Source organism: Lycium ferocissimum, chromosome 9 (genome assembly GCF_029784015.1).
Source record: "Lycium ferocissimum isolate CSIRO_LF1 chromosome 9, AGI_CSIRO_Lferr_CH_V1, whole genome shotgun sequence".
NCBI classification, from domain to species: domain Eukaryota; kingdom Viridiplantae; phylum Streptophyta; class Magnoliopsida; order Solanales; family Solanaceae; genus Lycium; species Lycium ferocissimum.
Genome location: NC_081350.1, coordinates 21,439,322 through 21,511,410, shown reverse-complemented (window position 1 = coordinate 21,511,410; position 72,089 = coordinate 21,439,322). Strand labels below are relative to the sequence as shown.

At 33.6% G+C, this 72,089-nt stretch overlaps 2 protein-coding genes, 1 non-coding gene and 1 pseudogene across 7 annotated transcripts; 2 read left to right on the top strand and 2 right to left on the bottom strand.

The window, feature by feature from the left end:
* Positions 1-17,326: 17,326 nt before the first annotated feature.
* Positions 17,327-17,408, bottom strand: TRNAS-CGA (transfer RNA serine (anticodon CGA)). The gene has a single exon. It is a non-coding gene; the product is annotated as a tRNA-Ser (tRNA).
* Positions 17,409-20,339: 2,931 nt separating this feature from the next.
* On the bottom strand, positions 20,340-29,621 carry LOC132029873 (probable beta-1,4-xylosyltransferase IRX9H). Of its 5 annotated transcripts, none has more exons than XM_059419265.1 (5): positions 29,037-29,620; positions 27,939-28,829; positions 27,303-27,552; positions 26,848-27,054; positions 20,340-20,833 (listed from the first exon to the last, which is right to left on the bottom strand). In XM_059419265.1, exons 2-4 carry the CDS (start codon positions 28,790-28,792, stop codon positions 26,890-26,892), a joined length of 1,269 nt encoding a protein of 422 aa, XP_059275248.1. In that variant the 5' UTR covers positions 28,793-28,829; positions 29,037-29,620; the 3' UTR covers positions 20,340-20,833; positions 26,848-26,889. The 5 variants fall into 5 exon arrangements, with proteins under 5 accessions (XP_059275248.1, XP_059275249.1, XP_059275250.1 ...); XM_059419266.1 differs by having other exon boundaries at positions 27,939-28,826; XM_059419267.1 differs by having other exon boundaries at positions 29,280-29,620.
* Positions 29,622-44,476: 14,855 nt separating this feature from the next.
* Positions 44,477-52,405, top strand: LOC132029872 (L-gulonolactone oxidase 3). Its single transcript, XM_059419262.1, has 3 exons — positions 44,477-45,282; positions 50,954-51,209; positions 51,465-52,405. Exons 1-3 carry the CDS (start codon positions 44,581-44,583, stop codon positions 52,322-52,324), a joined length of 1,818 nt encoding a protein of 605 aa, XP_059275245.1. The 5' UTR covers positions 44,477-44,580; the 3' UTR covers positions 52,325-52,405.
* A 15,294-nt stretch (positions 52,406-67,699) lies between these two features.
* Positions 67,700-69,922, top strand: LOC132031657 (pectin acetylesterase 8-like; annotated as a pseudogene).
* Positions 69,923-72,089: the final 2,167 nt, after the last annotated feature.

The following is a 72,089-nucleotide window of genomic DNA, read 5'->3' as shown; positions in this document are numbered from 1 at the left end:
TAATTTAGTAATTTTAGTGTAATAAAATAGTTGAGTGACCATCCATGAAATTGAACTCCAAGCTTCTCATCTGAAACAACATACATTATATTATCGAAACATTGGTATAAGCTAGAATTCTCTTTCACCCAATTGCACACCAAAACAAGTTACCACAGCTCCATGTCTCTGCCAGAAAATCTACTTATCGAAAAGGCAAAAAAGATTGCAGAAAATTGTTATGAGACAACGAGAATTATAGCCATGATAACGAAATAGAAGAACATGTAATTTTAACGTGAAAACTCTCCAGGGGAAGAAAACCACAGTCGTCACCAACTCTTACTAATCTCAATGCAAGATGTATTTACATGATACATAATTTTGCAAATTAAAAAAGCCATGTGTATATATAGGCTACCAAAGACCCTAAACGACCCACTAGAAATCGGACGTCCTACAAGCTATAGGAAAAGACTACCTTCGGCCCCTTGGTTCGTCCATCGTAGGGGGTGCCCCTGCGATGCCCGCAGTCTATCAGGCCGACAAACATAACAAAATGCCTGGCAATATTATCAAATTATAGGCTGGCGTATAATGGAAGAAAAGAACTAGCATGAAGAGAAAAATATGTTAATATAGCCCAAGATGACTGCCTATAATACCAATTTCAAATTTCATTTTCATCTCCATATAAATCTTTAAGAAAAAAATGGTGGTACATAGGCAAGTCATCCTTAGCTAATAAACAAAGATTTTTCTCTTCATGTAAGGTCTCTCTTCCTAGCTAATAATATGTTGAATCATGTAGATGTATGTATATGCACTGTTTGCTTGATGGCTCTCTATTTATAGCCAAAACTAAAAGCTTTCAAGATTTTCAGTTAGATTATTAAATGAGTTTGACCGTTAGCCAAATAATTGCCTTATCCATAAGCCCCTTCAACTAGGCTTTGATACTTTTTCCTTCATACAAGAATATATTCTCTTTTGAATTCAAGAATATCTATTTCTTTACATATGCAGTCTATCCACATATTTAGATCAAATTAATGTCAACCGAATTACAAAAAGCTTATAAGAGCAAGCCCAAATACCAATTTGGGTGGAATCTTTCTCAGCAAGTCATAGTCAAACTTCAATTGAAAATTTGAAAACTTCATGGATAAGATATAATTTGAGTGGTGATAAGTTTAATTAGCTATCTTCAGTGTACGTGGTTTATCTATTACTCAAATCTTGATTGTTTGAATTTGAAAAAAAGAAAAGAAGAAGAAGTACATGAGTTTTCTTTATCACTGACTTGCACTTGAAAATATTTTCCACCCCCGGGTTTAATTTAAATGTCAAATCCTAAACTTGGCAATTTGGCATAATTGACATTTTTCATCCGTTTTACTTATCTCTAACATGCTCCAACAAATTAAAGAAAGATAATTCTATCTCTTACTATCATTTGCAACAGTATCAACTCAAGTATCAAAATACGTATGAACACACACCACAAAAGTTTGATAAAATATTATTATTGAATAAAAACTTATGAAGGGTGGAGTTATTGACTCCTGGTGTTATCCACATATTCCTTCATTATTTTAATTAGATTTTAGAGCGTAATCCAAAGATCTAGAGCTGGTGGGTTGAAAATGAGTGCTGACATTATGATAATAATTTAGTCACACTTTTATTAACCCAATAAATATGTGAAAACATATATTCAACAATTTTTTTTTTATCATTAATGATAATTAATTAGTACACATTTTCACCAAAATTAATGATTTAATACTGGGTGAAGGCAAGTTTCTTGTGATAGTATTATGGATTTAAGTTATATATATTAACTCACAATATAATTATTCACACACTAAAATTATTCACACCATTAGTGCAGTTGAACCTGTTATAACTGGTTACTTATCATTTTGCTCTAGGTTGCCAATGAATGCCATGAAATAGAGTTACTTAATTATAACTCCTTTTAAGTGACCTAATTGTGTAAATATTTTTTACAATTTTATTATTAAATGTATACATTTTAATTTTTTTCGGGTATACATAATTTGAGTGTAACAAAATAAGTTCAATTGAATCCGCCGAGCACCCTATTAGATTTAGGTAAAGGAATAAAATAAAGAACGTACATAAGCAGAACGCCAACTTGTTTGATTGCTAGGTAACCTTTTGTTTGGAGTTGGAAAACGTGCATCACCATTCATTTCTACAATTTCTTTATTTATTAATGAAGACTGGTTTATCTAAACCAAAACTGGTTTTCATTCTATGGTGTTGCTTTATAAGTGGTACCGTTCAATGATTATTGACAAGTGACAAATCATCGATTAATTAGAGTCTGGCGTGTAAAAGAATAGTATATAACAGCTAAGGAAGTGAATGAGCCTGGACAATGAGAATTAGTATAATTCTGTCACTCAAATAAGTAGCATCTTTAATTAGTCCGGGTTGGTTCTTTTATACTGGTGCATTTGATAGTTTTTTTAAAAGAAACCATTTTCTGAATTACTATTTATCAGTGCTTGATTGAATATAAGGTAGTTGTACAAGACAACAAGGTGCGTATATATTCAAGAGAAAATATTTTTCTTGAGAAAAAAACTTTTACTGAAGAGATTTTTTTTTTTCTACCAAACACATTCGAATATCAAGAACCAAACGATCTCCACATGCATCATAAATAGTTTATTATCCGTGGCAATGCTAGAAAAGAACTACTATATTTACCATTTTAGAGCGAGACGCATAAAAACTACTCCCTCCATTCTAAAATAAGTGAATTTTTGAGACTTTTTCTTTGGTGCAAAATAAGTGAATTTTTCAAAGTCCAAGAGGTTATTAATTAAATTTTTCCAATGTACCCTTCTTTTTAATAGTAGTTTTTTCAAATCCCAACACTCACTATTTTCAATCTTTAAGAAAAGCTTGGGGAAAGATGACATTAATTAGATTTCTTTAGGGGTGTACCAAAGCTCAAAAGTTCAATTTCCTTGCAATGGAGGGAGTAATTAACTGAGATATGAAGACCAACTTTTCCCATTATAATACCCAAGTATCTGCGTCAACTATGAGAATAGAAATTGACTAAGAGAATCATTTGGACCAGCCATAAAGCATTCCTACAAAAAGTACCACATATATCCAACACCTGAGAAACTTGAATTTTTGTCCTCAATATTATCCTTCAAAATCAATGTCGATCCTCATGGTTTCAAATGTATCAATTTCGTCCTTATATAAATGCTATTTTACCCTAAACGGACCCTAGGATTGCCGGCATTCTTAAAAAAGAAAGGCGGAATACATTGATATCCCTTTAAACTTGTCAGTAATTTTATTTTGACACTCGAATTATGACCTATTCCGATTGACTACCTGAATACATGATAAGATCCTATTAGAAACTTCCGGTTCAAATTTTGAAAAAGCTTCTGCACGTGGCAAACGCACGTTTCGCAGATAAGTTAACCACATAAAATATGTTAGCTCCTTTAATTATACGCATCAACCTCAACTGAAAGAAAGGAAAATAAATAAAAAGAAACATAATATATAGGATACAACTTAGTGCTTGATGTTTGGCACCAAAATGGGGAAGAGAAGGACTAACATGATGGGGAAGAGAAGGACTAACATGTTGGAGAAGAGTCTGTCAACAAAGCCATAGATGACTGCCTAACATGTCAACCAAACAAGGTATATGTCAACTTGTTGGTATATATATCTATGTAGGCAAGTCATCCTTGGCTAGTAAACAAAGGGTCTTCCCTTCATGCAAGGCCTCTCTTCCAAACATACGTTTTCTTGGTTGTGTATTATTTTGCTTTCTTATTCCAATATTTATAGCCAATTTGTTTGACCCTTTGGCCTAGTTGCCTCATCCATGAGATTTTATAATCCTTCTCTCTCCCAATCTATACAATGCTATTCTTTCTGTGTGAGAATATATTCTTTTATATGTTTGCTTCTTCATTCCTTTAATACTACAGGTCTGGCATGGAATAAAGATTCATACAGAGTAGAATCATCTACATATGTGTGTACCTAAAGATGGGAAATGATATAAGACATAAGAAGTAGATGTGCAAATTGCATTAGACGCTTCTTGAGTTCCGTGGGAAAAAATTATTTAAAGTATATGTGTATAACAGGAAAATATTAATTGTGGACTGAGTTATTGGAATATCTAAGGGAAGTATTTTCGTTTTGGACCTCTACTTTAAAAGAGTGAGGGTCCTTTGGTTTGTGAATAAATTATATTAGGATTATAATATAAAAATTTAATAATGACAAGATTATTAGTTGACATATTTTATGGTAAATGTTGGTTCATTGGACTAAAAATGAAGTATATTAGCATAATACAAAATAAGTTTTTAGGTTTACACTGGTTAAATTTGCATAAAGTTTTACTTTCAATTTTAAACTTAGCTTTCTTAAAGGACTTGAGAAGAAGGGCATTTTTGTCATTTCCTTATTTTATTGCGAGATCAATGTTATCCCACATTAAGTATAGTATACAGTAAAAAAAATTGTGATATAAAAGTCCCAGAATATTTTATACCGAAATAAAGAAAAAAAAAAATCAAATACATGATCATGCATCGTTATTCCTTATCTTGTAATCAAATAATCGTTGATGGTATTAGTACCGGTATATGTGTTAATACGAAAATGGGCGATTGAGACACACACACACACATATATATATATATATATGCATAAGAACAGTATTTACAAAATATAACTAAACTTTTCAGTTTACAAACTCTAGTTAGTTTGTTCATGAAAGAGTAATTTCTTTAAGCTCTAATAAATTATTACCGTCACACATTTCTTCATATCCCTTGGTTTGTATTCCTATTTTTATGTGTTTTCCAAATTCTGCTAAATTCATTATAAAGTCTGGGCTAATATAAAAGATTCCTCCATTGTTTGTCATGTCTACTTCCGTTAGTCCTATATATATATATATATATATATATATATATATATATATAAGAACAGTATTTACAAAATATAACTAAACTTTTCAGTTTACAAAACATAGCAATAGATTTCTTACAAAATATATACAAAAATTTTACTCAAGTGTTTTTTTTTTTTTTTGTAATTTTTTGTTTCGCTCAAGGTTAATCGCTCAAAATTTGATGTATGAAATGTGTATATCTCGTTCAAAGCTTAAAAGGTTCGCTCAAAATTGTGTGTACGAAAACTGTATGTATTGTGTATATATATCTGGTTGAAGGCTTAAAAGTTTTGTTCAAAATTTTGTGTATGAAAATGTATAAAATATTTATATCTAGCTGAAGGCTTAGAATTTCGCTCTCATTTTTCGTGTATAAGATTCATGTTATGTTTCCGGAAAATTAATAGTCCTACAACAACATGTAAACAACTTTCATACAATATTTAAGGCTTAAAAAAATCACTAAAAATTTTATGTATGAAAAATGTATGAAATGTATATATCTCGCTCAAGGCTTAAAAAGTTGTTAAAAAATTTGTGTATGAAAACTGTATTAAACAGTTCGCTCACATACACATTTCATATATTTTACATACAATTTTCACACACAAAAATTTGAGTGAATTTTTTGAGCCTTCAACGGAAAAAATTAAACAGTTTAAAAAAGAATTAAAAAAATAAATAAATAATAATTTAAAAATAAATTGTTACACCCCGCACTTTCAGAGCATGAGCGTATCACGTACTTCACCGTTGTAATGGAGCATTGGAGACGTCCATGAAGTTTGGAAGGTACAAGTCATGGGAAGTACGTGACAATAGAATAAAGGATGAATTACGATCTCGTAAGTCGTAACCGGGAAGGACAACCTTGAAACACGAGAACATGACCATTACCCAGTTTAATAAATGATAAATAGCATGTAAGGGGAGTTTTGGAAGATTTTGGGACCAAGCAAATCAACGAAAATAAGTTTGTCGAAAATTTGAAGAAAAAAAAAGTTGGCAGAATCAAGGGCAGAATTTTGGGTCAACTTTGGAAGGGCATATCTCCAGGCATATGAGGAGTTTTAAGGTGTTTTAAAAGCCTAAAATGAAGTTCGTTGAATCTAGTTTCCAATGCAACAAACCGCTCATCGATACGACGTCGGAATAGAGAATTATGGATGTTACAAGTTAGGCGGGCAGAGCAGGGCGCGCTGCTACAGTGCTGCTACAGTGCTACAGTGATGCCGACTTTGGCACCCATTATAAGGGGCAAAACCCCATTTTTTGGTCATAAAAACCTCTCAAATATTCCAGAAAAATCAGCAAGCAAAAGAGAGCATATTTACCTCATAAAAGTGAGGATTTTGAGTAATTTCGAGTGACGGAATATTAATCGAGGTCCAGGTAACGTGTAGTCGCGATTATAGTTTTGTCTTGCATTGGAATTGACTGGATTCAAAGTGAATATTGAAGATATTGCTGCTCTAGCAAGAATAAGGTGTGAATCTCTTCTTATTAATATTAATTTCAGTTTATTTACGGAGATAGAGTTATGAAATGATCGTATAATGAACTCGTTGATGGAGAAATTGAATAAACATCGTGTGGGATGTTTATGGAGCATCTTGGTGTTGGTATTATTGTTGTTGATGTTGGTATTGTTGTTATTGTTGTTGGTTATTGAATTGTGATTTCAGGCTAGGCATATAAACAGGGGAGATCTTTGCCCGAATTTCAGCAGATTCTAGATGGATTTAAATTAAGGGTTTAAGACGAGCGTATGACGATGAGCCTAACAATAGTATGAATGGTCGTATATGTAGATTACGAGGCTACGAATGATCTTAAGTGAATTGCAAGACAGGAAGTAAGTTGGAAGTCGAGAAATTATCTTCCAGGTATGTTAAGGCTATTCCTCTTTCTTTTAAAGGCATGATTCTTTTCCTATGAACGCATGCACGACTTCCATAATACCTTATTTCTGGAAATACTTGTAGTTCATGATTTTCAAAATCCTTATGATGCTAAAGACGAATGTTTTCTATAAGGACCATGATGACGATTATGATGATCCCGTTTCTGGAGATTCCAAAGTTATGATTTTAATGTCATTATGAGATTCCGATTTGGTTTCAAGATTTTTTATTATATTTATTGATGTTGATCTCATCTTATGATTTTGTTCAAAAGGCATGATTCCTATGTTATGATCCCATATATGTTTCCATAACCTTCTTACTTCCAAAAGTTAGAAGTTCATGATTCTTGAAAGCTTCTTATGATACTTAAGATGAGACGTTTTCTATGATGAAAATGATGATGATGATGATCTTAATTCTAGAAATTCCAAAGCTTATGATTTTAATGCTATTATGAGATTATTGAGCTTATTTCATGACTTTTTCGATTTTATTTATTGTTGTTGATCTCACCTTATAATAATTGTTCCTTCAAGGTGGGATAAATGATGATGATTGATCCATAATATAATCGAAGGCTACCGACCTTATGTCACTCCGATATAGTTGTGGCTTTTGATTGGGTTCTCATGCATGCTTTATATATATGTATGTATTTTCTCACACCGCGCCGCGCTTAGTCGGCCGGGCATGGCACGTAGATGTGCACTCCACTGCAGTGGGCATGTTATGATATTGCCCCAGACGCGGGCTAACGATGATAACACCGAGCCTTAATGGCCGGGCATGATACTATTTATATGACACAGAGCCTTAATGGCCGGGCATGGTACTATATATATGTATAAAAATATTTTTTTTAAAGGCTAAGCATGCATGACATTGCCTTATGAGGCATCCAGATGTACAGGTTATCTCCCTTATTCCATGTTTCCTTTCATATCTATATTATGTTGTTATTCATGCCTTACATACTCGCACATTATTAAATACCGACGTCCCTTCTCGTGGACGTCGCGCTCATGCCGCCGCAGTGAGGCGGGGAGACGGATCGGACCCATCGGTGTTCTATCGGCGGATTCTCGGGAGCACTCCACTTACTTCGGAGCTGCAGTCTATTTGGTATTGTCCTTATAATCATTTAAAATCTATGTAGAGGCTCGTAGACGTGTGTGTACAGTTAGATGTTTTATAGTTCCACCGGGTCATATTATGGTATAATATATTGGTGGCCTTGTCGGTCTTATTTTGAGCTCTTGATACTTTACTGTTAACCTTGCCGGCTTTATGATATACGTTATGATGTGGCGACTTTGTCGATCCGTATATGAACACATGTGCTGAATGATCGGATATTCCTATGTTGGGCCTTTTACGCGTGCGAGTGTTCTTTGAGTTATGGTTTATAATGTTCAAAGTAACGGATAAAAAAGGTGGTTCCCGACCTACGGGTTGGAGCCCGTCATACTCCCCGGTAGGGTGTGATATATATATATATATATATATATATATATATATATATATATATATATATATATATATATATATATTTTATTTTTTTTTTTAAAAAGCATGAAAATCCGTTATATTTTGTAAATTTATTGTTATGTTTATAAGAAAAAATATCGTTATATTTTGTAACAAAGAGTCTTAAGTAGGTACTCTATGTCATTTTACCTACAAAAATTTGAGTCTCAATGCGGCTGGCCATGCTAGTGGGCCTCATCATAGAGGATGTTTACAAGAATGCTCTTAGAAATGAGTGGTCTTGAATTTTTACCACGTTTGAAAAACATCAAACTTACCAAGTTTTGGTCCATAGGCAACACTTTTGAATTTTAACCCTGAAATGTCGATTGGGTAACCGGAGGTCAAAACTTCAAGACCACCCATTTTCAAGATTATTTGGGTGTAATTTCATGCATCCTAGACTATGGGACAAAGTGCACAAATAGCCTTCTTAGGACCCTTATTTAATAAATAGTCAAAATTTATAAAATTTTTAAAGATTAGCTTGCTCAAAATTAAATTTAGATATGCATGTCTGAAGTTGAAATTATGTTAGGATGTTTTCAAATACAAATCAACAGCTCTGAAATTGGGTGTCACGCCCTAAAATCCACGTTACTGACTTGACCGACACTCAGCAATATATCTGCACCGAGCGAACGAATCTCATATAGTACGTCTCAACATATGCATTAAAGCAATTTCAAAATCCATACATGAAATATTTTTATATAAATGATAAAAATAGAATATAATTATTATATGTTGTGCATGAACCATATTATTACAACCCAATACCACCATTTATGGAGTATCGGAATAAGAATGACACCCAAGACAAGTCCAGGCTAAATGAAAAGAAAAAACGTAAGTGGAGTAACAAGCTTCCCCTAACATAGAAGTGGTGTCTCACCAAATTTAAAGAGAGTCATCCTAGCTCGTCTTTTGACAATCTCGTGTCACGCCACATTCTGAAATATGTAAAGTAAAGGCGGCTGATCACGAAGAGCTGAGTACACCACCACAATACTCAATTCATTAACTCACTCTCACTTAAGATGGACAAGACTTTAATAAAATAATCAATGTAATGTAAGCACATTATATAAACTTTAAACAATTTATAGAAAATCATGATTTAAGTAAAATCATATAAATTACCATTCCACATGAATTAAATCATTGAACTAACTTTCGGCTCCTTAGATCTAAACATATTCAAATCATTTTCATACTTTTCACCGAAACTACTACTGCTGAGACCGGCATAAGATAATGCTTGGTGTATGCCTTAGACCTGTCAATTGAGCCGGGCCATGTAGATTCGGGTCACATGGGCCTCTGGGCCAGGCCATAGGTTAATGGGCCGGGTTGGGGGCGGGTTTGGGGAGGAAAAAGAGTGTCCGGCCCAGCCCCCTACCCGAGTAGGGGTACATAGTGGGCTAAGTGGGTCGGGCTGGGTTTTAGTTAATGAGCCGGACCGGGCTTTAATTATTTTTAAAAAATTCTAATACTAAAATTTATTAAGTTTGATACTTTAAAATCTAGTTGTTATCAACTTTATTTTAACGATCAAGTTCCTTAAATTATTCTTTGGCTCTATTTTCAATCTATAAATACCATTCATTCTTCTCCATATCATCTCACAATTCCCTACTTTCCTCTATCCCGAAATTTCCTACTCATCTAAATCTCTCTCTCTCTCACTTCCAACATCCAAGTTCAAATTTCAAAATTTAAATTTAATGGATACTGACAATCTTCTTCCTCTAGCTCATGGAGTGCATCAGTATGGAGGTATTATGATAAATTAGAAGAAGATACGATTCGATGTAGAATTTGTCTACAAACTATGAATCATAGGTCCGGACCGGGATATGGACCGGTCGATACTTTGGCCGTCACTTGGGTCAGAAACACCGAAATGCATATGCAACTCTTCGTTAGAATTTGAATTTTGAGCTTTCAAGGTTCAAGTTTCAAGACTCAACTTTCAAGTTTCAAGTTTCAAATTTCAAGTTTGTATGTTTTCATTTTGCAATGTTAGTTAGTTTGTTTTGATTTGATTTTGCAATGTAAGTCGTTCAAGTTTGTGTGTTTGGAATCTGCAGTGTTATCAATTTAAGTTTGAAATTTTATTTTAAATTATCGATGCAGTCTTGCATCACACTCTAAACTTTTTATAATATTTGACACTTATATTTAAATGAATTAAAAATTTTAAAAAAAGAAGTCATTTTTGGGGTTTGGCCTTTTGCTCAACGGCTATTATTGCTTAAATAGCCGTTGGGAATCTTTATTCCAACAACATATACAAGATATACACGAATATACAATCAACATATACAAGATATACACAAATACACAAACAAAATATACAAGACATACACAAAGTCATAAATATCCAAACAAGATATACAAGTCGTTTTTGGAGTTTTTGATAATATCTCCATCACAAATATACATGATATTTTTTCAACTGAAAAGTATTTTCCAATCAAAGTTAAATCAATATATATAGTATCTCTAAAAAATAATATTATACCAGGTATATTTAACATTATACCATTATAATCTATGTTAAATTATACTATGTATAAAGTACATCAGTGTGCCTCTAAAAATGAATTATACTATATATAATATTATACCTCAATATAATATAAATAAATTATACCATGTATATTGTAATATATTAGTAAATAGAATACCTCTAAAAAATTGTCAGGTATATATAATGACAAAATTGAATACTATTAAGTTTTAGTTGCATAGTAATTAAGAGAATAAAGGGAGTTTAATAGTTAAAGTTGGAATCATCTCCCTATAAAATAGCTAATTTGAGTGACATATTTAATTAACTTCCAAAATTTTATAACTATCCCTAAAAATAGGCAAGAAAATGGAAAGCATGGATCTAATATAGGATTGATTCTCGTATACTAGAATCTGTTATGGAAGTAAATATTTGACATTCATTAATTAACGCTGTCATATATATGTAATCATTTTTCAAAAACTGCCTATTTATGTTTTTTTTTTTTTAAAAAAAAAAAATTAATTCAAAGTGGGCCGGGCCGGGCTACTTGGCATGTCCGGCCCAGCCCCCTATTTTTTTCCACTAGCTTAGCCCACCACCCTCTTAGCGAGTTCGGGGCCGGGCCGGTTATGGGCCAGGTTAGGTGGGCCGGTCCGGGGCGACCCGGCCCAATTGACAGGCTTACGTTAAGTATTTACCCTACTTGTTCAGACGACTTTCCGTAGCATTGTATGAGTCGACTTAATCTTTGCTAAATAATAACAAACATTTGCAAAGACTTGGGGGACTCTAATTATATCTCAACTTCGATTTTAGTCTGCGTCCTTTTACATCGAGTAAATACCACTCTATTACCACTCCCGAATATCACAAGTAACTCCCAAAATATTTTTATAGCAAAAATAGATTCCGTAGTGTATTTGGGCTTTCATTTGTTCATAGAGTTAGGATGAACATGGTTTTGATTTATAAGCCCAAAACAATAAGTTAGGACTTAACTTTACGCTTTTGACTTATTTTTGTTGTTTCTGCTTAAAAACAAGTGCTTCAAAGCACTTTTTTATTTTATCCAAACACTACAAAAATGCTTAAAAGCACTTAAAATAAGCCAATCCAAAATGTTAGTTCGAATTACATTACATGCGTGTGTCATCAACATAAGTTCTTATAAAACTTATAACAATCATTCTGGTAGCGTTTTCAACAATTATTTGAAGCATAATTTTCGTTTCAACATATCGATTAGAAAACAAATGAAACTTTATATATCTAACACATAGGGTAGAATGCACATACTTGTCCACACAAGAATGTGCTTACCTTTACTAATAATTTGCATATCAACGCATTTAGAGAGAACGGCTTTAAAAGAGTGATAAGCCTTAATTTTCTTGCTTTCGTTTCAATACCAAACATAAGCTTCAACTTCTTTTCCGACACTCCAACGTCCCCAGTAAATTCAACATATGCTTCAGTATGTCTCATTATATTCAACTACGCAATATAACATATTTTCATCAAACAACGGCTCATAATTACCTAGATTGAATCATTCAAGCATCTTATACTTATCTCAAAACCAATCAAAATCCTAAGTTCTCGTTGTCATGGTGGTTAATTCAAAGTTATCTTTTTAATTCTCAGTGTCTAACATATCACTAAAGACTACTAATATCACTACATAGCCCAATTTTCATCCCCAAGTCAGTACTATTCATCATTTCTACCAACTACTTAATCTCATTTATAAAAACTGATTCTAGGTTTATCCAACAACTCAATCAAACCATGATTTCTATTCCAAATCAGATTTTGTATACGCATTTATACACAATAAACAAAGATTGAGTAATGTGATTACTTCTTGAAGACGAATTTTGAATCCAACTTTGGTGAGTTTTGGGTTCTTTAATATTTGACGAAGAAGTTTAGTGATTTTAAGTATAATTAACTAAAAAAGGAACTTAATTTTATAACTTATACAGAACCTAATAACTCAGTATATATTGTGAGTTATGCTCATTTGAAGTTAGGCTTTGTGTTCATTCATTTGAATATTAGGTCTTCGCGTAGTTTCCAAATTGTTTTGCCCCCAAGACGCCCATTAAACTCCAAATTACTTCTACTACATATTGTACACTTATTGACATATCGTACAATAGATTCGTGTGGTCCAGTGATATTTTTCATATTTTTAGTACTCGTTCAAATGCAAATTAATAGTTAGCACACTTGAATTTCTTTAATGACCTTTAAGCACTTCAGAATTTTTTGGGTGTGAAATTGGGCTCTGTCGAAATCTTAGAATGTATTTCAAATTCAGAATTGAGATCTATGGTTAGGCTTTGCAAGAGCCCAACTTCAAATTCATAGGTCTGAATTTGAATTTTTTGTCTTTTTAAACTTAGTCATTCAAATATGAAATTAGGCTTTGAAAGATCCCAACCTCAAACTCAAAGTTCAGAAGAAGAAGAAGCAACAACAAAAATTCGATTAACTTTGAATAATTTTAAAAACTGAATTCGTATTATTTCATAAAACTACACGAGATACCTTATTTAAATACGCTATTTAATTTAGACCAAATATTTTAAAAAATTTCGTGTCTGCCACTTCAGACATGCGATGTCTGAAGTACGTTACATTTTTGTGTGAAGTTCAGGCAAAATTGATTGAACTTGCCCATATGTACATGAACTCATGCAAAAATGTATCTACTTAAGGAAAAAATCTTTGAAGTTAAGGCAAAAAAGACTGAATTCAGCCATAAATGGCTAAAATTCAGGCAAAAATAACTAAACTTTAGCTATATTTCAGACATCGCATGTCTGGAGTGGGTAAATGTACAAAAAATTTAAAAAGTGGATACTAATTAAATATCGGTGTCCAAATAAGATATCTCATAAAAAGTATACGTTGTTTCTTCGTTACTGCTAGGAGTTGAATGGGTCAACTGAAGGATGGGGAAGTGTATAAATACCCGATTTTGGGACCATTTTTAAAAGTTGTACCTAAGGGGTTTTTTTTTTTTTTTTTTTTTTTTTTTTTGGCAAATTTATCCACTTTGAACACAACTTCTACATACGTGATTGAAGTAACAAAATTCGCATCTGAAGTTATAATTTTTGTGTGAAGTTGGGAATTTACGACATATGACTGAAGTGCACCATTTTTTCCTGCACTTTTGACGCACACGTCTTAAGTGCATGCAAATAAATTGTTGCGCTTCAGGCATATGTGTCATAAGTGCAGTCATTTTTAGGTTATAAGCTAATTTGAAATAGTTTAAAAGCATCAACGGTTGCAAAACACTTAGTGTTGAAGCTGATTTTATAAATAAAAAGTTACGCGTTGAATAGAAGTGTTGAGGCTGATAAATAGTTAGTGTGTTTGGTAAAAATTTGATGATAATCACTTTTTATGTAGAAAATATAAATTTAAATGTATGCATTAAAATTATAAGTTAGGGATGACCAACTTATGACTTTTGACTTATAAACACTTTTGGTGTACAAACGTGAAGATAAGCCAAAAAATGATTACAGTTTGACCAGCTTATAAACCTAACCAAACACCCTCTGATTAACATGAGAATATGAAAAGGAGATAGAAATTCAAAATCCGTTCATGAGATGAGAATTGCTCAAAACCACATAATCAGATAATAGTCCATAATCAATGTGGGAAACTTAACACTAGTGCATTATGTAGTACTTTGTATCTAGAGCATGCAGCGACAACTAAAATCAGAGATGAGTTCTTTGATACCACGTTAAGAATGGACTTTCGACATAACTCAAAAAGTTAGCTTATGAGGTAATAAAGATGGTTCAAAATTGTAGTATAATTAAGCAGACAATAACCTATTTCATTAACTAATATAGAACACTTAACAATATGATGTTGAGCAACATATGTGATACAGAAGAGGAAGAAGATGGACTAACATGATGGAAAAGAGCTCGTCAAGTCGCCACTGATGCTTGCCCCTCATTCCAATACCATAAAAAGGGGTTTATTTTGCTTTTTTTGCAAGGCATTGATTGAAAGGCAAGTCATCCCTGGCTACTAAACAAAGAGAGGCTCTTCTCATTCATGTAAGGCCTCTCCTCCTAACTTGGCAAGTTCTTTCTTGGCTTAATTATTTATGGATATATAATATGCTTCTTGGTTCGGTATTTATAGTGTTGAAACTATTATTCCTGCTAAATTTCGTGCTTTGACCCTATAGATAAGTTCCTTTCATAACTTTGTTCTTCTTTTATCTACATAATGGTGATATTGATCTCTTCATCTTCGAATATGTGCCTCTCTTTCTATGCATAGACATATATTCTTCATTAGAAAATTGACATAGAATGTCAACTAATATAAGCATATATTATCTGATAGTGATATTATTTACCAGTCAAATGTATTTTAAAAGTAGAAAAAAATGAAACCAGTTTTAAGGGGTTTTCCTCTTTTTATTTAAAGAGAAAATTTTACAGTTTTATAACTCAAAACAAATTAAATAGAAAAGAATAAGGCATCTCAAGTACTTGCCTCACACAATGTAATTTTGAAATGGAGTAAAATGAACTTAACAGCAATAGTTCCTGAAGCAAATTAAAAGATCAAACCTAGTTGCAGGTTCTCCTTTCAATTCGATATTTGCGTTTCCATTTAATGTCAATAAACCAATTATACGATAGTGATGCGTGTATTTTAATTTTTTTGCACTGACGATGTAAAAGTATTTTACAATCAGGTCACAGTTAATAGGTAATTATGGAGTAACCGATAACATGGTATATATAGTAACTAACATGCATGCTATCACAGGTTAAACTTTATTGAAAACTTGTAACTTGTTGACTCTCAGGAGGCAGGATTAGGCTTACTAGTGGGGCTTTGCAAATTTCTCTATTTTTGCAACTTAGAAAAATATATAGGCAATATTGATGTTAGTCATGAATGGGGAAATGTTTGAATTTTAACTGAAGTATTCTATTGTATATAAATTTCTTGTACTGTACTAGAACTCAGTTCACAATATTGTGTGTACACTATTTGTTTTGAGTTTTAAACTTCAAATTTATTTTCATCAAATTAGCTTATTTTAACTCGTTAATGTTAATTAGTTAAGAAACAACATTGAAAATTTTGTTTATCCCTTTTTTGGTAGGATGAGAAAGATTCTAAGGTAAAATGCTAAGACAACCAAATCATCTCTGTAGAATCCCAATCTTTAAAATTCGCTTTGCAGACAAAGTGGTTATCACTGTCAATTAATTCCTTTTTGGTTATAACCTAAAATTTGGTTTTGTTTTTCTCTCAAAAATAAAATCAGAGGATTACATAATTACAAAGATTCCACTATCAAAAAGACACTGGGTACATCTAATTATTGCAAGTCAATCGAGTGTGGCAGGCAATTTAGTATAAAATTATTTTGGGGCAAAAATCATTTATACTCTCTAATTTTTCTTTAAAAATTAAGCTTTCCTCAACTTTAAAAAATAGACATTATTCCTTCCCCCGCCTCCCCCATGTGTCAACTGATTTTTAAAATGTATATATTTTACTCTTACTTTATGAAAGTTTTTTTTTTTTTAATTTCTTCACAATATATATTCTTTTTTAAAAATTATCTATATGAAAATAAATATTATTTTCCAGATGAGAAGAGTGAAAAATACTAATTGAATATATAAGTTAATGATGCTCTGTAGTGAAACAAATGCACTGAATAAGAAAATTTAATTTTATTAGTAATAGGTTAAACTCCCCCAAAATTATCGCCATTTTGCGAGTTTCATATTTAAGCTATTGGGTGTTCATGTTACCTCCTAGACTAAAACTCTCTTTAGATTAAAAATCCCCCAGTTGAAGATGTGGCAAAATGTTGCGAATAACTTGGTGAGAGACGCATGGGAGATGAAAGAAATCTTAAAAAAATGAGACCACCTAGCATAATGAGTTCATGGTAGTTCTTGGGGTTGGTGGGGGGGGGGGGGGTGCGGTTATGGAAACTCCTTAATAGTTTAGGCAGAGGCGGATCTAGGATTTAAAGTTTGGGGGTTCCCGCCTATCTCAAGCTAAAAAATAAAAAAATTGATACATGGTGACCAAGGGGATTCGAACCCTTAACCAAGAGGAACAAAGCTTAAAAAGTTATTTTTCTATCACTAAACTAATAGCACACTTTGTTAATGGGTTCCCAATTCATATTTCTTATATATATATATATATTTTTCAATGCAAATACAGAAACTGCGCAAATGTCTGAGGTTCCTGAGAACCCATATAGCAACTCTTTTGGAGAAACCTTTTGGGCGTGAGTAAAATTTGCATAACAATGATCACTCCAAAAAACTCCACGTACTCTAAATAAAATATGATAATAAGAATTAAAGCAAAATATAACGTCAACAGCAGGATTCGAACCTGCGCAGGCAAAGCCCAACAGATTTCGAGTCTGTCTCCTTAACCACTCGGACATATTGACGGTTGTTTGTTCTTAGTCATTGGAAAAGTATTTCTATTATTTAACAATGAGTTTGTTTTTCATCACTTACCACTATTCGATCATTCTTTTACTTTAATGGGAAAGCAAATAATTTTTGGGGCAAAAAAGACCCTTTAGTGGAAGGATATATACTTACCTTTCTTTTTGTCGAAAGTCAGAGCACATATAAATATATATATATATATATATATATATATGTTGGGTTGTATATTTATGCTATATATATATATATATATATGTTGGGTTGTATATTTATGCAAATTTTTTTTTACCTTTCCCATTAAGAATGCGAAGGCAGGGGCAGAGGGAAGAAGGGCCAAGGGGTTCATCCGAACCCCCTTCAGCAAAAAATTACACTGTTTATACATGATTAAAATTATTTGTTATGTATATATAGTAGACGTTGAACCCCCTTCGGCTTCTTGTACGTTTACTTTTTCATATTGTGAACCCCCTTAGTGAAAATCCTGACTCCGCCACTGTGCGATCTAATTCATTTTGAAGTAATCGACTTAAAAAAAAAAATTCACTCAGATTATAACAATGTGTTTACTTTCATTTCTTCTTACCTGGTTTTCTTAACTTCACTCACGTTTTTCTTCTTTCGTGAATAAAAGACGTCCACAATGCATTTTTTTCAATATAAATACATAAATAAATGTATATCAAACTCGTTAAAAGGAAATTCGTTTTAATGATTTTGATGCTCTAAACTTTTAACAAGGTAAAGTTCAATATAACACCACATCTAGTCCTGAGCTGCAGTTGGAGTTGTCTCAATAATAAGATGCAGCAATTAGGGTTGGGCGTTCGGTTTTTCGGTTCGTTTTTTTCAGAGTTCGATCCGGTTTTTCGGTTTCGGTTTTTTGAAAGTGGACACCGAACACCGCACCGAATTAGTTCGGTTCGGTTCGGTTTTTTGAAGTTCGGTTCGATTCAGTTTCGGTTGTTCTAATTCGTTTTTAGCAATTACACATCTCTCCATTTATTTTCATTTTTCCTTCTTGATTGCTTCGAGTTACAGAGGTTTATGCTAAACTAAATGTTTGAAGGTTTGATGACTTTAGAATCCAACCATAGTGATCATCCACACATACAAGATAATATCTTCTATATACAAAATATAATGTATTATACAACGTATAATAAAAGCATACGAGGTATATAAAATTTTATATAGTGTGTATATAAAATTTTATATAGTGTATAATCAAATTATGTGAGTTATATCTAATTTATTATAATAGGTGAAATAAATTATATGAATATTATCCTATGTATAACATTTTTATTATACTATATATAATAAAAATCAACACTCAAATTATTATTATACTTGTGTTCAACATCACTCGTAGTGTTAAATGAAAACTGAGATTTTATTTTTTATGGAACAATGAAAGAAGTTGAGAATAAGGAGGAAGTAGAAAAGGTAAGGAAAAAATCTTTGGAAAAAAATCTTGCAGAATAAGGAAGAAGTATGAAATTGTATAAAAGCAGTTATACTCTGAACAACAAATAGGTATTGGAGTTATTCACGTATGAAGGTTTCCTTATATATAGCAATTTGATTTACTATAAAACACTTAGGCCTCATTTGTTTTCATTAAGATTAAGACGTCTGAATCTGAATACACATCTGAATGATTAAGATATTGTCTCTAGATCTGAACACTGAATGATTAAGACTGTTTGTTTTTCACTATCTGAATGTGCATAATGTATTTATTTAAACATAATAAATATACAATTCAAATTAAAAAAGTAACTAAATAGTAGAAAATAAATACAAATTTAATAAAATAAAATATTACTTGATAAAAAAATAAAACATTTATGTTCACTAGTAATGGTATAGATGTTTTGTAGTCATGGTGGGTGGTGAGTGGGTGGTTGGAGTGAGGGGTGGGAGGTAGTGGGGGTGGGGTTGGTGGGGTGTGGGGTTGGCAATGGGAGGTGGAGGGTGGTAGGTGGGGGTAGTGGGGAGTGCGTGGTGTGGGGTGGGGGTTGGTGCTAGGGAGTGAGGGTGGGTGGTGTGGGGTGGGATTGGGGTTAGTGGTGGGGTGGGGTTGGAGTGGAGAGTGATGGGGGTGGGGTTGAGGTGAAGGGTTGGGGTTGGGGTTGTTGCTGGTGATAAAAAAAGTTTCATAAAAAATTAAAACACCTCTTAATGATATTAAGACTTGGTTCAAGATCTTAATGATTAAGACCTATTCAGACCCAATAAGTGCTTAGATCTTAATGCAAACAAATGCACTTAATGGCTTAAGGTCTGAACCATTCAGATTCAGATCTCTAATAAGTGCAAACAAATGAGGCCTTAACCTGCCATGTAATATTTAATAACATTTAATTGCTAAGAGTATGTAAATATTATAATATTATTGTCTACTTATGTTTTTTTCCCCAAAAAAATTGTGTTCATGTAGTTAAAAAAAAAAAAAAAAACTTCGGTTTAACCGAAAAACCGAAGAACCAGTGAACCGGAACCGAACACCGAAATTGTTATTAAAAAAAACCAAAACCGAACCGAAATACCGAAAAAACCGAAACCGAAAAACCGAATTAATTCGGTTCGATCCGGTTTTTCGGTTTTCGGTGTTTATGCCCACCCCTAGCAGCAATGGCTGAAAGACAGCCAACTTGAAAAATGCATTACACTATGCAAAAGAAGACTTGCAAAGCCATCAATCCCGCTATTCCATTTTACGTAACAGTATTTGACTGGACACAACATATAAAAAATTAAAATTTTGAATAATCTAGTTCATTTGAAATCTTGAAAGCTATGAAATAGTTGTAAAGGAAGGAAATGGTGTCAAACAAGAAAAATCAAATCAAAGATAAAAAGTTGAAGAATATAGTGATTATGAAATTTGGTATCTGTGAAAAAATTGTATACATGAGATGATGTCAAACACTTGAATGAGTATCATATAAATTGGAACGGAAGAGTATCGTATAAGTTGGAACGGAGTAGCACCTAACATATGCACAAGTATATTAGTAAACCTGCGGGTTGAAGAACAATACTCCATTTCAGCATCAACTTGCATTACAAAAAACTTCGTCGAAAGAATTGGTTTGGAACTTGAAACTCACCTATCTGTTGTAAATAATTTCCACATGGCAACAATGTTGCTGCTACTGACTTGGTAGCCAGAAGATTATATTATGAGTAGCTAAGCAACTGTACAAGTTAATATCTACTGATATAGCAGCAGGACAGAAAAACGGAAGAGGAGCGATGGGGTAGGGAGGAAAGGGCAGAGAGAACCAGTCTCCTTGGTCTCTCTAGATACAAAGCATGTAGTTAAACATTACATGCTCCAAACTGATAGCATTCAAGTGGTTGGTCCGATAAATATTTGCAGCAGACGCTCATAATTGTTCGCTAAATTTCCCTGCACTAGAAACGATGGCACAATGTGTCAAATAGTTAATACCAAAACTTATTGACAAAGGGAAGAACAACATCATGGAAAGTCAATCTGTTTTCAGTAGGTTATTTACTATTTAGTTCTCCAGTTTCTTATAAATGTGTTACAGAATCAAGAGAAGTCCTATTTTTCTCCAAATTTCAGAGGTCAACAAGAATGCAGTAACGAATTTAGATGCTACGTCTTTTGTTTAGCTGTTACTCTCTCCAGTGACCAGTATCTTCCTTTTTCTACATTTAACCTCTTCTATACTCTCTGACTCAATTGGTTACATCCTCAATTAAATAATTGTTCATCTTAGTTGACATAAATGGTTACATCAGTGCAGTTGACGTGAAATGTTCACAGTATAGTTGACATAAATTACATCAATAACAAATGAAATATATGCAGTTGATTCAAATATTTAACATTTGCTCCAAACTGAAGCACAAGCAAGGTGAGTAAGCATACTAAGTAACGATACAATAGATCCGCATGAAATAGCGAAGTTCATGAATTCTGTATCTCTTTCCTTAGCCGAGAAAGGAGCGAACTCTCATGTTTCCTCTATGACTCTATGGTTATTTCAGATTTGGCGAGCATCTGGAATAACTAGTGAATTACAACTCTATTGTACAGCAATTAGGGCATTGGCCTTTGCGGCGTTAATGCTTTTTGTAGGGCTGGCAAAATGGTTAACCATCCAATCTGACCCATTAGATATGTGTATTGGATAACCGACTCTTTAGAAGTGGATCAAATATGGATATTATCCATATTATCAACTAAAAAAATAGATAGCCAAATGGATAATATGGATATAAATACCCATTTGTATTCTATTATGTTTCATAAGTTCTTGTTTTCTCGGAGTCTAAGCTTTTTTTATTTTATTTTTTCTGGGAGTCTAAACTTATTTTGGTTTTTAGTTTGTGTTCTCACCTGACTATTCCTGAAGCCATGGATAATACGGATACCCATATTATCAGTCAATTAACCCATTTTTTATCCGGGTTAAATACGGGTGGTCAGATATTTTATCCATTTTTGTTTAACCCATTTTCGACCTGCCCATATCCAATCCTACTCTATAGTATGATTTTCTACCGGAACTTTTTACACATGACAAAGTATTCAGTGTCTCAAAAGGCAATGCTGGGGATAAGGCCCCTAGACCCAACAGATATACCATAGCTTTTTACCAGAGATGTTGGTCCTTCAAAAAGGAGGCCTAATGGAAACCTTTGAGTGCTTTTAAATAGAAGGAAAAGTTTCTAAAAGTAAATGCTACCTCCAGAATACTCTTCCCCAAAAAGGAGCTATTCAGTCAAAAGACTTTTAATCGATCAGTCCTTTGAGTAGCATATACAAAATCATTGCAGTATTCCCAATAAAAGGATGAAAGTGGTGACCAGCAAACTAATCTCTGAATCTGAAAATGTATTTGTACAGGGGACAGATTATGGATGCATGTGAGGTGCCAACGAGTGTTTGGTTACAAGGCAAGAGCACAGGGTAAAAGGAGTCAATTGCAAATTACACCTGGAGAAAGCATATGACAGTGTTAAACTCGGCCTTTTTGCTAAATTTGATGACGGCTATGGGATTTGGAGATAAATGGATTCAGTGATTGATAGCATGTGTCACTAGAGTCAGGTTCTCGATCCTAATCAATGGGACTCCTATAGACTACTTCTGGCTATAAAGAGGTCTCCTTTCCTCTTTCCTCGGTAGAATGATTGGTAGGCAGCTAAAAAGAAATTGATCAATGACCTTTCATTGGTATTGAAAGACAGAACACGATTGAGGTATCCCATATGCTATATGCAAATGATACCCTGGTACTCTCTGGTGCAGAGGATCACAACTAAGGTAATTGAAAGTAATTATGTTAATTTTTGAAATTGTTTCTGCGCTACATGTCAATTTGGCACCGATCAGTTCTTCTCTGTAAACAACGTAAACAACATGGAGAGACTAGCAGGTATACTAGGGCATAAAAGTGGAGAATTTTTGGATGAAGTAAGTGGTATTAATCAAAGGCATCAAGAAGATGCAATAATTACAAGATATAGCATTTGAGCTTACAAAAAGAAGACTGGCTGGCTGTACAACAAATATCTAAGCCAGAACTAATGAGCTAGTAAAATCCAAAAGTTGATCTGCATTACCTACAGGGACCAATTTGGTCCAACTAAACAAATTGGCAATACACCTTGCTTTCAAAAGACCTAAAGGTGTTGACACCCCCTGAAAACATCTCCTATTCCTTTCTAACCAGATACACCAAAATATACAAGCTGGTACCATGTTCCAGATTTTCTTGATGGCTTTGTCAACTTTCCATAAAAGTGGAGAATTCCTCCTATGTACTTGAGGGCCTTCTCCTTGAAGCTAAACATAGTCACATAGACAGACTGGTGTATGACAGAATGTGGTGGCAAAATGAGAAAAAAAGGCTCGCTTCACGGGAAAGACAATATCTTTATTTTGGGGATACACTCACCCTCATAAATACTGTATTCGATGGGATTCCAACTAATTATTGTCATGGCATTCAATACCTCTAAAGGCAGTGAAGCAACTGGATAAAATAAGAAGGGATTTTTAAGGAAAGGTGATTCAGAGAGCCACAGATTACACGTAGTAAGATGGAGCAAGGTTACACACTCTTAAAAGTGGGGAAGGCTGGGAATTAGAGACCTGAGGAAGCATGACAAGAGCTTGCTCTTCAAATTGCTACCGAGATCCAATGTGGAAGAACCAGCTTTGCGGGAAAAGTATCATCATAAAGTATGGTTTGGATGGGCCATGGTGCAATAAACAAACAGCTGAGCCATATGGTGTACCTCTCTGGAAAAGCATTCATAGGCACTGGGAAGAATTTCAAATATTAATAGAGATTGTAGTAGGTGATGGAAAAAGGAAACCAGAACGTGGATTGACCAATGGTTAGATGGAACCCCCTTGACGCAGGCCTTCCGTAAAGTTTTTGGCATGGTTCTTAACCAAGAGGCAACTATTGCATTCAGGAGTAGTGAAGGACAGAATTAAGATCTAAGGAGGAAATTTTCTTGACTTGGAAGTAGAAAACTTAGCACAATTACTACTCTAGTCAGAAGGCACACACACTCAGCCAAACCAGATTATCTAGTCTGCAATTCACTGTAAAATCTTGCTACCACTTGCAATTCACTGTAAAATCTTCCTTCAAATTTGAAACTCTCCTAATACAGTTACTTATCAACAAAAAAAGGAAACTCTCCTAATACAGTCAACTCACTGTGATTTTTACAACCCAATGTTCAGTTTCTCCCAATACAGTTAATTTCTTTCTGCCTTAACGGTTATGAAGGCTTTCCTATTTCCTAAAACAAACACCCCTCTTCTCCCAGTCCTACCATCCTACTATGTCATTAATTTTTTTCTGCCTTAAAGGTTATGCAGCTTTCCAACTTCCTAAGACAAACACCCCTCCTCTCCAAGTCCCGCCAGCCTCCAACAAACCCCTACCGCAACAAGAGAAAACTTTTTTCAATTTCTAAAATACATCCTACTTCCCCCCTCACAAATCCTAGCGCAACCCCATGAACCCTACTCTTTCCCGTGGACACAAATATTCTCCTTTTTCTCACTTTTACGGCATTCCATTTTAATTTCTTGAAAGAAGAACATATTGAAGAAGTTCCATCTTTTTTTTTTTTTTTTTTTTTTTCTTTTTTTTTTTCCTTTTTTTTGAAACTGGTAAATATTGTATTCCTCAGCATTAAGGACATGCTGGAAACCTTCAAAAGGAACAAAAAGAGTATAAAAAAAAAATACTTCCAGTGATCTTAATAAGTCTATTAGTTGATCTATATCTTCTAAGCCTATCCCTTTACACCAAAAATAAAAAGATACTATACAATTCCGTTTGTCTTTTTTAATGGAATTGGATCTATCTTCAAAATATCTATCATTTCTCTCTCCAAACAGTCCACCAGATGCATTGGGGTATTATCCTCCACCACTTCTTCTGACCTTTGCTGCCTCATCTCTGATCCAACAACTTAGCAAGCCTGCAGTGTGCACAGGCATGGTCCACTTTGTCTCTGTGAGGCTGAGAAAGTGCCCATATTTGTGCTGTGAATTTGCAGTGCAGAAATAAATGGTTGTTAGACTCATCTGTTTCTTTGCAAAGAAAGCATCTGGAAACTATGATAGCACCCTTTTTCTTCAAATCTTCATGAGTCAAACATGCTCTCTTGGCTACCAGCCAAGTGAAGCACTTCACTTTAGTTGATGCTAAACTCTTCCATATTTTTTCAATACTTTCTGGTACACCCCATTTTGCACCATGTTAGCCCTATTAACAGTGAATTCCCCATCTTTGCTATGTTCCCATCTTAAGTTGTCAGGGTTAGATTTGATCCCCTTGAGTTCATCAATAACTTTTAGCAGATTAGCCAGCCTCTCCACCTCCCAGTCATTCAAAAATCTCCGGAAGGATAAGTTCCAGCTCTGTGCAGTCCAACAATCATTGATTGTAGCCTCAGGGTTATTGCACAAGATAAACAGATCTGGAAAAGAGTCCATCACTGGAATTTGATCATTTCAACCATCCTTCCAAAACTTGGTTTTTCTTCCATCCCCCACTTTTACCTGCAAATTCAACTCCAGCTTAGGCCACAAATCTCTGATTGTCCTCCAGACCCCTACACCATAGGTATTAGAGCTCAAATTAGTGCACCAAGGACTGGATTCACCAATGCATTTTATGACTTCTTTCCATAAAGCTTGATCCTCCCCGTTGTATCTGCATAGCCATTTCATCAGTAAGCTATTGAAGAAGTGTATAAGCAATCAGGGCCTGGAGCCTTATCCCCTTCAAATATATTCACTACAGTTTCTACTTTTTTTTTATGAAAGGCCTTTCCATCCAGATCTTTTCCTCTTCTGATAATTTAGCCAAGTTTTCATCCTCCCATTTAGGTCTCCACTTTTCTGTTTCAGTGAAGAGATCTTTATAAAAATTCAAAGTATGATCTCTTATTGCGTCAGTATGATCTCTTATTGCGTCTTTTTCAGCCACCAGATTTCTTTCAACTTGAATTCTATCAATGCAATTATACCTCTTATGTGCATTGGCTTGTTTGAGGAAGAACTTTGTATTTCTATCACCTTGAGTTTTGTCTCCACGAAATCTCTAAAACTTTTGCAATATCCTCAAGTTCCTTACTTAAAGCATCTCTAGAAGCTATTAATTATCCTCAAGTTCCTAACTCAAGAGAATTTTCAGAAAGGAGGGATCAATATAAGCAAATGCTCATTGTGTGAAAGACAAAAAATGACATAAATCACCTCTTCATCCATTGCGCATTCACCAAGAAAATCTAGGAACTCATCCTGAACATTGTAGGAATCAATTGGACTGCGCCTAGGACAACGAAAGAGCTGCTGCGAGGTTCGTATATTAAAGGGGTGTAAAAGGAAAAGATTGAAATTTGGAACTCAATCCGTTCAGCTGACTGGTGGACCAATTGGAAGGAAAGAGAACATAAGAATTTTTGAAAGCAGACTGAATCTATAATTAGCATTAAACACAGATTATCTCTTCACTTTTTTCTTTTTCTTTTTTTGGGTGTAACATGGCTGTTGCAAATTATACAGAGGCCAGGATAGACTTATTGAGCTCTTTACATAATCAGCGGGATGTGTCCAACATAAATATTCAACAGCACCTTCTGGTTGCTGGATTCTCAATAATATAATCGTTCAACGATCAAAATAGAAACAGCAACAAGTCGAACAGACTGTGGGAGAGGGGGATGTGGACGAAAGGAATGATAATTTAGTCTAACATGACAAGCAGACACCTCATAAAAGAAAAGTTACAGCACAGATGAATAATAGCTGGAAAATGTTATCATTGTTTTCTTCATAAAAGCTGGAAACAAAAAGACGTAAAAGAGCTAGTAAGGAGCTCCATGGGGAAAATATAGACATAATTCACTCACCTTGTTAATGCTCAGGAATTTCTCTGCATGTCAAAATTGTCATCAAACTGAAGTACTGGTGCTTGAGTAATTTTTCACCAGCCACTCATGAGGATATGGGTATAATATCTCGGTGTTGAATTGCCAAACCATGATTCTTGAACAGTTCATTGGTAAACCTTCCATTTGGCTTTCATCTTCCACCACTTGTTCGATAAATGTGCTCACCTGCAAATAGAATCACTAGGATTGACATTTGCGCATAAGGTAATATAGACAACAGCTGTAATATCCCTTCCCCTTTCTTTCAAGGATGGTACGGTGCGGCGTTCCAACTTCTTATTCATTTTCACTAGCCATGTTCTTTCAGGTACACCATCACATTAGCTTTGGTGACTGTGGAACTATCCCCTAACAGAATTTCTTTTTTTTTTAATTAACAATCATCAGGGATCCAGGGTAGATACAAAACTCACTTGTGAACTAGCTCTGACTGTATCAGATTGCCTTATAGGTTCTAGTGTTGGTCGGTGCCACCTCTTTGGATCCCAAAGTATTGTACTATTGAATGCAAATCCCGATATTTCTGCATAGAATCTCTGAAATCTTTTTGCTCTACCTTCAGTGTGCCAACCTATAACCTGAGAACCGTTACAGATTGGACCCTGTAAGATAACTTTCCTATTATTTTCAGCAAGTCGTGCCACAATCCATGTCCCAAACCGGCTGCATACAACAAAATCTATCAAGAAAGTTGATATGTGGAATCATAGAGTCAGCACATCACCTAGAGGGGCATGACTCATTGCATTTAGACCAAATGCTTATACCAAAAAGAAAAGATGAGAGGCACCTAAGATCAGAGTCATCAAGAAGCCATAGGAATACGGAAGTTTACCTGATAAGGACGGACTATAAACAAAATAGTAGAGTAATAGCTTAAGCAAGAAAAAAGGAAATGAGAACATGCAAATATCAACTAAATTGAGCATAGGTAATGTTCCATAAGGATATAGACTACTGGAAACTTGCTTACACTTTGCTTTATATCAACAAAAGTAGAACAAGGTTGCTAACACGCTGAAAGTAAGAAAAAATAATAAATAGAGTACCTGATTTGTCTCATCTGCTCAAAGATATCAGCAGAGTATATGTTGTGTTCATCAGCAAAATAGACAATACCATCGAGACGGTGTCTTTCAATGTGAGAGAGTGCCGCATTCCTTAGGTGAACGTTTTTCTCTTTCACATCAGTCAAGTTCTTGCTGCACACAAGATGCCTGTACATGACTCCAGTTCTTCTCAATATATCAGCAGTTTCAACAGATTGAGAGTTCATCTCAACAACTATCCACAATAAAGGAGAAGGCACCAACTTTAATGCATAGGCCAGACGATTTAGATAGTGTGCTTGAAATGGCCGAATTTCTGTAGGTGTCACAATAATCAAAAGTTTACGGGACACCATCAACTCTTGGTCAAGTGATTGGTTAAAAGAGGCATTGAAGGCAATTTCTTCTTTCAGTTCAACATGTACTAATTTAGGCTCTGATGTCGAATTATCCTTGACAGATAAATCCTCAGTGGTTGAAGTCGCATTTCTAGATATGTCATATGATCGAGCATTTTCTTCTGGCTGGAGGACGTCAAAGGATAAAGCTTGATGTTTAGATATAAAATTTGTTGACAAATTCAGTAATGGAGTAAGGCCAATAAATACTCCAAGAACGAAGCAGAAAACGAATTGTAGAAGCGCTCTCCTCCAAATGAGTCCCTTTAACTTTGACCTATCTAAGGGCCTAGAAGATCTTCGTGACAAAAGACCAACTACAAATGTCTGAACCTTGTATAATGCATAATCCAATGAACCAAAAGAAGACATCAATGCACCAGTTGGTGTATAGCTATGATTACACGACGATGACTTGGACAGTGGAGAGGCCGCCGCAGGACTTTCTCCATTCATAGCGCTTCCAGGACGAGGCACTGGGGACAACGTTCTTCTAATCGAAGCCATAATATTAATCAGGCAACCCTAAATTGTTTCAAAGACACTCTTGGCACACTAAAATAATACCTTACAGGCCTTATCCAACTAAATCAATCAGGTGAAAATTTTGTAACTATAGATAGCTAAAAATGAGGGAAAGCTTATCAAGTACAGTGAAGCTATCCTCAAAAATGGCAGATTCAGCACAAGTTCAACTAACCTCAAAGCAAAGTTCAACCAACCACTTGACTCTTTTGGCAGCACAAAAGTCCATCACAATACACTATCAATTCCTCAAAATTCAAAACTCTTCTAAGTAAGTATTGATCTATACTAAAACGATGAAACAACATGTCTATCAAAAATCATAACTTTAACACAGAAGAACACAACACCCCACCAACCAAATCTTGAAATAAGTCAACAAAAGGCCAATACCAATTAAGAAAAAGTCAATTCTGACCTCAAGAAAACACCAGATTTGAACTTGAGATGAGCAAATCTTGAGCTCAAATGAAAAGGGTTACTCCATTTTCTTCCAATAAGAAAAGGGTCATCAATAAGAGGACAAAGAACAAGAAGAAACAATCACAATTGTTATGCCAAAAAAAAAAAAACCTCTTTTTGAGACAATTTAGTTAAGGTAGTACTAAAATAGAAACTTGAAAACCCTTTCTTGGACAACTAATCAAACATATAGAATGAGCTGAAAGTGTTCCATGTTTTGAATCTTGAGAAAAAGAGTAGACTACTTGGCCACTGTAAAAAGCAAGAAAAAAAAAAAAAAAAAAGGACATTTATGAGCACTCTTTATCTTTCCTTTTTTTTTTTTCCTTTTTAATTACTACTCACTTTATATGTTTTTGTTTTTTAGGGTCAGACTAGTCACCTTTATATGTGACCTTTTATGTTGGCACATTCCACAATATTTGAATCATTACATGATCGGTATTATTGTTTCAAAATATTTAATTTAAGTATTTGATAAAGTAAATTTAATTTTGATATAAACTTTTTATAAGACAAATTCATAAATACTACACTAATTTTGTTCCTGCTATATATTAATAAAAAGAATACTTAAAAGGATCGGACAAGAGAAAACGTCTCCACCTTTCAAAGGAATAAAAAATGTGCCAGTAGTTAGTACAATAATTTAATGATAATAATTAGGATGCAGATTCAAAATTTTCTTTTATTCTGTTTTTATATACATTCATCACGTTAGTTCAATTTATTTTCCTAGTACTTTATGGATTTTTCTAGGCAAAACTCATGTTCTGGTTGTGACACAGACTAGTGAATTATGAGCAGTTTATTAAAGTTTAATAAAATGTGGCGACGATTTAAATATTTAATACATCAGAATTTGTTTTTGTATTGTTATGTATCATGCGAAAGTTATACATTGTGATAAGAATATTTGAGAGTGAAAATAATTTGATAATTCCTTCTATGGCTGGCACATTAAAGAGATTAATTTTGTACTCTATGAATCAACGATTACATATCTTTTACGGTATGAGTTTCCTAATTATGTTAATGATATATCACCATAGTATTGACTTCACAAAATAAACGTCTATTCACCTCTTTTTCCAGTGTGTTGTGGCTGATCTATTTCCAAATTTGTCTTCTGTGGGGTGGATGAATCTATTTCCTAAATTAGGGGGTGATAATTGTATGGTATTAACAAGAAAATGTACATATTTGATGTTTTTATTCATATTCAAATATAGTATAATTGTTGACAAATATAGTAGAACCATTTTACATCCTTAAGAGGTGCATGCAATAAGAATAAAGATAGCAAGCGAACAATAATGTCTAGCATTTAAATCTCTTCATTTGGTGCATCTATTGATATACAACATCATGAACCCATAATAAATTCTTTAGGGAGTTCCTGCGTGTCTTAATTAATGTTGCTCCCTGTAAAAATCTCAACTGCATTAATTGAATAAAAAGTTCTACTATAATTATACTCTGCACAGTATAATAATTTTTCACTTTTGATCCTCTTAAGGGTCCCATGATTATTATGTTGCTTCAGCTCTCAAAAAAAAAAAAAAATCTCAACTGCATTAATTGAATAAAAAGTTCTACTATAATTATACCCTGCACAGTATAATATTTTTTCACTTTTGATCCTCTTAAGGGTCCCATGATTATGGCTAGGGGCGGGCATGGTACAGTATTTAAAACTTCAGTTCGGTAGTTTCGGTTTTCGGTATTTTGCGATACGGAAATTCGATAACCATAGTTTGTTCAACTACGACTTACATATATACATATAATAAAGAATTAAGACTTCGGCTATTCAAGAAGTCTTAATTATATTATACTAACACCTTACACGTGTAAAAATATTCAAAAGAAAGTACAAGCAATGCCTTCATTAATCAATTACACAAAAAGGGCATTTCAACCAAGATATATATACTTCGGTACACAAAAACGATATTTCAATCAATTATATCATACTAACATCTTGCACATGTGAAAATATTTAAAAGAAACTACAAGCAATTCCAAATTCTAAACAATTAGTTTGTACTAATACTAATTATATATATATATATATATATATATATATGAATTGTATATGTAACTATATGGAATACTTCAGTATGATATTTGGTATTTCGGTATTTTCTTTATCAATATCAAATACCAAACTTTTAAAAATGCATACCAAATACCGTACCAAATACCATAATACCAAAATCGCGGTATCAAAATTTCAATTTCGGTATGATAATCAGTATATACCGTACCGTGCCCACCCCTAACTATAATTTATGGCTACAGCATATTCGATGACTGGTTCGTATATCAAACGAAACTCTATTGATATTTTACATAAGAAATTCATATCAATGTGATGAAAGTAACAAACAAATGTAACGGAGATAGAGTTCACACAAATATTTCTTCTTTTCCTTTGATTACATCAAAAATTCCTTTTAAGAGTTATTTTTTTATTTTTTTTATTTTTTCCTTTTAAGTAGGGGTGTACATGGACCGGGTTGGTTTGGATTTTTTAAACACTAAATCAAACCAATTGCGTCGGGTTTTTAAATTTATACACCAAACCAATAAAATTTGGGTTTTTCAACCTCGGGTTTTCGGGCTATTCGGTTTTCTCGGATTTTTTGGGTTTTTTTCGGGAATAGTCTTGATACAAAACATATAACTTTTACTTCAAATATTTCTTTAGTCCTAGTAAGATACAACTATATAATTAAGGTGTTTCTTAAGAAAAGAACACAAAATGTTAAAAGAGTGATGACATTGTATTAAAATACTCAACAAAAGCTAATAAAATTGGTTAAAATAAATATTGCTAATTAACAAGCCATAAAGAAAATGACCATAATCTAAAAATACTAAGTCATGTTAAAATAAGTATGGCTAATAAGTATTAATTGCATGACAAAAAAAAAAAACTTAAGTTATGTATTTTCAATCTCTAAATCAATTATGCAAAACTAAAGAATAGATATTCAACATTATTGTCATTCCTAGTGGTAAATTGAATTTCTTTTGTTAGCATTAGTGTTGAGTTGGTTTTGATTTGGACTCTGTTTGAGTTACTAACATCCATAGGATATAAAACTTATTGACATTCAAAATTCTAAGTTCAAGCTTGAATAATATGATAATCGATAAAAAACTACGAAAAAATTTAAGAAATATTTATAAATTACATTACAAATAAATATTTTTATTTATAAAATATTTTAAAAATTGAATACATGTAGTGTCGGGTTGGTTCGGTTCGGTTTGACTTTTTTTAGTTAAAACTAAACCAAACCAATTATAGTCGGTTTTTTTTTTAACACCAAACCAAGTCAAACCAAACGACTAATCGGATTTTTTTCTCGATTTAACTAGGTTTATCGATTTAGTGCGATTTGTCGGTTTACTTTGTACGCCCCTACTTTTAAGAGTATATCTCTGTAGTTGCCTATGAATGTTATTATCTGCATTCATGGCTCCTTAGTCCTTAATACTTAAATCGATCCAAAATTTAATTGCTGGGCATTAGCAACAACAAAAAAATGGTTGAAGAGTCTATTATTTGAAATAGACCCATACAACCCAAATTCCAAAGTCAATCCAAAATCACCTACTCAATTGACGAGCATAAATTTTATAATTGCTATATTTGGACATATTCTAAATTCATTTTGAAATCAAAAGCAAAATGTATATGATTGATTGGTCTATCCATACATTAGAGTTCGTCTCAAAAAGGATTAATGTAAGGTAAGATTTTAATTATTCTTCATTTTTTTAAAATTTGATTGGTCAATAATTGATCATTACATAATTCGAACAATTCCCGTATTTACCACAAACAAAAATAAGGGTTAGAAGAAATTTTATCTATCTCGACATCCCCAAATGTACACCCATTAAATTATTGGATCCATATTGACACAATGCGGTCAAATAAAGAAGACTAACACCTACTAAAATAAAGAGTAATTCATGAAGACTGAAAATAATAATTAAGGTGGCATTGTCCACAAAAAACCAACCCAGAGCCAAGTCACTATAGTATTAGTATCTCCTCCTTTCAGTGTCTTACTATTCTTTCGGGGAAACTCCTAAAATTACGTCTTTTAGTACCGGAACTCCAGTCAAGTAGTTGAGATGAGTCAATCTTCAGAGACCCTCTTACATGTTCAATTTTATGTTCCCTTATGGTCAAAAGATTTAACATTACCTCCTTCTATATTTTGGATACTAACATTCGTACCCGCACGATGTGCGGTCGGTATCAAAGGAAATTAATCGTAAAAATTTATAATCTTATTTATTTGATATAATAGTTCTTTGTCACATCACATTGACATATTTAAAATTATTAAATTTGTGAATATTAAATATAAGTATGAATATACTGAATTTAACGTCATTAGTGATGTATACTTAAATGGAAATAATTATATTGAAAGTATAAATTAACACTTAATATCATATCACGATTGCAGTTACTTTAGACATTTTGATATGAAACAAAAAAATATCCTTGTCATATCGCATTGACATATTTTTAAAAAGTTATGATATTAAAAAATAATTGCTAATTAGTTGATCTCTATATTTATTTGTTTGATCTGTTAAGACATGGGAACACAACTTTTATCTTTTAATTCAAATTCAATATAATATTTCAATTCAAATTTCCAAGAATAACATACTTAATTTTAAAAAATGTATCCTTTAATTACAATTCAAAAAGAAACCTCACTTCGTTTTTCATCAAAACTACAACCTGCTCTTTGAATTATAGAGACGGGATTCTCAAAACACAAAACAATAGAAAATGAACTCTATGTAACCTTAGTTCAGTCAACTACCTCAGTTCCATTAACCTCGATTTTACAATATTGCCTATTAATATTGTCAAAATTGTAATGCTTTCTCTTTGGTGATTAATAAAATTTAGTTACCAGGAAAAGAACATTATCAAAAACTATTATGTCGCCTTCTTTTATTTGCTCGTCACTTGAGTTAATATCTTTGTTAGATATTCTCCTTTTAATATTGGGAGAATTTAAGAGAGAGAAAAATTTAAATTTGATTTGCTTACACTAAAATTTTAACAGATTATTTCAAATGTGACATAGGCTTTTATATGTATATGTTTAGATTATGAATTATCGTCAAAGCTATCACTTTTTTTTTTTTTAACTTTAAAAGATAATTAAATATATATTTAATTTAACGTTTTAGGCATCCTCATCTTATGCAACAAAATTATTAACTTTATTTTTTGCCATTTTGTTCCATGCGAGATAACCCTCTAATCCCTTTCTGCTATTTTCTTAAAAAACTTTTTATAGCTTCAAGTATATGTAGCAATTTTAAACTTAAATTTTCTCTTTTATTTTTAATACACAATTTTGAATATTAATTGTAATTATTTGCATTTCATGTAATAAATTTATTTATTTTTATGTGTTTATGCATTTTCATAACGAACTAAGTGGAATGGAGATATTATCCTAAATCCTATAATTTAGAGGTAAAACTTTAAAATTTATACACTATCATCTTCCAAAAAAAGCATTTGTATGCACTTCAAATTTAAAATCTGTATATTTCAATTAAAGCATATGTTATTGTCATTCATAATAAACATAGCCTAAAATTGCCGAGTACTTAATCTCAAAGCTTATTTTATGTATGTATGTGTGCATATATTTTAATTTTTGAAAAATTTTACCTGCACAGTTCTTGCGCTTGATATTGTACATGAAAGACCCAAAAAAAAAAAAAATATATTAACTTGATATAATTGTTGTGTGAAAGTTGATATATTCGAGAATGCAGGATCTCACATTAAATATTTAACATATATGAAAAACAATAAGTAATTAAAACAAAGAAGTTGATAAAGATATACGTGGGATTCAAAACTAATGTGAGAGTTCCTTGATGTACAGGTTTAACATCTCATTTCTTTATAGGGGAAGTTGTCCAAAAATTGCAGAAACGACACAAATATAATATATAAATAGAGCATTGTACGTATATCCATTTATAAATTCGTTATAAAATCTACCTTAATAGCCGAGAAGATTATCTTACCTCGATTTATATATCATTAGTATATGTGTGTGTGTGTGTATTTTTTGTTCCCCATATTTCTTTATTACTTTTTCACTACTTTATATTAGCTTGTCACTCGACTTAATATTTTTGTCTACCGCGCTCTTTTCTAATTTTGACTTTTGATTAGCTTGCAAATAGACTCATGCCTCATTTGGTGAAGCTTAGGGGATACCAAAGCACTTTCTTTTTTAAGCAAATATGATCAAACACAAATTATTTTTTTAGTACTAACAAAAGTATTCCTCAAATTCTCTGGACAAACATAAAAATCATTAAACTCCAAGGAATCTTTTAGAATAAAATAAATTTGTGCTTGTAAGGAGAATTTACAAGCTTTAGCTTTACTCCAATAATGGAAAATTTACTTTAACTGCTATTTAAAAGCTTTTTTTATTTTGATCAAACTTTATTTTTTTTTTTTTAAGAAAAAAGTGATTTTTTTCATAAGCGGAGAAAAGTAAATCCACTTGCTATCATTGTAAATTTGAAAGAAAATAATAAAAGAAATTTAAACATTCAAAATTCTAAAACATATATGCTTCAGTTGTATTCAATCTACCTTTTTTCTAATTATTTATTAATAAGGTTTCATGTACCAAAATAATGGATACAACTTTCTGAAAATGCTAATCTAAATCTGTATATATATAAAAAGAAAAATAGATACATGTAATGATAATAAACATATAAGTTAGTATTCAAAGAGAAAAATATAAACAAAAAGAATAATGTAACACAAAATAAGCATTTATTTGCGCAGTGCTCCTAAAATAGTAGATAATACCGAAAATAATTCTTGTACATTCATAATATATTCAATCATTTCTTTCACGAATGATCTGGTAAAACTCCTTTATATATTTCGATTATCCATCGTGCTTGTTCATTTTTCAAATATTCATTTCGCATTTATGAGATATTTTGCATACATCATGTCTATGGAAACTTTAGACTCCTTAGTTATATCTATGACAAAAGATAAATGTTTAATGTTAATTGTAACAAAAAGAAACTAATAATAGTAAAATTAAATCAAACATGAAAATATACCTTGAAAATTTGGTAAAACTCCTTTCTATATTTCGATTCTCCATTGTGCTTGTTTATTTTTCAAATATTCATTTCGCATTTGTGAAATATTTGTATATATATCATATCTATGGAAATTTCAGATTCCGTAGTTACATCTGTAACAAAAGATAATGTTATGTTAATTGTGTAAAAAAAAAAAAAAAAAATGAAGCATAAAAATATACCTTGATAATTATTGGGAGAATTTTGATGTACATAATATATACCTTCTTTATCCATTGTAGAAAACCTACACGACAAAAAAAAAAAATTATATTAGATATAAGCATACGAAAACTACAATCACATGGTATTTTGGGGGAGAGTCATACGCAAACTATTATCCTCGAATATAATTTCTCCGTCCCAGAATAAAGAAACCCTAATTTTTGAAACATCTTCCATTTTTTGACTAATTTAGGAGTACAAAATGCAAAAGTTGGATGAAACTTAGAAATTGTGTAAAATGCATAAATTGGATGAAACTTAGAAACTGTGTCATCCAAAATCCGTATTATATTAGGTTTGAATGCGTTTGTATCATATAACGCATGCAATTAGTGTGACCTGCAGCGTTACGTCAAGTCAAATCAAGTACGGATTGTGTTGTCATTGCATAACGCATGAATTTACTGCGTTACTCTGACATAACGCAGTAAATTACTGTGCTAAATCTGGTCAAACGTGTGCTCCGTATTGTCGATCGAAGTTTTCATACAGAAAAACGTCATAACGCATCTAAAGTTTGTGTTATACATCAACATGATTGACAACACAATGCACACGTTTGATGCTAGCGAGTGCTATATAATTAATTGATGAATAACTACCAACCACACAAAATTGAGTTATTATGTCGTTTTTTAACCAATTTGGAGATATTAGTCGTATTACAACGTTCTGTCCAGGAGACATATTCGAAGCAATGGGTAGGACATGGGAATTGGGTGAAGATTTTGAATACTCGAATAACCCAAACGAGAGATACGATCAACGTTACAACAATACGATGACAGATTAGTGGAATTGGCGTGTTAGGGAGGCTGCAGACTAGAACAAAACTTGAGGTCATTAGGGCTTAAACGCCCAAAAATCGTGTTATGCCAATGCCTCGTGCACTCCACAAGAGTTGAATTTTGCTCTTAACCATTTTCGCGAAGAGAACAATCGGATGAAAATACGTTGCCCGTGGTAGAATATGGTCAACATGGTTATGTCAGATTCAGATCCAAGTGGAATTCGGACTGTGAGATGTCCGATGATGATGATTCCCCATGATATTATTAACAGTTGTACTGTATTAAATCAAGTTGGTAGGGTCATAGTTAGAGCTGTCAATACGGGCTTCGCCCGCGAGGCCGGCCCAGGCCCCCGAGGCCGGCCTAATCCAACCCTTTGTTTAAGTAGGGTTGGGTTAGGATTTTTTTCGGCCCATATAGAAGTGAGGCTCAAAAGCCCAGCCTCTCTTGGCCCGCCGGCCTCAAGGGTTGGGCTGAGGCCAGCCCTTGAGGCCAGAAAAGAATAATAAATTAATTAATTTTTAAAAAAAATAAGTAAATTAAACAAAAAGATAAAAAGTAATGAGAAAAAATGAATGTACTTACTACTAAGTAGTAAATTAGAAACTAGAGTAATACTTTTTAGTCTTAGAATTTATATTATGTTTAATTTCTTTTGAACGTGATCTGAATTAGTGATCAAAAATAATAATTTATATTTGTTCCCTTAATTTTTTTTCTTCTATGATATGAATTTGCGCAAGAATGGGTGTTAGAAGATTCTATTTCATATTGCAAAAGTTTCATGTTCAAATTGTACCAAAAATCACTTAGAAAATGTTATTTCGGAAGACCAAAAAACCTAAAGGGCTGGCCCGTCCTACCCCGTGGCCCGCTTAGGGCTGGGTTGGGCTGCCATTTTGCAGGCCCTTCAATTAAAAGGACCAGCTCGTCCTAGCCGATTTAATTCTTTGATCCTTTATGGTTGGGTTGGGTTGGGCTGGGCCGGCCCATATTGACACCTCTAGTCATAGTCATGATCCCATAACCTATTGTGTTAGATACCTATATAAAGGCCCGTTTGGCTTAGCTTAAAAAACGCAGCTTATAAGCTTGTTTCCAGCTTATATGCAAAGAAAAAAAAAAGGGCTATCCCAACTTTTTTTTTGGGCTTATTTTAAGCACAAAATGGCTTATAAGTTGGTCAGTTAAACACTCAAAAAAGCTGAAAACAACTTATAAGCTGTTTTCAGCAGCTTATAAGTCAATCCAAACGGGCTCTAAGTAGCCTTTTGCTAAACACTCAAAAAAGCTGAAAACAGCTTATAAGCTGTTTTCAGCAGCTTACAAGCCAATCCAAACGGGCTCTAAGTAGCCTTTTGCTACTTAGTAGCTACTTAAAATTCAATGTCGAATAGTAGAAATGTAGATTGGTCAGTATTTTTTTCACAGGATTCGAATAGCAGTGGTGATGACTACTCAAATCAAAGCAACTATTCTGGTGATTCCTCAACCGATAACAGTGAATTCATGCTAGATGATTTCAAGCCCCACCTTTTAATAGAGCGTAATGATGATTTTCGCGAGCTGAAATATTCAGATCCACGTAAATATTATTGTGGTTTACGTCGCGAATGGGCATATCCGTACTCTGAATCACAACGTCTTGTTCGTGACTTGAAAAATCTCAATGCTCAAATCCCAACAAGGTTTTCAATGACCATGCCTCGAGTAGGTGCACACACTTGCGAGCTTGCCGTACAAACGATTAGAAAAGAAAACAACTAAATGCTAGCAAGACGTTGTAGATTTTATATGCTAAAGTTGGCCGAAGAACAAGCATCATCAACCGGTAGTGATACGAATCGATTTGGGAAAAACACCAAATCAACACCTAAAATGCGGAATTAAAGGATAACAAGAAATTGGGATGAGAATTGAAGAAAAGGGGATGAGAAATAGAGGATAAAAGCTAGACCCTAATGATAATGAATCTATGGACAAACTTAAGTATATGAAACCTAGACCCTTCTAATTGGATTCAATCAATAAAACCTAAGCTATTTGAAATCCAGGCAAGAGATATTCAAATGAAATCCACAAATGAACAACTCTTTATGAAATCAATGGAAATGAGGTTCAAAACCAACAAGGGAATCCACCATTAACTATCCTAAATCCTAAAGGCTATTAAGCCAAACAAACTATCACTCCTTTAGAGTATTCAATACATAATTCATCCAATCTACCTAATCAAATGAAAGACAAGCTATATATACAAGCTAAGTAAAGAAGACTAATAGACAATTACAATGCTACCCTTAATGAAGTAAGGGCCTTGGTTGGCTAGTATTCTTAGTGTGGTCTTCAATTCAAGGATTGGCCTTCAATGGCCAAACACGTCACTCTTTGCATAGATGGTCCTCTAATCAACCTTGCATGCATGGCCTTCTTGCAAGCACAACCCTCCTTGAGCAAAGTAGACACTTGCACAAATAGCCCTTTGCGCAAATAGCCCTTCAAGCTATCTTCCAAGTCTTGCGAGCAAGGACCTCGAGCTCTAAATGTTACATCCCGTATTCTCGTGCGTTGAGTTGCATCATAGGTTAGTCACATAAGCTCAAAGGACAGGATTATGTTTGAAGTCATAAGTGTTTATGTTATGTTCAACAAGTGATAAGTAAGTACCGTGAAGGTTGGAGGTTAAACGAATCGGAAAAAAATAAAATAAGTTTTGCTAAGTTTGGGATGTTGAATAAGTTATACAGACTGTATGGAGTTTTGGACATATCCAAGTTTGCAAATAAAGAGATCGATGTATAAAAGTTTTAGGTCTCGAAATAATTTTCGAGGATGAACAGTAACTGCTACAGTAAGTCGGTGAACGGTACTGCTACACTACTGCTACGGTGACTTCGGAGCAACTATATAAAGGGGTTTAACCCCTCATTTTCAGCCAAGAATCAGCCCAAAAATATTTCGCAAAAATTCTAGAGAATTCTCCAACCTTCCCTCCATTAAATTTCAACGCGAGTTAAGTAAAAATCTCCGGATTCGGGTTCCGCCGGCGTATAGTTACGATTATAATATTGTGTTGCGGTGAATTTGTGGCTTGGGAGTAAGGCAAGTATTGGAGATATCGCGGTATAAGCGGAAGTAAGGTATGAATCTTTCTCTTTTGGTATCATTTAAGGCTTATTTACGGAGATAAATTTATGGAATAATTATGTAGCGAATTCGTTTGTGGAGGAGTTGGAGAAAATATCATATGGTATCTTGATGGAATATTTTGGTAGTAATGAGGTTGTTGTTGTTTGTTGTTGTTATTGGTTGTTGATTGTTGGTATTGAGAATTCGGGCTAGGCATATAAATAGGGAGATCGCCCGATTTTCGCGAGTATAGAGTAGTTTGACTTGAAAGTTTAGTATAAGTATACTATGATGAGTCTAATGATAGTGTGAACCCTCTTAAATGTAGACTCGCGAATTTGGATGAATAAGTGTGGATAACTGGAGGTTGAACAGGTATGTTAAGGCTAGTCCCTTTCTTCTAAAGGCATGATTCCTTTCTTATGAATCCAATAGGTGTTTTACAAATGTCTCATGATCCCTTTATGTGAATCCATAAATGTTTTTCAAGAATATTCTTATTCTCAAAAGCTAGAGATTCATGATTTATAGAGTTCTTATGATGCTAAAGATAAACATGTTTTATGATGATGATGATCCTATTTCTAGAAACTCCTATGTTATAATTTCCTACATATGTTTCATAACCTCCGTACTTCCAAAAGTTAGAGTTCATGATTCAAAGGCATGACTTCTTTCTTGATAATCCATAAATATTTTCCAAAATGTCCCTATTTTCCGAGTCAAAGATTTATGATTCTATAAGCTTTTATGACAACAACAACAACGGACATGTTTTTACAACATGAATGACGATGTTAAAGATGAGAATGTTTCTATGATGATGATGATGATTTTAAATTCTAGAAATTCCAAAGCTTATGATGTTAATACTATTATGAGATTATTGAGATTATTTCATGATTTTCTCGATTTTATTCATTGCTGTTGATCTCGCCTTATAATAATTGTTCCTTCAAGGTGAGATCGAGCGATGATGATTATTCTATAATATAATCGGAGGCTACCGACCTTACGTCACTCCGATATAATTGTGGCTTTTGATTGGGCTCTCATGCATGCTTTATATATATGTATGTATTTTCTCACACCGCACCGCGCTATAGTCGGCCGGGCATGGCACGTAGATGTGAACACCACTGCAGTGAGCATGTTATTATATTGCCCTGGACGTGAGAGACTCGGACGCAGGCTAATGATGATAGCACCGAGCCTTAATGGCCGGGCATGATACTATATATATGACACCGAGCCTTAATGGCCGGGCATGGTACTATGTATATGTATAGAAATATTTTTTTTTAAAGGCTAAGCATGCATGACATCCGCCTTATGAGGCATCCAGATGTACAAAGTTATCTCCTTATTCCATGTTACCTTCCATATCTATATTATGTTGTTATTCATGCCTTACATACTCGGCACATTATTCGTACCGACGTCCCTTCTTGTGGACGCCGCGTTTCATGCCACGCGTGTATACGGATGAGTAGAGGATATTAGTAGAAGATGTTCCGGTGGATTGACGAGCTCCATTTCCTTGGGAGTGTTCTTCGAGTCGAGTATCTATGTTATGGTATCTTGATTTATGTTAGAGACTTTGCGTACGCAGTCACGTATATAACATGTCGGTCTTGTAAGCGGCTCGTAAGCCGATGTATCATTATGCATTATGTTACAAATTTCATATGATTACAGATTTTACTTGATTTGAGAAAGATGAAAAACATATTTTTTTTTTGAAAAGCTTACATTATGCACTCATTTCATGGTTTAAGAGTTCAGTAAGATTATGAGTATCACGAGAATCAGCGGATTCACTCGGCCCTAAGTAAGGGTCGGGTGCCCATCATGCCCTATCAAAAGTTGGGGTGTGACACTAAATCTCCCAACCAAGCAATCTCCCAAACCTTGTGGGATTCCACCTCTATGAAGCTTGTAGAGACTTGGCTCTCATCATTAATCCTCATCAAGTGTGTAGTGTGGATTTACACACTTGAGGCCCTTTGAAACACTCCAAATTTGGTGAATAAGCTCCAATGAAGATCATAGACTCTAAATTGAGCTCCACTATGAATCATAGGCTCTATAAATGCACTCGAGTCAATGAGAATCATATCAGGTAGGGAACTAACATCTACAGAAAGAAGATCTGTCTTAAGAAACACAAGATATTTATCTGAGGACGATATTGAAGACTTCAATTCTGATGATGATTAAGAATATTGTGATTTTAGTTATATGTTTAATTTATGATGATGTTGTTAATTTGAAGAATATTAGTATGTTTAATTTACATCAACTCAAGGGCATGAATTGATGAACGTATTTTAAGTTTTTTCTTTCCTTGATGATTGTATTTTAACAAGTTTGGGTTTGGTATGAATGAACAAGTTTAAGCATTTTCATATTGTTATGAATGATGCAATTTAATTATTTTGAGATTGATATGAATGATGCAATTTTGACTAAAAAATAACATGCTGAAATCTAAACCCTAAAACATAAATAACTTAAAGCTAATGATAACAAGTCTTCAAACAAAAATGGACTTCGAGCACTTTCAACCACTAAAATGACAATCCGAAGTTTTGCTTAAACTTGATATATTGAGCCTACCTTATTAATCGCACAAAAATAAGTAGAGTTCTATATAAAATATTCAAGTTTCGGAGTCTCGAAGCATGACTAATCTATGACTAATGTACGTAAAAAAAGTGAGAACATGTAAAAGAAAGAGGAGTTTAACCAAAAAAAAAAAAAAAAAAGACAAAAAGAGCTCTTTTAACGCAGTAAAATACTGCGTTAAAGGACTTAACCGCATCATTACGGTTAAGTCCTTTAACGCAGTAGGTACTTTTGTCACACTTTTTCTTTTTGGAGTATTTTGGTTCAACCCTTCTTTTATTGGGTCATTTTATTTCCGAACTCCAAATTACACATGCGCTAGGAAAAGCACCAAAACATAGGAAATATTAGACAAAAAGTCAAAACTGATGAGCATCTCCACACTCAAATGCATGTCTTCATTTGTTTATGTATGTATTTTTTTTTTTTTTGTACACTAACGTGTGAAACTCATTTATAAAGTAACGTGTGGAACTCATTTATAAAGTCAGCTTAAGTCAAAATATATCAACAAGCAACTATTAAAACAAGTTTCAGATTCTTTAAATATCAAAGTATATAAGTTAAAAAAAATCCATAATATTTACTACTCCCTCCATTTCAATTTATTTGTCTTGTTTTGATTTGGTACAAAGTTTAAGAAAGTAAATTAGATTTTTGAATTTTTTGATCTTATACTAAAGATATGTAGTACGAATATACATAAGCGACTCTAGCATTTTTAGAACATGTGTGCACGATTAAAAAGAAAAGAAGAAAAAAATGTATAAAGTGGGAATTGATTCCTAGTCCTGTAGGTAATTAAATAGCTCAACATTCAACCAAGTGCACCATTTAGCTTTCTTATAGCATGGGTTCCAGAAGATAATATTATACCACTTTTAGAAAATATATACATAAAATACCTAGTTTTACGGAAAGATCATGAGTTCACGTGTCCCAAATTTTAGCTATAAATTCGCCACTGAAAATATGTACCAAAATATTCTTTAACCTTATGATTTTAAACATATCATATGAAAAGTTAGAATTAAAGTGTTGCCTGAAAAAAGAAATAGACATTCTTTTTTAAAAGAACTAAATAGATAATTAAGACACACAAATTAAAATGGGGAACACTGTTTATATAGGTCGCATATGTCTTTCTTTGTTTGGACTTTACGTAAAAGGCCTAAAATGCTGCACTCAATGGCCATATGTCCCAACCCCACCTAGACTTCCCTTTGAAGCAACATTCATCCTTGTATACACCCCTCCATCATTAATTACAACCTAAGATTTCAAATAATGGCCGATATTCTTTTATGGCTCTGCCATGGCCACCACATTGTCCTTCTATGGATTTCAATAGCCACGCTTTTAACCATCTCTTCTTCTATGCCACCACCAAACCCTATCAAATGCAACAACATTAACTCAACATCAAATTGCCAACTTTCCAATTCCTACGGTGTTTGGGGTGATAGACAAACATGTCACGCCCCAAAAATTGTCTATCCCACAACCGAAGAAGAACTTCGTGACGCATTAGCCAATGCAAATAAAAACAACCTTAAAGTCAAAATTGTCACAAGATTTTCACACACAATTCCTAAACTAGCATGCCCTGGTAACTCAAAAGAATTTGTTTTCATTAGCACTGAAAAATATGACTCGAACATCGATATTAACATGGAAGAACTTACGGTCACTGCTGATGGTGGAGTGGGACTACGAAAACTTATCGATACGATCGAAAAGGCAGGGTTCAGTTTGGTGGCTGCTACATATTGGGAAGGAGTGACTGTTGCTGGAGTAATAAGTACGGGTGCTCACGGTAGTTCATGGTGGGGCAAAGGAGGAGCAGTTCATGATCATGTTATTGGTCTAAGTCTCATTGTACCAGCTAATGAATTTGAAGGTTATGCTAAAATAATCAAATTGACACCACACGATCCACTTTTCAATGCTGCTAAAGTTTCTCTTGGATTGCTTGGAATCATTTCTAAGGTAAGACTTTTTTTTTCTTTCTTTATATCCTAATTTTTGTTTCCTTGTTTTACACAATAAAATTAATTAGTTACGGGGGACAACTCGTCGGATCATAAAATATTTAGTCTTTACCCTCAACAAAAGATTTTCTTTATCCCTTCCTCCTATTTTGGCTTCGAGCCTAGTGAATGAAATACTTTTAGGTAAAGAGCGATTAATCACTCAGTGAGCTTATCCCACTGGAATCTGAAATTAATTGAGGCAGTGAACTTCGAATTTGGATGGTTAAATTAAAAAAAAAAATTGTATAAATAATCTTTTCACATGCATGTATATATTTTATCATACTATATTAGTAAGTAAGTTGTCGAGAAAAGACATCATTTGACCCTTGAACTTGGCACGAAAACTCAGTTTAACGACTAAACTTAACTTGTATTTATTTACCCCCCTTAACAATTTTCATTTTAATTATTTACCACCCTGAAAAAATAATACCACTCTCACAATGGGAAGTATATTACACTCGCGCCACGTCATTGCCACATCGTTGCCACGTCATTGCCATGTCAAAAATGACTAACCCTTCATTTTTTATTTTTCTTTTATTATTTTTTCTCTTTCTTCTTCTTTCCCCCTTTTCTCTTTCTTCTTCTTTCTCCTCAACCCCCCCGCTGCCGCCACACCTCCGCTGCCGCCGCCGCATCCGCCGCAGTACTGCCGCCGATGCCGCCATGATTGAACATAGCTCAGTTCGTCATCCTCATCACGTCATTGCCATGTCAAAAATTACCAACCGTTCATTTTTTTATTTTTCTTTTATTTTTCTCTTTCTTCTTCTTTCTCCTCATCCTACCATAACCACTCATAAGAACAACACCCACATCTTTAACCCACACCCACTACCACCACCATCATCACCCCATCAAATTTCATCCCATTCCTTCTCAAATTCGTCAAAATTGGTTATTTTGGTTGTTATTGTTGGCTATTATTATTATTATTAGCAACCCCATTTCTTCCATAATCATTATTCCATAACTTTATTTTTGAAAGAAAACAAAAATCAAAATCAAGAAACCAAAAAATGGTGAAAATGATAAGAAAAGAATGATGAGAATATAGAGAGAGAGGAATTTGTGAAGAAAAAAAAGGAGGAGGAAGGTGGTGGGGGCGGGGCTGTGGCGTGGGGTGGGGGTTGTGAAGAAGACGAAGGTGGTGGAGGAGGGGCTGTGGCGTGGGTGGAGGGCTGTGAAGAAGAAGAAGGTGGTAGGGGCGGGGCTGTGGGGTGGGGGTGGGGGACTGTGAAGAAGAAGATGGTGATGGGGGCGGGGTTGTTTGGTGAAGAAGAGGGCCGGGGCTGTGGGGTGGGGTGGAGAGGAGCGGGTGGGGGTGGGGGGTGCATTTTGATTTTATTTTTTAATTATATATTATTTTTATTTATTTTTTAATTATATAATAATGTATATATATATCAGCGGGCCCACCTTTTTATATTTTTCACTCTCTTAATTTTTTTTTTTGCCACATCAGCATTTCAGGTTGTATTTAATTAAGATGAAAGTTGTTAAGGGGGGTAAATAAATACAAGTTAAGTTTAGTTGGCGAACTGAATTTTCATGTTAAGTTCAAGGGTCAAATGATGTCTTTTCTCTAATTTGTCTTATTTCTAATCTTAGAAGTTCCACTTTTTATGGATAGTTGCATGTAATATATTATAAAAACTGTCTAGAAGTTTCTTCTTTCTTTATATATCCAGATTTTTTTTTTATTCAATAAAATTAATTACGTTGGTTTCTTTGGATTTTCGTAATTCACCTTTTTAAGAATGGTTTCATCAGAGAATTAATGAAATAGCTTACGATTACATGTAAGTAATTGGCACATCACATCATGATTCTTCCCCCTGCGAGTGTGAGGATGAGCTAATTCGTTTCGTTTTTATCCTTTATGGATCTCATAAAATGTCTGTTTTGCTTGCCATAAAATCATTACTATCGTCATCCTAAAAAAATTAGTCCAAATGCCAGGGATATCTTTGTTTGAAAATTTATCTTCATTAAGGAGTATTCATCATGACATTGACTCAAGACTTTCCTGGAATTTACCAAAACAGATAAAAGAATAAAAAATAAAGAAAGACACTTCTTTTTTCTATTTTGGCTGAAGAATTGGAAGATGATCTGGCCAGTGAGAATGTGATGAGGCTCCCTTCCAGTGCTAGATCTGTCCAGTTCCTCCAGTTGGTCCTTATATTGCTTACATCTGTCCCCTAAAAGTTTTAATGGACCAGATTAATTTATTTAACTAAATAATTTTAACCATGGTCAAGCATTCTCTCTCTTACTACGCTGGCCATTTTCTCCCTTATCCACAGTCACCATTTTACTCGCTGAACCACAACACCATGGAATCTACAATTTTTTTTTTTTTTTTTGCAAAGAAAATCCTGTTATTAACTAAAACCAAAAGCTATAACAAGAAGAAACAGTGGATTTCACAATAATCCAAAGTTGAGTACATTCATCATCTTTTCCCTTCTTCCAAGTACCTATGTCTCCCTAAGCTTTGCATCCATTTCCATCAATTCCAATCGGGTAAAATGGGGAGGTTAATTTAGAGATCTGTTAATTCCAAATTGGGATAAAGAGGGTTGTTATTTGCAATGAGAACGGAGAATGGCGGAAGTGAGAAAGCAAGAAATTTAGATGATCTCAAAGGATGCACTTGGGTTATAAAATTTCAACAATCCGAACAATGAGACTACTTTGAAGCTTGATTTTGGGGAAATGGTGATTGACACAGCTTTGTTGTCTTCTTCAGAAGATAAGAAATTCAACTTGGGGTTTCTATACAAATATACAGGTCAACTAAAGGACCTGGAGATTCCACTTGGATGTAGAATTCAATTTATTTCATATATAAAATTCTCTATTTGATTTCTTGGGTTCCTTTTTCTCTTATTGCATTTATAACTGTAATCTTCAATAGGGGCTTTTCACTTCGTTTCAGTCTTGCTTTTTTGAAAATTTTGTTCAGACATGATAAAGTTTCCAGAGTCGGAGAATTTTTTTTTAAAATTATTTGGTTTATAGAACTAGATTTTGAATCTACTTGCTCTGTTTCCAGAGAGTTTTTTAAGCAAGAGACGGGTTTCTTTGCTGATAGGGAAAGGGAAGACAGAGGAGAGAGAACTGTTGATAACCATAGTTAATGTTATTTGGTTAATGAAATAAATTTGGTCCTCCAAAAAATTAAAGAGACACGTGTAATTCATTTAGTGTGAGACTGGAGGAACTGGACAGATCTAGCACTGGATTGGAGCCTCATCCGTGAGAATGACATTTGACATTTTCAAGCTGTTCGATTAGTTACTAAACATTTGTATAAATCTGGGGATTTATAATCGAACTTGTTTAATCGAATAATAACTACTCCTTGCGAAACAATAAATTAAGTTGATTTTTTTAAACTATAAAAGTTCCTAAATATTGCTTTTAGAAAGTTGCGTTATGGAGATTAGGTTAACTAGATTCTCTCCGAAATGTTACTACTAGAAATAGAGGTTTTTTCCACCGATATTCAGTGAAAAATTTGTGTTATAAAACGTGATTTTCCAACCGAATCAGCTCACTGGGAAAACGCATGGTGAGAAATATATTCTCATTGAAACGCTGGGAAACTTCATGATTTTGTCGTGTGAAAACACTACTATTTAGATTTATCCCACAGACATTCAATGGGAAATAGCCACTAAAAATTTTTCAAAAAAATAGAGATTTTTAGTGGTCTTAACCATTCCTCAGACAAGATAAACAGGGATATTCTTGTGCATTTGTAAACAAGCCAATTCAAGAAAGGTTTTAGGTTTCTAGCATAACCAAATTTTCCTATCTAAAATCTTCCTTCTCTTTCAAAACTTCTTCTTCTTTAGTTGGATCCTCCAAGTTTAAGTTAACGATATCTTGGATTAGCAGAAGGGCTCTCCAATATCTTTTTCTTTTTTCTTTCGCTATTCTTAACACTGCTCTTGTTTCGTTATATGTAGAGTAATACTTTTTTCCTTTTAGTTTATTTGAAAATTTTAACTTTCTTTAGGTTTCTAATTCTTTTTAATTGCAACCCACACCATTGTGGTGAGGAGTTAAGGCCTAGACCTACTTGTATATTTAGAATTCAACAAGTAAAATATGGACCAGTGCGACCTGGTAAGCTAATTACCGGTTTAAGTGCCTTTTGTGAGTTGGCCATACCTAACTTGTACTTCTGATAGCTCCAAAAAGGTCGAGTTTCAAGAAATAAACATTGCAGCTTCTCTATATATCCCAGGAAGTGCAGTACAGCTGGGAATAACAAGTTGTCCAAACTTTACCCAAAAATATCCAGTCATGTACTACAATTTATAGTTGTTCTCCTCATGTTGATTGATTTGCCTAATAACTAAAGTAGCATAGTAGTATTTTTGTGCTCTAGTAGGACAGCACTGAGCCTCAAAATCAATCGGCTGGATATACGCGTGGAAACTTATAAAAGGGAAAAGGGTAAAAAATGCTCCTCTATTTTGGGAAAGTGGTTAAAAATACCCCCGTTACAAAATTGGTAAAAAATACTCCTCCGGTCATTAAAATTTTCAAATATACCCCTATCTTAACAGAAATTCCCAAATCCCCCAAAATAACCCGATTTCATTTTTAAACCCGCTTCATTTAAACCCGACCCAACTACATAAAAAACCCATATGCGACCAACTTGTTCCCGAGTCCTACATCTAGAGCCACTAGGCACAGGAGCGGGTAACCCATATGGGTTTTTTATTTAGTTGGGTTGGGTTTAAAAATGAAATCGGGTTATTTTTGGAATTTCGGTTAAGACAGGGGTATATTTGAAAACTTTAATGACGGAAGGGGTATTTTCGACCCAGATTTGTAATAGAGGATATTTTTAGCTCTTTTCCCAAAGTAGAGGGATATTTTTCACCCTTTTTACTTTATAAATGGATTCATCAATCTCTATATCGAGAATCCTGTCAACTAATTATTGTTTTGTAAATGCATATTGGCATCGTCCAACTTATCAGACATAATATTTATCCAGAAAAGAATTTCACTTTTTGATAAATCAAAACATCAAACAATATACATTGCTTACAATAATTATATAAAGATTAAGAGTATAAATACATTTAATGGACTCGAGAATTTATTTTATGTAGTGCGTATAAAATCACTTATCTCTACTTGCTCCATTTAGAGGATGTTTGGATTAGCTTATTTTAAGTGTTTTTTTTGTCATTTAAGCTCTTTTTCTACTTTTTGTGGTATTTGAGAAAGATGAAAAATGCTTTTAATAGCGTGTCTGGTTTTCCTCTTAAAGTGTGAACTTAAACTTTATAACTTATAAGAACTGATAATTTAATTATTTTTTGTATATGCTAAAACTCTATACATTATATCATCTGCTATATGCTAAGTAAAATGACACAACGAATAACTTCTCAATTCAATGTAAAGCTTTATTGGATTGAATAAATAGATAAATAATTAATTTATAACAATAGTATGACCGAACACATGGTTTATTGTATATCCTAATACTGTCTCTACCTGATCATCTAGTAGCTGTGTGTATAAAGAGTACATCTCCTTTTCGTTAATTGCAATGAAGAACATCTTCTTTGATCTTATAATAGGTGACATTTCAATTGGAGCCAGCATTCAAGAGAAGTATAAGATTCAATTTCACAAATGATAGTCATATAGAAGATGAATTTATGGAACATGCAAGGAAGAATGAATTTGGTGACATTCAATGGTACCCTTCTAGACATATTGCTGTGTATAGATATGATAATAGAGTCCCTTTAAACACATCTGGCGATGGCGTCAATGATTTTCTTGGATTTCAATCCAATCCTATTCTGCTGTCCAAATCTGTTCGAGCCACAGGTATTGTTATCACATCTTTCACTTTTATGAAATTATTTTGGTAGCATTTAATTTCCCACATTATTCTTAGAGTAAGTTGCTTAAACACTTATGTGACGTGATTCAATAATGAACCCTCTTGCTCCCCTTATAGTTTAAATCAAATACATAACCTTTCATGAAATTAAACATATCTGAAGTTTTTTACTTGTAATTTTAATTTGTCTTCCAGTAATTACGTATACTTAGTTACGGAAATACCTTTTTAATTTACAGAAAAGGGGTATGAAAATGCGAGAAACGTGGGTGGAAAATGCATAATGGCGAGTTCTTTCGTGGCATATAAGAAATTGATAGCAAATGGATTGAAGAACAACAAATTAATCTTCACTGGATATCCAGTAGTGGGCCATCAAGGGAAAATGCAAACTTCAGGTTCATGTTTATACTCATCCCCACTAGACATCACCAGTACATGTGCTTGGGATCCAAGAATCAATGGACTCTTCTTCTATGAATCCACAGCCATATTCCCACATTCAAACTTCGGAGATTTCATACGTGACGTAAAAAAATTACGTGATTTGGCCAAGCCAGAAAGCATGTGTGGGGTTGACATTTATAACGGATTTCTCTTTCGTTTTATCAAGGCCTCAGAGGCATATTTAGGCCAAGGAGAAGATTCAGTGGTCATTGATTTTAACTATTATCGCGCTAGTGATGCCTTAACCCCGCGATTAAACCAAGATATTTGGGAGGAAATTGAGCAAATGGCATTTGTTAAGTATGGGGCTAAGCCACATTGGGCTAAGAATAGGAATGTAGCATTTCTTGATGCACAAAAGAAGTATCCAAAATTTAACAAGTTTGTTGCTGCCAAGAATGAATTGGATCCTAAGAATATATTTTCTAGTGAATGGTCTGATGAAATATTGTTTGGAAAACAAGAAGGTTTAAAGGGTGATGGATGTGCATTAGAAGGGTTGTGTATTTGTTCTGAAGATAGGCATTGTAGTCCATCAAAAGGTTACTTTTGCAAGGCAGGGCTAGTTTATCAAGAAGCACGTGTGTGTAGATTTTCATCAACTTCAACAAGGGGAATAAATATTTTATCCACTGGAAATGTCCAGATATAATGTACCTCTGCTTTGTCTTGATGCAAAATTCTAATTCCAGAAAAACAAAAACAATAAAATGTGGCACTGGAATTGGAACAAGCCTATGGTTTTACGCCTTATTGAGATTAATGTGTATAATTAAAGATAATTTAAGTGATTAACTTATCAACGTAATAGGTGATTAAGAATACGCGCAAAAACTTTTTCGAACATTGAGCCGAAAATGTCAAATAGACGGTACACTTTATCATGTGTTCAAATACTTAATTGAAATAGATTGTAATTCGGATATCCAAGTAAAATTTATTGACAAATTTAAGGGATTATCCATGTATTTCTGCCAATCTATAGCTTTTTGTGAAAAAATAAGATCTTAATCATCTTTTTCTTCTAAATCTCGATTCCTCACATGGTTGCATTCCATATTGAAGTACAGGCTCCTACTATTGTCTTTTTCCTCTACTGTCTCATCCGTCTCTTACCAGACATTGACCAGCTCCATCAATGATGGAGTCCGCAACTTAAATGACCCAAAAAGTGAGTTCGGGCAAAATAATCCATTAAAAAAAAAAAGTAACAAAACTACCCTTTGCGCACTAAATTAGTGTGCAATAGATGTTATATTTTTTCCACATAATTTTAAAGCTCTCAAATTCACGTTTTTTTTCTTCATATTTTGACCAAAGATTAGTCATGTTTCAAAACTCCGAAATATTAATATTTTATATAGAACTTGATATCTTTTTTTGCGGACAATAATGTTGGCTCATTACATCAGTTTACCTAAATGTTTGGATCATCGTTTTCGGGGTTATAAAGTGCTCCGAAGTAAGTTTTGTTTGTTTGAATCTTGTTATCTTTAGGTTTAAGTCTTATATTTTATAAGGTTTTGTTTTAAGTGTTTTATTTTTTAGTCAAGGCATTACATTTTTTTTTTTAAATGTACAAATAAAAATATTATATTAAAAAATAATTCATCCAATACGAGAGGTTCAAAATAATTCATTGCAATAACCAAATAATACATCATTATTTACAATAACAAAATATTTAAAACAATACATCAAATACGAGAGACTCTTCTACTATGAGACGTACTTGCACCATCACGGCCTCGTAGGCTACACAAACGCTTATCATGGCCAAACTCCTTACACGTAGAGCACCTGCGAGAGTATGTCCTATCATTGACATCCATTTGATTGTGAATCCGAGTTCGTGCGTTAACCCGAATTTTACGGATATACTCCTTGTTAGCAACCATTGAAAATGGCTCGTTTGGCCAATAAACTTGATCACCAAGTGGGTAGAAGTGGTCGGCATATGCTTTAGCGTAACTTTTGACGCTGTATTCCGATGCCACATAACTTGATACCGTTTTTCCCATTGACTCGAAACACTTGAAGGCATGAGAACACGGCATGTGGTATGTTTTCCACTTACCACAACTACATTTTCTCGTGCCCTCATAAACAGTATGTAAGTTTCCTCCCCTACCCTCGTAATAACCTGTTCTGACTTCATACACACGTTCAGCCAGGATATACTCCGTTATCTTGTGCAGCTCACATTTTTTCCTGTGATACTTCATCATTTTTGAAGGTTTTGGCATCCATCTCCCACCCTCTGCTAATATGGCTCTGGCTTGCTTTGTTCTTGTCACAAACTGTTCCACGGCTTGCATGAAAGTCATTCTTACCGTTGCAGTAACGGGTAGTCCTCGAGCAGATTTTAGCAAACCATTGAATGACTCCGAGCTGTTTGCCCATCTCTTGCCTTCATCAGCATGTAATGTCCATTTTTCAACTTCGATTTTCTTCAACTAAGTATATGCTTCTGGACTCACTACCTTGATCGTCTCCATCCTCACAAGCCATTTTTTTTGTTGATGCTTCATCGCAGCCGCCCACATCAATTTGTTAAGTGTGCCATTTCTAAACTTTATTTGAATGCGCAATATATGAGCCATAGATGACACACTATGCTTGACCGCTTTTTATGACACACTATGCTTGATGTGACAACACAATGCTCCATTATTTGACCGCTTTTAATGACACACTATGCTTGAAGTGACAACACCATGCTGCATTATTTGTCCGCTTTTTATGACACTAACTTGTATTGCGCAATATTTAAATGCGCAATATCTGAGCCATAAATGACACACTATGCTTGATGTGACAACACAATGCTACATTATTTGACCGCTTTTTATGAAATACTATGCTTGATGGGACAACACAATGCTGCATTATTTGTCCGCTTTTTATGACACTAACTTGTATTGCGCAACATTTAAATGTGCAATATATGAGCCATAGATGACACACTATGCTTGTCCGCTTTTTATGACACTAACTTGTATTGCGCAACATTTAAATGTGCAATATATGAGCCATAGATGACACACTATGCTTGTCCGCTTTTTATGACACACTATGCTTGATGTGACAATATAATGCTCCATTATTTTAGAAATCTTATCCTATTGCGCAACATTTGCATGCGCAAAAGTATTCTTGCAGTATTTTCAAGCGCAATAGGTTTCCCACGTTTCTTAAATGTTCACTTTTGCGCTCATATTTTGCCTATTTAATATGAATGTTGGATGAGGTAAAAACTCATCCATTTCATAACTTTAAGTCTTTTAAGTTCTTGAAAAAAACCAAACTTCAGAGAAAAAATGTCTTCTCCATCTTCAACTGTTAAGGTTTCTCTATTCTGGGATGGAGATATACTTGATGACAATAATACCGTTCGTTATAGTATCAAACCAAAAGCCCATGTAAAGTTTCCAACAACCTTAAATTACGAAACATTAGTCACTTACCTACACAAAAAAATGAATACTGATCCCACAGAATATGGATTATCTGTAATTGGTAGATATCCACATAGCGTTTCACAAGGCTTAGTGCTTTATCATGTGTCGAATATTAATGATGAACTCTTTGAGGGATTATTTGAGGGCGCCTGAAGAATATAGGGATTTAGTCGCCATTTATGTTCTTGAAATGTATATAGAAAAGATACCTTAAGAAGTCCCTCAAGTCCAGCCTACTCATGATAACACTTATGGGGACTTTAGTTCTTATGGACACATTTTGAGTGGTCAAGTGCCGCTGGAAACTCTAAGCCAGCAATTTAATCAAACTTACACTGAAAATTAGTAAATATCCATTTTAAAATTATTATTCTGTTTAGTAGCATGTCTTTATTTTATTTATTGGTAAAAAACCATTTTTGGTATCTTTGTAGGGGTTATACACCTGATATGAGTAATATTGGGCAAAACTCTTAGTTCGGTGGAGCTGAAAATTATTCACCAAACTCACCAGTGGAACCAAATGTTGATTTTGGGCAATCCACTCAGTTCGGTGGAGATGATCTTTCTCCAAACCATGTCAATATAGATCAATATCGGTAGGTTCATCACCTTGATGTTAAATAATCCATATATATTTGATGTTGGTACTTAAAATATGTTACTTTTCGTCTAGGAAGAGGTCTTTCTTAGATGGTGATGATTGTCTAAATTATTGTGAGACATCATCAAGTGATAGCGAATCGAATAATGCAGAAGTAACCGATGATGATGATGATGATGATGACAAAGAGGTCGATGTTCAATCTGGTAGGCAACAAGCAAATTTAATAGAATTGATGCAAAGTCCGCTGCCAGAAAGTCCAACTCCTGACAGCCTAATGCAGTGGCATTCTGACAATATTCCATATCTAGACAATCTTCAAGGTCGTGCTGATGCCTTTGTCTTCACCAGAGAAGATGATCAATGTCGTCAAAAAATGTGGAAAGAACCGGCCGATCTTATAAAAGATGATTGCTACCTTGAAAAAGGGATGGTGTTCGAACCAAAAAAGGCATTGCAAAGGGCAGTTAAAATTTATTGTTACAAGGAAATTCGGGAGTATAGGGTTGATGATTCAACCAGAAAAATATGGGGACTAGTTTGTAGACGACAGTATCAAGGCTGTGGATGCTTCGGGAAATTGTTAAGCTCGATGATATGTGGGTTATCACAAAATTCCACAAACGTCACACTTGTGATATTGCATTAGAAACGTTAAGATAGTATATAAAAAAACATTAAGCAAGAGAAAGGGATATCTTAGGTGTAGGCGTGCGTTTGAGATGATTTATGGAAATTGGGAGGGATCTTTCAAGACGTTGCCGAGGTATACAACAGCTCTACAAAAATTCAATGCTGGAACTGTTGTAGAGTTGAGGCTTCTAGCTGGTAATATTTTCAACTATGTGTTTTGGGCATTCAAATCATGTATTGATAGTTTTGCTCACTGCCGGCCAGTCATATCCATGGATGGCATGCATGTATATGGTGTATACGACATCAAGCTATTGATTGCAGTAGTAATGGATGCCAATGGGTCGATATTCCCTCTTGCTTTAGCAATTGCCGCTAACGAGAGCAACGAGACATGGGGGATGTTTTTGACACATTTGAGACAGCATATTATTAAGGATCGTACATATGGGCATATACGTGCTATCTGATCGACATCAAGGCATAATGCACTGCATGTCTACTTTGGAGGGGTGACAGCCTCCTTTTGCTTACCATCGCTATTGTTTAAGGCATATCAGGGCAAATTTTCAAATAAAGTTTGGAAACGGCATACTCAACAAATTGATGTGGGCGACTGCGATGGAGTATCAACAAAAAAAAATGGCTTGTGAGGATGGAGACGATCAAGGCAATAAGTCCAGAAGCATATACTTGGTTGAAGAAAATCGAAGTTGAAAAATGGATATTACATGCTGATGAAGGCAGGAGATAGGGGATACTTACAACAAACAGCTCGGAGTCATTCAATAGTTTGCTAAAATCTGCTCGGGAACTACCCGTTACTGCAATGGTAAGAATGACTTTCATGCAAGTTGTGGAGTGGTTTGTGACAAGAACAAAGCAAGCCAGAGCCATATTAGCAGAGGGTGGGAGATAGATGCCAAAACCTTAAAAAATGATAGAGCATCACAGGAAAAAATGTTAGCTGCACAAGATGACCGAGTATAGCATGGCTGAACGTGTGTATGAAGTCAGAACGGGTTATTACGAGGGTAGGGGAGGAAACATACATACCGTTTATGAGGGCACGAGAACGTATAGTTGTAGTAAGTGGTAAACATACCACATGTCATGTTCTCATGCCGTCAAGTGTTTCGAGTCAATGGGAAAAACGGTATCAAGTTATGTGGCATCGGAACACAGCGTCAAAAGTTACGCTAAAGCATATGCCAGCCACTTCTACCCACTTAGTGATCAAGCTTATCGTCAAACGAGCCATTTTCAATGGTTGCTAACAAGGAGTATATCCGTAAAATTCGTGTTAACGCACGAACTCGAATTCACAATCAAATGGATGTCAATGATAGGACATACTCTCGCAGGTGCTCTACGTGTAAGGAGTTTGGCCATGATAAGCATTTGTGTAGCCTACGAGGCCGTAGTGGTGCAAGTACGTCTCGTGGTAGAAGAGCCTCTCGGACTTGATGTATTGTTTTAAATATCTGGTTATTGTAAATAATGATGTATTATTTGGTTATTGCAATCAATTATTTTTAACCTCTCGTATTGGATGAATTGTTTTTGAATATAATAGTTTTATTTGTACATTCGAAAAAAAGTAATGCCTTCAAGAAAAAAAAACACTTAAAACAAAACCTTATAAAATAAAAGCCTTAAACCTAAAGATAACAAGATTCAAACAAACAAAACTTACTTCGGGGCACTTTACAACCCCTAAAATGACGATCCAAACGTTTAGGTAAACTTGATGTAATGAGCCGACATTATTGTCCGCAAAAAAAGATATCAAGTTCTATATAAAATATTAATATTTCGGAGTTTTGAAACATGATTAATCTTAGGTCAAAGTATGAACAAAACGTGAATTTGAGAGCTTTAAAATTGAGTGGAAAAAAAAATACTACCATATTGCGCACTAAATTAGTGCGCAATAGGACTAAACTGCAAAATTACAATTTAGTCCTATTGCACACTATTTTAGTGCGCAAAGGGTACTTCGGTCACTTTTTTTTTACTGGGATATTTTGGTACCTTTCATCACATTTTGTGTCATTTAGGTTGTGGACTCTTTGATTTACATTTCAGTTCTGACTATTGTGTTGTGGTGAATGATAGTACATGAAAGGCAGCCAACTACTGTTAATGAATTTAACAGTGTCTCTTCATAGTTGGACATGGTGTCCATCTGATAAGTCGGGAAGGCGGAGCTTTAAACTTTCCAATATAATAGTTTCCAGTAGTTTGGGTCTACCACCTTTGTGCAAAATCAGATTTGTACTCTCTTGACGTTTGAAAGTTATACTATGATCATTTCTTTGTACTCTCTTCATAGTTCAAAAAATGAGCAGCAGCTGCGACTCCTTGCACTTGTGCACTATAGATTTATTGAATTTGGCTTTTTTGTTTTTGGACAACCTTCTGTGGGATCGGAGGGATTTATGAATTGTTTTTTGCACGAGTTTGAGAGAATTGGGGGAATAAAGGGATCGTATGGGTTATTATTTAGTTGGGTCGGGTTTAAATGATGGAGGAGGTTTTAAAAAATGAAATCGGATTATCTTGGGGGATTTCCGTCAGGACAAGGGTATATTTGAAAACTTTAATGACGGGAGGGATACTTTTGACCCAAATTTGTAACGGAGGATATTTTTAGTCATTTTCTCAAAGTAGAGGAATATTTTTGACCCTTTTCCCTTTTTTTAAAGTAAAATATAATTTAAATAGACATAAATAAGCGACAAAAGGAGGGATGCAACGCAAGGACTTCTCATGGGGTCACCCATCCTATTAATACTCTCGCCCAAACACGCTTAACTTAGGAGTTCTAAATACGGAAAAGGGCCAAATATACCCCTGTACTATTGGAAAAGGGCCAAATATACCCCTCGTTATACTTTGGGTCGAAATATACCCTTATCGTCATACTTTGGGCATAAATATACCCCTCCACCGTTAAAGTTGTCCACTTTGGGTATCCTATCCTACGTGGCAATGATATTTGATGAGGTGGATGCCACGTGGCATTGCCACCTCATCACCCCTAACCCATTTTATTTCTCCCATCTTTCACCACTAAAATTTTCACCCTCCACCACCATTTCCTCTATTATAACCATGTAGTTAGAGCTCTAGAATTTTTTTATCCATTCTGCCTAGTATTAAATAGTAATATACTACTGGTCTGTTATATTATATTATTTGAATATACGTGGTACCTAATTCTTTAACCATGTATATGTTGAATAATGATTAATATACATAATGATTTTCAGGGTATATTAAATTATAATTCATTGTTCCGTTATTTTATTGAATATGTGACGACACTATTAAAATAGGTAACTTAAGTGGACTTTTGATTGCATGAGTCGACGGATCCGGTTGAGAGGTGGCTGAGAATTGTGAAGCAGTAGCGGTTCAATAGTGTTTTCAGGTGGTTGGTTGCTAATGATGCAAAACTGCTAATGGTCCACAACCATTATTCCTTAAGCGTCACCTCGGATTTTTCATATACCCTTACTAGGGATGAAAATTTTAGTGGTGGAAGATAGGAGGAATAAAATGGGTTAGGGGTGACGAGGCAGTAATGCCACGTGGCATCTATTTCATTAAATATCATGCCACGTAGGATAGGATGTCCAAGGATAACTTTAACGGTGGAGTGATATTTTGTCTTAAAGATAATAAAGAAAGATATTTAGACCCAAAATATAATGTTGAAAGATATTTGACCTTTTTCTTATAGTACAGGGGTATATTTAGCCCTTTTCCGTATTAAATAAGTACAATATCATTCTTTGTTTGAGAGAACTACTACAAACATAATCATATTTAGCTCGTACGGGGAAGATCGGGCAAGAATGACCACATTTCCATAATTAATGTTAAGACCATTCTATCAACATCAATGAGCTATTGGGTACCTACAAAATTTTGATGTTACATATCCATAACTGGGAACAACACCCTAGAACACTATTTATATGCAAACACGTACTTGCAGTTATGGATATGAACATCAAAATTTTGTAGGTACCTAAGAGTACCCGCAAACTTTATTATTATAATATCGTAACATTTCTTAGTCAGAAAAATCAAATTGACAATGCTAAATTCCTTATTTTTGCTACAATTACTAATTATCGTGGCAATAATTACCGAAACATCAAAAAGTTGTTGCTAAGAGAAATTCATAGCTAATTATAAATTTTTGCCACACATTTAAAATTATGCAACAAATTAGGAATCTTTTTCTCATAATAAATTATTTAAAATGGAATATTATAGCTAAATACGTATTTTTATTTCAAGTTATAAAAAATCACGGTAATATAATTTTTAGCTTTTTTTGGTTTTGGGTAACTTTTGGTTTGACCACAGGACAGAGAATACTGTGGCATGTCCTGAAGTGGAGCCCAAGACTTTTGTAACCCCAAAATAACCCATTAAAAAAAAAAAGAACGTAAATAGGCTTCTTGCACAGATTATGTGCGTAAAAGGACCAAAGTGTAGTTTTACACCAAACTTCCTTTTACGCACAGAATATGTGCGTAAAAGAGCCAAATATATCGGGCCCGTCGTGTTCCCCACTGGTCCCCCCGAATTTGAAAAATAAAACAAAAATCAGCCATTAAAGGTCCCTTTCCGAAGTCCCACGTGATCAAAAACATCGTTTTCTCTTCGATCAAAAATAAACCCGTCAATCGGTTCGGGTTAACCGGTTTAAACCGGTAACCGGACCGGTAAAATGGTTCAACCGGTTCCGGTTAACCGTATATTAACTACCGGTCCGGTTTCTATTTTTTTGGAACTGGAACCGGTAAAACCGGAACCGGACCGGTTAAACCGGTCGAATAATTTTTTTTTTTTTAATTGTAGCCATTGGGCTGCTAATTTGGACCGTTGGCCAACGGTCCATTTGCAAAAATGGTCGTTGCCAAACGGTCCCAAACCCATATTTTGCCCCCCCTCCCAAACTTTTTTTTTAAACACTTTAACCCATCCCCTACCCCTATATAAACCCCTCTCCATTTTCATTTTAATCCACACCAATTCACTCTTCTCTTTCTCTCAAATCTCAATCTCTCAATTATAGTTACTTTGCAACAATTAGCCACTTTAAATTTCTCTCAAATAAATATTATAAAGTCTTATTATAGTTTCAATTATTAATTTTGCAATTATAATATTGTTGGTGGAGTTGGTGATTTTGCAACAATCTGAAGTAGCTTTGGTGGATTTGCAATTCTAGCCGCCTTCACTTTGTTGAAAATTAGTCCGGCAATTTGGTACTTTCGTTCCAACTCTATCTTTATTTTTAGCAATTTAATTTACGCAATTTAATTCTATCAATTTAATTTATTACAATTTATTTTCTTGTGATTTATTTGAGTGTGATTTAAATTATTTCTATTTAATAATGGCGGTTAGATTTAGACGAGGCGACTAGTAGTGTATTGTTAAAGTGGGCTTAATGAGACATTTGTGGAAGAAACACCTAATTTAGGTATTGATGTTGGTGGAAATAATCCACTTTTAGGTCATGAGGCAATGCAACAACATTATACCGACACTTTTAATGATGATGAAACACAAGCCCTCGAAAATCCCATAGGAGATACGGGTCCTGCACAATCACATACACAAGATAAACCGCCTAGAACTCGTAAGCCAACCGCTAAAATTTGGAATTTTATGACTAAGGATAAGGAAAGCCAAACGCTTAAATGTAACATATGTAAACAAGTATTTGCTTTTAGGCATGGAACTAAAGGAGATGGTGGAACGGGTACACTAAATGGTCATATGAGAAAGAAACATATGGATGTTTGGGGAGAGCAGTGGGTTCAAATGTGGGGGTATTCAAATGACGATAGACCCACGAACCGGTAAAAATTTTATGTATGACAAGAAAAAAGAGCGTGTAGAAATAGCTAAAATGGTAGCTTATGATTGTTTACCATTTTCCTTTCCTTCGGGTTTGGGGTTTGTTACTTACATTCAACATTGTTATAATCCGTTATTTGAGGGTATTCCTAGAAGTATTTGTAGAGCGGATGTTATAGATTTGTATAAAAAATATATATTTTATTTGCGCCATGTATTTAATTCTTTAAATTGTAATGTTTCTCTTACCGCTGATTTGGGTCTTAGTCTTAACAAGTTAGATTTTTTTTGCTATTATATGTCATTGGGTTGATGATAATTGGGTTATGCAAAAAAGAATTATAGCTTTTTTATATGATGAAGGGAAAGGTTGTCACGATGGAAATTTTTTAGCGGATTCAATGTCTACTATTATGAGATTTTTTAACATTTATAGAAAAACACTTTGTATTGCTTTAGATAATGCTTCTAATAATACAAAGGCGATTGGTCTTTTAAAAAGAGAATTAAACCCTCCGCTAAAAAATATTTTTCATGTGAGATGAAGTTGTCACATTTTAAACTTAATTGTTAAAGATGGTCTTGTATGCTTTGACGATTCTATTCAAAAAGTTAGAGATGCGGTTGCGTTTCTTTTTTGTAATGCTAATAGGGGAAGACTTAGAGATTTTAAGAATTGTTGTGTGGAAAATAACCTTAGACCTAGAAAAATTCAAATAGAAATTGAGACTAGGTGGAACTACACTTACATTATGCTACAACAAGCATATGAGTATAGGATTTCCATACAACAAGTTCACAACAAATATAATATTAATAATGATGATTGGTTAAATTTTACGCATTGGGAAGATGTTAAGGAATGTGTTAAACTCTTAGAAATTTTTATAATGCAACGTACTCTTGCTTTTTCTAAACAATTCTATCCCACGGTAACCGGAATTTTAGCTTACTTAGCGGAAATAGCTAGAGTTTTACAAGAGTATAAATATAAACCCGGTTATCAAGAGGCTATTTTTGATATGACAACAAAATTTGAGAAGTATTTTTTCCCCATCCTAACTTTATTTATATTGGGTTCTCTTTTAAATCCTTGTTTAAAAGTGTCTTATACTAGAGCATTGGTTGGTCAGATTTATACATTTTTAGAAATTGAAGAGGGAGTTCAACCATCTTTAGCTGAACTCGCTATTGATGCCGAGTTTAGAAAAGTTTTACTCATTATTCTAATTTGGAAGAACATGCTACACCGGTTGCTCCACGCCCTACTACTTCTCAAAGTAGCAAAAAGGGCTTGTCGGGTTTGTTGCATTTAAAAGTTTTACATTCACATCCAACTCCTTCTTGTAATGCAAACTTTGATGAATATAACTTTTATTTGATGCAGCCAAATGTGGATATCAAGGAACTAGATGAATTGGACGTCTTAGCATAGTGGAAGAAGTACAAGGCAAGTCATCCGATACTCTCAAGAATGGCTCGAGATATCCTTACGGTTCAAGTATCAACCGTGGCTTCGGAGAGTGCATTTAGCGAAGGAAGACAACAAATTGGAGACTATAGACACTCATTATCCGGCTTTAGCTTGCAAGTACTAGTGTGCATTCACGATTGGATTAGATCGGAGCGACGCAACCAAAACTTAGAAGTGAGGAAGGCGAAGAGGAAGAGATTGAAGATTTGATAGCAAGTGGACCGGACCAAATGGAAGACTTTGAAGATATCTCCATGGCCGAATATTATATGGGGGAAATTAATCAAATGATTGAGAATTGGTGATTTTATTATTCTACTATTTCTTTGCAACTCATGTATTATTTGCAAGTTCAAAAAAACTACAACTTGCAAATAAATGTTATCCAAGAATGAATAAAATATATGGCTCATTGAGCTTTCTTCTATTTACTTGTGTTCATATTTTTACTTATATTAAGTTAGGAATATACCTAAAATATACTAAGAATATACTTATAATATACATCTACTTAAATTAAAAACTAGAAAGTTATATACTTGAAAAATAACTAAAATATACTAAGAATATACTTATAATATAAATATACTTAATTTATAAAATACGAATTTATAAACTTAGAAAAAAATTAAGCTATAAATAACTTAAGTTATAATATATAAGTATATATAGTATACATATAACTTAAACATATATATATATACACACACACACACACGAATATACGAATTTATAAACTTAGAAAAAAATTAAGCTATAAATAACTTAAGTTATAATATATAAGTTATAAGTATATATATATATATATATATATATACACACACACATACACGTATATGCCGTATTGCCGACTGTCGTTAGCCCGTTAGTCAGTAAATATATAAACTTATATAACATATGTAAATATACCTACAATATACTAATAAATATTATAATATATATATACTATACAAAAAAAAAAGAAGAGGTTTTGGACATGTTTGAACCGGACCGGTCCGGTTTCAGGTTTTTAACCGGTTAACCGGTTCCGATTTTTTAACCTTTAATCGGTTACCGGTCCGGTCCGGTTGTAACCGGTTAACAGGTTTAGATATGAACTTCAAAATTTTGTAGGTACCTAAGAGTACCCGCAAACTTTATTATTATAATATCGTAACATTTCTTAGCCACAAAAATCAAATTGACAATGCTAAATTCCTTATTTTTGCTACAATTACTAATTATCGTGGCAATAATTACCGAAACATCAAAAAGTTGTTGCTAAGAGAAATTCATAGCTAATTATAAATTTTTGCCACACATTTAAAATTATGCAACAAATTAGGAATCTTTTTCTCATAATAAATTATTTAAAATGCAATATTATAGCTAAATACGTATTTTTATTTCAAGTTATAAAAAATCACGGTAATATAATTTTTAGCTTTTTTTGGTGTTGGGTAACCTTTGGTTTGACCACAGGACAGAGAATACTGTGGCATGTCCTAAAGTGGAGCCCAAGACTTTTGTAACCCCAAAATAAATTTTTGGAACCAAAATAACCCATTTAAAAAAAAAAAAAGAACGTAAATAGACTTCACGTACGTATTACGTGCGTACGTAGCGACCAAAGTGTAGTTTTACACCAAACTTCCTTTTGCGCACAGAATATGTGCGTAAAAGAGCCAAATATATCGGGCCCGTCGTCTTCCCCACTGGTCCCCCCGAATTCGAAAAATAAAACGAAAATCAGCCATTGAAGGTCCCTTTCCGAGGTCCCACGCGATCAAAAACATCGTTTTCTTGTCGATTTCCAACCCAAAAGTGGTATATTGAAGTCTAGGAATAAGTTTCTTCGCAATAAAGCAGCGTATAATTCAATTCAAAAACTCAAAATCAAATCTTCAATCTAGGTATTTCACTACGATTTTTCTATTACATTATTAACCTAAGCATTATGATGTGGACGAAAAAAATACTTTTACGCACTTTTTTTGTGCGTAAAAGGGCTGTTTTCAGCCCGTTTTTCATTTAAATTTTTTTTTCTTCATTTGTTGTTAATTGTTAATTTATTAACCTCAGCATTACTATTGTGTGAATATGGAAAAAAAATAAAAAATTACGCACTTTTTTTAGCGCAAAAACGTTTTCACTGCGTTTTTTCATTTTTTTTAAATTTTTTTTTTGTTTAGTTGTTGTTAATTTGTTAATTGTTTATTAGTTGCTTATTTAGTATTTGGTAATTGTTAGTTTAGTTATTTCAATTGTTAGACTAGCTAATTATTTTTTTAGTTTTTGTTAAGCCAATTGTTTATTTGTTAATTATTTGATTAGTTAGTTTCTCGCTTTATTTAATAATTATATGCTAATTGTTTGCTAGCTAATTGTTAATTTTTTGATTTGTTAATTATTAATCTTTATATCTTTAATTGTTAATTTATTTATTTGCTAATTAGAAATTGAAAATCCTTAGTTTAGGATTCAATCCTTTGTATAATTTCTGGGTAAAAGATTAAATAACTAATACTACGTATTAGAGATTAATTAAAAAATAATGATTAATTTAAAATACGTAAAAAATATACCACTTAATCCTTACTTCATTTATTAATGATTAATTTAAAATGCCTACGTCTATTAAGGCAGTCAGGCCATAAGTTTCCTCTGGCCAATCTGAAAATGCAATGAGGTGAAAATAAGCACTCATTATGCAGATTTTTGTCAAAAAAATTCATTTAAAGCATAGCATATGTTCAGACAATTCTTCAATTTCAATAAAGGAATATTGAATTTTAGATTTAATAACATACATCACTTGTGATGTAGCATGTACTTATTGCCTGTTAATAGAAGAGGTCATCAGTGATAATTCAAGATGTGAATTTTTGATTGACGATATGAAGAGGTTGAATTCTGTGGTTGAGTAGTATAAGTTTCTACTAAACAAGTATTTTTTTTTTTTAATGCAAAAGAAGTTATTTGTATATTAATACTAGTAGCATTACATAGAACGGTCCTTGTAGGATAAACAGTTCATGATTTCATTGCCAAAAACATCAATCTCTAACATACAGCAGCAGTACATAGGATGACCTTTTCAAAAGAATTTCATTAATTGGCCATGTGGATTTGTTCAAAGAGAGAAGAAAATAAGTAAATAAGTGATGGAGATAGGCACATGCATTACTTGTCTACTTGACTACAAATAGAGCCGAAATCAGACCATTTCACTCACCTCTAAATCCTCATTTGTTTTGCTTCATCTCTCCCCTTCTAAGAAGAACAAGTTTGCTTGATACCAAAGTGAGGAGTACTAACTTGTGCATTTTGCCTTTTGGTTGTCATCATGAATTTCCTTCTATATATATATATGAATGTTTTTCCATCTCTTTTCTTTTATTTGAAGGAACTATCCATATTTTGAATCTGTCCCAAGCCAGATAATACTACATCTCTTGGTTTTGGCTCGGGATTTGGATGCTACCGTGAAATTAGTTTCCACAATATTTTTCAAAAAGTTGTTTCTGTCACGGTTTCAGATAATCCGGCTGTTTCAGATAATCCGGCTGGGAGGATAAACTAATTTTCATCTTTTCTGTCTATATTTCAAAGGTTTAACATCACTTTTCCTATTTGTTAAATAAAATGTAAGAATTTCCTTTTGCCTAAATGATTCACACTGCAATTTGGCTTCAAATCTAGAAAGAGCTAGAGTCTTTAAACACCGGAGCTGCATATTTTGCTTCAAAGTTGCTTTTATTTTTTCAACCAATAAAAGATGAATTTATGGATATACTTTTGAGATGTCATTAGATACCTGCAATTAAGATATCAAAGTTCTGTACGTTTACGTTCAATTCTAACTGCGATCTTTCTAAGTTATGACCATATTTTACTTATAGGTGCATGCTCGATCATACCAAAATTATGAGTAGTCTCATTTTTTAAGCAATCCATGAATCCACAGTTTCATCATTAATGTGCAGGATGGAAACCTTTCTACTATTTACTTTGCTAGCAATATTGCTTGGAGCCGGAGATGCACTAACAATCAACATCACCATAATCGAAAGTGCCACAGCACAAGGCGCTGGTAAAATAATTGACTGTACAATGCTTCCCCTGCTTCCTGAAGTAGTACGTAGTAAAAGTAAAGAGAATTGTTTTAATGACTTGTTTCCTCAACTGTTTTTGAGTTAACAGTGTGCCTTGATGGGAGCCCACCCGCATATTATCTTGACAAGGGATTTGATACCGGACTTTCCAACTGGATTATCTTCCTTGCAGTTAGTTCTTCTTTTTGTTTAATTATTTACTTGTAGTCTTCATTGTACATTTTATTCTGTTTTTAACCGTGGAGATATTTCATATTCTATAGGGCGGTGGGTGGTGTGAAAGCATCCCTGATTGCCAAAATCATGTAAATTCGTCACATGGTTCTTCCACGAAAATGGATAGCCAAATTCTGTTTGGTGGGATACTTCATAATACTCCCCAAGAAAATCCAGGTGAACCTCATATTTCAGTTCAAACCTGCTACTATTATGTTCTTTCTTTCTTTGGGTGCATATATAGATTTTTACCCACTTTTTCTTTGTAGACTTTTACAACTGGAACAGGGTGTGGGTGAGTTACTGTGATGGATCATCTTTTACGGGAGATGTGGAAGAAGTTGATCCAGTAAGTAGAACGTAACTACATGTGTCATAAATCATAATTACTGTACTGTAATTTTTTTTTTTCTGATTTGAAATGCCAAATCTATATTAGGAGAACAAGCTTTTTTTTTCAGAGGAGCAAGACTGTTTAGAGCTGTTCTGGAAGATTTATGGAGCAAAAGAATGCAAAACGCTAAAAATGTAAGATCCTATTGAATATTTATAATTACAAGTGACGTACTATACTTTTCAGAAACGCAAAATTAAAAACAAAAACACAACGTTTAGGCAATCCTGAGTGGAACTTCTGCCGGAGGGTTGGCTACAATTTTGAACTGCGACAAGTTCGAATACATCCTTCCAAATGATGCCAATGTAAAGTGTGTTGCAAACGCAGGCTTCTTCATCAATGCGTAAGCTCTTCTTCCATCGTCTTATTGATCATTTAACTGTATAGATCGGCCATTGGAACTGATAAAGTGTTTCATGATTTGTTCATGCAGGTTGACAATCTCTGGTACTCCAAATATTCAAGAGACGTATCACAAAGTTGTTACTTTGCATGTGAGTCTCATCGTGTTTTTTGTTTTATTGGTACTAATAAATATATGCTTAACAAGTAGATGCAGGTTATATTATTTTGCTTTACTGTAATATTTCTCTTTCCTATCATTTCAGGGATCGGCTAAAAATTTGCCTCTATCTTGCACATCCGCAATGGAACCAAGTTTGGTGTGTACGAGTTTAATTTTTGGAAACAAAAATCTTTTCCTTATGCTAATTTCATATTGCCCGCTAATTATAATATTAGTTTTCCTTAATGATGGTGCAATGCTTCTTCCCTCAGCATGTTGTTCCATATGTTGAGACTCCACTTTTTATAATCAATTCAGCATATGACTATTGGCAGGCTGAGGAGACAAACACTAATTTCTCTGGTTTTAAGAATTTTTTAAAGTAATTTTCTTCTTCCGTTTCGATAAAATCTAATTTTTTTTTTTTTTTTTTAAAGATTAGCAACATTTTGGTTCCTAAATATCTCGATCCTTATGGTGCCTGGGATCATTGCAAGCGTTTAATAAGTAATTGCACGTTTAGCCAGCGTATAATTATTCAAGGTTAGCATTTTTCTAGTGATCGATTAATCCATACCTTTCAAATCACACAAGTATAAATGACACTTTTTCTCCTCTAATTCTCGATATTTTTTTCATTTGTTTTCTTCTTTTGATATAGCTTTTGGATTGGAGTTCTTGAAGATATTCTGGGGACTCATCCTTGTTATACGAGAGGTTATTTCATCACTTCTTGTCACACTCATGCACGAATTGTACAGATGAGCTATTGGTTCAATGTTACCTCTCCAAGAATATTTAATAGGGTAATCTTTCTTTGGTGTTATATATCCATGTAAAGTTTGAATACATGCACTTTGTTTGTTGTTGAATTTTATCATGTGTCTATCATTCTTAGTTTTTATTTTTGAGTTAATAATAGATTTTGTTGTAACATTGTATCTGTGTAGACAATTGCAGAAGCTGTTGGTGACTAGTACTAGGGGTGTACAAAGCAAACCGGCAAACCGCACCAAACTGATAAACCGAGAAAAAAACCGGACTAGTGGTTTGGTTTGACTTGGTTTGGTGTTGAAAAAAAAAACCAATAATAATTGGTTTGTTTTGGTTTTAGCTAAAAAAAGTCAAAACCAAACCAAACCGACCCGACATTACGTGTATTCGATTTTAAAAAATATTTTATACATAAAAATATTTATTTGTAATGTAATTTGTCACTATTTCTTAAATTTCTTCATAGTTTTTTATCTTTTATCATATTATTTTAAGCTTGTACTTAGAATTTTGAATGTCAATCAGTTTTATATCCCATGGATATTAGTAACTCAAATAAAGTAAAGCTAACTCAACACTAATGCTAACAAAAGAAATTCAATTCTAATACTAGGAATGACAGTAATGTTGGATATCTATTCTTTAGTTTTGCATAATTGGTTTAGAGCGTAAAAATACATAGCTTAATTTTTTTCTCTGTCATGTAATTAATATTTATTAATTGTACTTATTTTAGCATAACTTAGTATTTAGATTAAAGTCGTTTTCTTTATGGCCTATTAATTAGCAATGCTTATTCTAACCGATTTTATTATCTTTTTTGTTGAATATTTTAATACGATGTCATCACCCATTTCACATATTGTGTTATTTTCTTAAGAAACACCTTAGTTATATAGTTGTATCTTATCAGGACTAAAGAAATATTTGAAATAAAAGTCATATGTTTTTTATGAAGACTTTTTTTGGTAAAAAACCCGAAAAACTCGAAAAAGCCGAATAACCCGAGAAAACCCGAAGCTGAAAAAACCCGAATTTTGTTGATTTGGTTTATAAATTTAGAAACCCGATGCAATTGGTTTGATTTGGTAGTTGAAAAATCCGAACCAATCCAGTCCATGTACACCCCTAATCATGCATGGTCCACTAAACTAATTACTCAAAATTTCAACAGGCTTTTATCAATATTTTTTCAGAAAAAATATAGAACATATCTTTTGTACTATAAAGTTTTGAAGAATTCCCTCCAGAATGAAAAATTATCTATAATTAGAAAACTAGTTGTCGCTAAACTTTACAAATCATATGAAGACAAAGAACAATTGTAGTAGTTAATTGAAATATGAACTTCACCTATAGTGCTTCTGATTGATATGATTCAAATAGTAATGCAAGTTTATAAGTACATAACAATACAATTGACTTTCAATTTTTTGGACAAATAATTCATTCTTTTAATATCTCTCTTCACTGTGGTGTAATTTCTATCAAGGAGTTTCAAAAGAGATATTGGAAATTAACTTGAGAATTGTGAGGAACATCAAGGTTATAGTAACATACTAATGTCATTTCTGGTCATTAAAGAAAAGTGTGTTGTTATTAAATTGTTAGCAGTTTTTTTCTCATATTAATGAGACTTCATTAATGTCTCTTTCGAAACTATTGAGTGAAGAGGGACCAAATAAGTGATTCATCTGAACATAAGAGCTTTTTTAGCCCTTAATTAAAATTAACAAAGATATTTATTTCATCCATAACGTTTATTAAATGTCTAAGTTCTATCAATTGCTTCTTGTACTTATACGCTACAACATTACCTTCACGAACAGTAAGTCTGAATCATACATTATTGTGCTGTTAGAAGAAAAGGTATGGAAGAATCTTTTTAAACTCCTCCGTCTTATTTGTTCGTTTGCTTTTGTACATTTCTTTGTTTCTTATTATTCATGCTTCTATTTTTGGAACACAATTTTCATTCTTTACATTTGAAATTTGTTGGTCACAAATGTCTCTTATTGATAATGGAGGCACTTATTTAAGTTCATGTACACTGAAAGTGTTTGAAAAGAAATTGCTTACTCCAATTTACCATATAGATGCTCTAGCAAAATTATTATGTTAATTATTTTAAACTGCATTTAAGTTTTCGGAAAAAGGCAAAATAATTGGCGAAGTGAGGGAAACAATGACATTTATTCACGAGCTAGTAAAATAACTTTAGATGCCATTTTAGGAACAAAAATTAAGCTAATCCTAATTTGAGAGATCTTATATTTCAAGAGAAGTAAGCACCAATGTGTTTTAGGCGTAACATGCATCTATCTACCTACATTTAATAATCAATTGAAATATTCAAAAAACCAATTATAG

Excerpts from the sequence above, each read along its gene's own strand:
- LOC132029873 (XM_059419264.1), bottom strand. The coding sequence starts at position 28,843 with ATGGCTTCGATTAGAAGAACGTTGTCCCCAGTGCCTCGTCCTGGAAGC. Across the intron at positions 27,553-27,938 it reads GAGCAGATGAGACAAATCAG|CCGGTTTGGGACATGGATTG; the intron begins GTACTCTATTTA and ends TGTTGTATGCAG. Across the intron at positions 27,055-27,302 it reads CAGTCAGAGCTAGTTCACAA|GTGAGCACATTTATCGAACA; the intron begins GTGAGTTTTGTA and ends TTCTATTTGCAG.
- LOC132029872 (XM_059419262.1), top strand. The coding sequence starts at position 44,581 with ATGGCCGATATTCTTTTATGGCTCTGCCATGGCCACCACATTGTCCTT. Across the intron at positions 45,283-50,953 it reads TGCTTGGAATCATTTCTAAG|GTGACATTTCAATTGGAGCC; the intron begins GTAAGACTTTTT and ends ATCTTATAATAG. Across the intron at positions 51,210-51,464 it reads CAAATCTGTTCGAGCCACAG|AAAAGGGGTATGAAAATGCG; the intron begins GTATTGTTATCA and ends TTTAATTTACAG.